At 33.9% G+C, this 60,970-nt stretch overlaps 4 protein-coding genes across 5 annotated transcripts; all 4 read left to right on the top strand.

Annotated features, from left to right (window-relative positions):
- Positions 1–350: 350 nt before the first annotated feature.
- Positions 351–7,625, top strand: LOC115997209 (histone deacetylase 5). Its single transcript, XM_031236719.1, has 14 exons — positions 351–668; positions 1,160–1,361; positions 1,811–1,957; positions 2,082–2,194; positions 2,452–2,663; positions 2,862–2,926; positions 3,128–3,298; positions 3,483–3,569; positions 3,949–4,072; positions 4,151–4,272; positions 4,738–4,928; positions 5,093–5,222; positions 7,063–7,127; positions 7,210–7,625. Exons 1-14 carry the CDS (start codon positions 511–513, stop codon positions 7,373–7,375), a joined length of 1,953 nt encoding a protein of 650 aa, XP_031092579.1. The 5' UTR covers positions 351–510; the 3' UTR covers positions 7,376–7,625.
- A 12,946-nt stretch (positions 7,626–20,571) lies between these two features.
- Positions 20,572–25,404, top strand: LOC115996326 (ATP synthase subunit gamma, mitochondrial). The gene is made up of 9 exons (XM_031235530.1): positions 20,572–20,786; positions 21,519–21,562; positions 21,681–21,833; positions 22,569–22,682; positions 22,769–22,896; positions 24,133–24,255; positions 24,357–24,476; positions 24,568–24,689; positions 24,978–25,404. The coding sequence occupies exons 1-9, from the start codon at positions 20,680–20,682 to the stop codon at positions 25,045–25,047; spliced, it is 981 nt and encodes a 326-aa protein (XP_031091390.1). The 5' UTR covers positions 20,572–20,679; the 3' UTR covers positions 25,048–25,404.
- Positions 25,405–28,875: 3,471 nt separating this feature from the next.
- Positions 28,876–32,359, top strand: LOC115996324 (probable galacturonosyltransferase 3). 2 transcript variants are annotated; one of them, XM_031235528.1, is made up of 9 exons: positions 28,876–29,035; positions 29,396–29,448; positions 29,569–29,629; positions 29,709–29,750; positions 29,823–29,960; positions 30,097–30,234; positions 30,315–30,649; positions 30,731–31,676; positions 32,043–32,359. In XM_031235528.1, exons 1-9 carry the CDS (start codon positions 28,964–28,966, stop codon positions 32,316–32,318), a joined length of 2,061 nt encoding a protein of 686 aa, XP_031091388.1. In that variant the 5' UTR covers positions 28,876–28,963; the 3' UTR covers positions 32,319–32,359. The 2 variants fall into 2 exon arrangements, with proteins under 2 accessions (XP_031091388.1, XP_031091389.1); XM_031235529.1 differs by having other exon boundaries at positions 28,895–29,035; positions 29,849–29,960.
- Positions 32,360–39,317: 6,958 nt separating this feature from the next.
- LOC115997539 lies at positions 39,318–43,716 on the top strand. The gene is made up of 3 exons (XM_031237111.1): positions 39,318–41,203; positions 41,557–41,981; positions 42,831–43,716. The coding sequence occupies exons 1-3, from the start codon at positions 40,426–40,428 to the stop codon at positions 43,464–43,466; spliced, it is 1,839 nt and encodes a 612-aa protein (XP_031092971.1). The 5' UTR covers positions 39,318–40,425; the 3' UTR covers positions 43,467–43,716.
- Positions 43,717–60,970: the final 17,254 nt, after the last annotated feature.

Genomic DNA, 60,970 nt, shown 5'->3' with positions numbered 1-60,970 from the left:
ATTTTGTTTTGTTTTCTTTATTCATCTCTCTCCATTTTCTCTTTCTTAATCACACTTACAATAACTCCTCAATAACCGCAAAATATCCCAACTGATAAGGATGCTCTTAACGATCCAGGTACACCCACATTCGCTCCGGGAGGCACGGGAGCTGGCCCGGGGAAATTGTCTTGAACCTGAATTCTCTCGAAATTTTTCCCCACAAAAAGAACTCACTTGCCACTTGAGCTACTCCATTTAATTAAAATATAAAATATATCATTCTAACCCATAAAATGCATTATCTTACCAGATTCATTATTATAAAACCTCGAGATTCATTATTCTAGCACGTAAACCGACGTCCACACAATAATTTGCGGCATTGTAAAATGATCGGTCTCATACACTGCAGAGTGCAGACCTTTCTCCAGTCCACTACACTTTAAACCTTCGATCCTTTTCAATTCGAACTCAGAATCTCACCGGCAGAGCGCAGTGAAGTGTTGAAAGATCAGGAATCCTGAATCCATGGGCTCCAACACCGATTCCTGTGACCGGCGCGTGGGCCTCATATACGACGACCGAATGTGTAAGCACACAACCCCCGACGACGAGGACCACCCCGAAAAACCGGACCGAATTCGTGTCATTTGGAACCGCCTCCAATCTTCCGGCATCGCTAAGAGGTACTTTATCGTTCCACTTATGCTATCACCTTTCTTCATTTTTCTTTCAAATTTATTTCTTCATTCACTAAAGTCTGTGATGCTATTAAGCTGCTTTTTGTGTTCACGGAACTTTGGCATGCCTACCGAGAAGGAGAGGCTATCAATCTTTAGTTGCATTTGTGTTTGATATTACTGATGATTTCTTCTCCCTTTGTTTCCTTAGTCGTTCCGTGTTTCTTTTTTTTTTTAGCATAATTGTATATCATAGGCGGGAGTTGAAGTTTAATTTCGGAAAAGAAAAGTTTTCCCCCATTATAGGACAAAGTTGCTAACGATTCGTTTACTTTATTGCTTTTATTTTGCCTTTATTGTATCATCTCTAACTTGTATTTGAATATTTTCCCTGGTTTTTCTTTTGGTTGCTAATGCTAAAGCTGAAAATTATAGGCGGGAATGATTTTCAACGTTTTGGTTTGATATTGATCTTTATTTCCTTATTTCATTTCTAGATGTGTAATTTTGGATGCAAAAGAAGCTGAGGATAAACATATAGCTCTTGTTCATACTAAATTTCACATTGACTTGATTAAAAGTATAAGTTCTGCAAAGTTAGATTCACGAAGAAATTCGATTGCTGCTCAGTTTAATTCCATATATTTCAATCAAGGGTCATCAGAGTCCGCTTATCTTGCTGCTGGTTCTGTCATAGAGGTATGAATGCTGGATTTGGTAGTGTGTTTGAATTTCTCAATTGCTTTCTGCCCAAATAGGTGGCAGTGTACAGACACTTATATTTTAGCATTTCCTTAAATGTTACTAACCAACATAATGATTCCTATCTTACTCATAATTTAATGATCTATGAGGAGCTGGTGACTTTCAATTGAATAGGGAGTTGAGACCTTTAAGCAGAAAAATAGAGAACTTGTATCCATTACTTTTGTGTAGTCAATGGCAACATGACTTTGTGAACTGACACTTCCTGTTAGCTTCTTATTTCCTGCATTTTCTTCCAGAATTATCAGTATGATAATTGATTTTTGACTCTTGCAGTCATTTTTACTGCTGATGCTGCTATTATACTTTGTATTGATGTCCCAACCAAGAAAAAAACTGTTAGAATCTCTTAAAAGCCAGCTTGTTGGAATCTCTGAATGCAGGCTGCTGAGAAAGTTGCCAATGGAGAACTTGATTCTGCCTTTGCTATTGTAAGGCCTCCTGGACATCATGCAGAGAAGAATGAACCCATGGGATTTTGCCTGTACAATAATGTTGCTATTGCAACAAGTTACTTATTGAATGAACGAGTGAGAGCAAATTTCATTATACAACTTAAGATCACTGAAACATTTTTCTATCAGATCTTTTTGTTAAAGACACATTTTCATAGTTCTTCATGCATTAACTTCATATTTACTTGTTAAATTGCAGAAAGATTTGGGCATTAACAAAGTTTTAATTGTTGATTGGGATGTTCACCATGGAAATGGTACTCAAAGTACATTTTGGAAGGATCCCCGTGTACTTTTCTTTTCTGTTCATAGGTATTTAATCAAGTTCATTTGTTTTTTTTTTTTACTTATTTTTTATTTTTAATTTTGTTCCAACTACATGTATCATGCAGTTTTCATAGAAATGGATTAGGTTAACAAGATAATAAGTTTGATCAGAATGCACTGGTCCTTGTCTCCTCCTTCAAGTAGGAGTGTAGGACAACTTTTTTCATTTTACCTGGCCTTTACGCTTTAGATACTAAAGGTCAATTTTAGAAAATTTCTCATCCCAATTGTTTGTGTTACAGGTATGAGTCTGGGAGTTTCTATCCAGCTGGTGGTGATGGATCCCATCTGATGACTGGGGAAGGGTTAGGAGCAGGATATAACATAAATGTGCCTTGGGAGAATGGCCGTTGTGGTGATGCAGACTATCTTGCAGTTTGGGACCATATATTAACTCCTGTGGCAAAAAAGTTCTGTCCTGACATGGTTTTCGTCTCTGCAGGATTTGATGCTGGTTAGCATAGAAAGCTGGAATTATTTTGTCCAGTATTTCATATCATATTATTATGTGTTAATTTCGTTATTTATGCTAGCCCCCTCGCTTCGTTCTGTCTAGTTGTCATTCCATTCTTTTTATGTAGCCATGATTTGCTTGCCAATAATTGTATTTTTATAACATTGAGTTATAAACTTGATGCAATGCTACAAACAGCTGTTGGTGATCCTCTCGGTGGATGTCGAGTTAGTCCATATGGGTACTCAGTAATGTTGAGCAAGGTAAGTAGACAAGTCCTTGTAAATATCAATAGGTGAATTCTTTTTTTGATGAATCTTTGTTCCCTTGATTTATCCATTTCTCATTCTAGTTTATTCACTGATGTATGTATGATGTAAACTCTTTATTTTTTCCTGTTGCATAGTTATTCTCTTCTTTCAAGCACCAAAGTAAACTTATTTGCATAACTCGCCCATCTCTAGTTAATGGAGTTTGCTGGAGGGAAGATTGTTTTGGCACTTGAAGGGGGATATAACCTTGACTCTATAGCAAAGTCAGCCCAAGCATGTGTTGAAGTATTGTTGCAACAAAAGCCTATTCCCGGGTCATCGGAGGCTTATCCATTTGAATCCACATGGAAAGTAATTCAAAATGTAAGAAGATTACTTTATTCCTTGGCAAATAGCCCGTGATTTTATATTATTGCATGACTAGCTGTTTTGTTGGTTCTGTACACTATACAGTATAATAGCTACTCTATTGATACTGAGATTGTATATGTAATGCTTAATTCACTGATTTACCTCAATCAATGGTGCATAAACAAAATATCTTCAGGTCCGTGAAGAATTAAGTGCATTTTGGCCGACACTATCGGAGAAGTTAGCTGACAAAGTAACCAGTGAAAGAGCACCTTATGTTCATGTGAGAATTCTGTTTTTTTTTTTTTTTTTACCATGTTGATGGGATTGAAATTTTTTGTTGAAACTAGAAGTTTTACTCCATAGTTACTAGTCAATTAAAAACTGAAAACCATGATAATGTGGAAATTGTGCCTATGAGGATGAATAGGCTCATAGTTATTTGGCTTCTAAAAAAGAAGTTTCATTAATTCTATCAGAATATATTGTCTGTTCAAAACTTCAAATCAATAAAAATGGAATCATACAGAACAGTAAACCTAACTTTATTTCCCTAAAATTGTTGCTTTGTAATTCCTTCTGTTCCTAGTTTCATTCAGCTTTTCACTAGCAAATTACATATATTATTTCAACCATTTGACATTGCAATCCTTTTGCTGCAGATCATTAGCTCAGATTCTGAAGATGAAGATAGCGGTACACATACAGTAGCTGAAGATCTTGATAAGGTCATTGATAATGTGATAGTACCACTTTCGAGCCTGAAAGTTAATGAGGACGCTGCTGGTAAAGAAAGCAAATGCTATCAAATCCCATTACAAAAGATTGCTCATTTGTTTGTCTGACTTTTGTTTTATAATGCAGACCAAGCCATTGCTGTTTCTTCCACTTGGCGATCAGAACTTCAAAAGATAGGGATTTGGTATGCCACTTTTGGATCAAATATGTATTTTCCAAGATTGCGCTGCTATATTGAAGGTGGAAAGGTATATCTTTTTCTTTTTGATGGACATACAAATTATCTGTAGAACATCAGCTCATCCAAAGTTAAGTTAGTAAACCACATTTGTGAAACTTAAGCAGATCTAAGAGTGTTGCAATTATCAGAGTTTACTATTGCTTTTAATTGTCACCTTTTAATGTATAAAGATTAAATGGTCTAATTTAATTGTACAATGACTGAAATGAACATTTTTCAAATGCACAAGGACCAATTGCATTCTTAAACCTCTCATTTCTATTGTTTCTGCAAGTTAAATGTCTATCGTTTTATGAAAGTTAAAGTCCATAAGAGATTATCATAGATGATATTTTAAAGCAATTTTTTGAACTTTCTTAACTCAATATAGATTACTGTAGAGTTTTATTTAATTATTTTTTTAATGTTTTATATGATTATTTTAACATTCTGTATGCATTTGAGCATTCCCTAATTGTAAAATTATGTCCAGGTTGAAGGAATGCAAAACCAATGTGCTGGTGCAATGGACAAAAGCCTGCCAAAGGAGATCATATGGAAGACCATCCCCCATCGGTTGTTTTTTGGTCGTGATCATACGGTTACATGGGGCCATGGGGGTGTTGCTTTTCTTCATCCTGAAAGCACTCAAGACAAAGCTTACACATGCCTCTATAGAATCACGTATGCTATTCAATCTTCTTCTATTTTAATCTGAATGTATTAGTAAGTTAACTGATTAGTTATCTGAAATTATCACACCTCACATGTTAATTTGTGAAAATAAATAGGAAGTATGCCTTAATCATCATTTGAAACTAATTTTTTCCTGTTATTCATTATCACAGGCTTGATCAGTTCAATGATATTTTACTTCAGGAAAATGATCCAAACTATGACATGAGAGCTCCTTTATTTGATTTGATTGCTTTACACTCTATTGAAAACGAAAAAACCATCTCAGTGGAGGCTGTAAAGGTACACATTGTAGTCAAATGCATCATTTTTGTGTTACCACTTTTTCTTTTTCTATTTTTTTTAAATACCAGTTAGTATTCCTTCACTTGTATGTAATGCTAGCTGACTGAATATAAGGTTCAAAATTAGTTTGAAGAATTCATTGCACTTTGATTCCCTTGAAGGTATAAATAGTAACCCTTTCATCTCCCTAAATACAAAAGAATTTACACCTTTAACCGCTCTAATACTAGTATACTACAATAATTGCTGAAAAGACTATTTGCTTTTGAAGTTTCAGATGTAATTATGCTTATCTTTTGAATTATGGACAAATATAAATGTGTATCTTCACTTATAACCTAAGCTTTAATTTTTTATTTTTATTTTTTTTGCGACATTTTTTTTAACACCTAAGCTTTAAGTTGAAGTAGAGCATGGTGGTGTGAGTAAATATAAAATCATAAATGTTTATCCTAACAAGACACTTAATTGTTTTCAAAAAAAAAACAAGACACTTAATTTTTTAGTCTAGGAAAATAATAATTTTTCTTCAAAATTTTACTTTCTCTAAATTAACTGCATTGTGCAAGTAATAACTCAAAAGAATTATAAGAAAAATTTATAAAACACATGAAAACTAATGTATTGTCCCATTTTATGTATCTAGTTCGGTGAACAAGACTTGACTCAAGTTATTTACAAATTTATTTTTCGTAATATTTAATTTAGTATTAATGTTCAAAATTTATATATTTAGAAACTACATGAAAAACACTATTAAACACAACAAGCCAAATTTAAAAATTATAAGAAAATGCTTTTAAAAAAAAAGGAAACAAAAAAGTGATAGTTGGTTTGGCCAATGAACAGTAAACTGGACAGGTTAAATGGGATAGAGGATTAGAAGAAGTATCATTTTTGAAATTACAATTTTAGGTGTTTAGAAATAGAGAAAATATCATTTTTAGTCCCTCAACTATAATACATGTATTAATTTTGGTCCTTGACTATTAAAAATTTCAAATTAGGTCCATGACTATTCAATTTGTATCACTTTTGGTCCTTGACTATTAACATTTTCAAATTAGGTGCATGACTATTCATTTTGTATCACATTTGGTCCTGCCGTTAAATTTTCCGGTCAAATTTCCGGCGAAGTCATCGGGGGTGACCGGCGTTTTCTATTTTATTATTATTATTTTTTATTTTTAAGTTTTTTTTTTATTTAAAAGTTACGGAGTATTAAAATAATTTTTAAAATAAAAATTAAATAAATTAGTCGGTCACCGGTGACTTCGCCGGAAATTTGGCCGGAAAATTTAACGGCATGACTAAATGTGATACAAAATGATAGTCATGCACTTAATTTGAAAATGTTAATAGTCAAGGACCAAATGTGATACAAATTGAATAGTCATGCACCTAATTTGAAATTTTTAATAATCAAGGACCAAAATTGATACATATATTATAGTTGAGGGACTAAAAATGATATTTGCTCTTTAGAAATATGTTTTGCTTTATTTTGAAAAGTTATAATAACCAATTTTTTGGTTGTCAATATGTTTTTTACTTTACAATTGTTTACTTAAAGGCCAATTTTGTTTTATTCCAAGAGTATTGTATTATATTTGGGGATATTATCAATGGATTGTATATGCAGTACTGCCATTGCAATCAGTCTTTCAGAAACTGGCAACAGTATCCTTTCTTTTTCTAATTATGCAATATCGTTTTAGAATTCATATGCTGTTTGCAATATTTTTTTAATAGATCGAGCATTGTATTTGACATAATCGAGATATTTGTTTCAACACTATTCCTCTTATGTCACGGATGCTGCTTATATTTCATGTAGAGAGGCTGGTACCACAATGTTCTTTACCTGGGGAAGGAGGGTGGAATCCCAATCCTAACAATGACGTAAGCATACTTACCTTTTTACATCCATCTCAAACTTAACCCGTCCATTTGGTTCTCTAATCTTCAATTTCTTGTCACGCAGGTGTACCTCGTCAGATGTCGATAGCTTCAAATCAGGTAAGTTTCCGATCCGTGCACCTCCCAAAGCCTATGCTGATGTCCTGATCAAAGGATTGGTGGAAGGGAAGCAGCTCTCAGAAGAGCAGGCCTCAGCGTACATACAGGATGCTTATACCAGACCGTTGTGAATTGAAGTTGGTTGATTTTTTGTAAAGTCGTAGCAATTCTAGTAGTGGCCCTCCCCTGGTGTTAATCAATGAATGTATTGGAACAAATTGTTTTTGTAGACCTAAAGAATTGGGGTTTGTACTCCCTCAGTACTTCTTTCTTCGTCAGAAGATGTGTGTAGCATCATTCTAGTATATGGTATATGTAATGTGCTATTCAGGAACTCTTCTTGACATGGTGTTTTTTGTTAAGTTCTTGACTTTATTTTAATTCATTTCTCTAGTATGCTGTTTATTCTTCCCCAAGGTTTCTTCCCTAAGGTTGAATATCTCTAATCCCATAGGCCTTTTACACTCCAGCCGATAGAGCATATAATCAGGAACTCTTCTTGACATGGTGTTTTTTGTTAAGTTCTTGATTTTTGTTTAATCCATTTCTCCAATATGTTGTTTGTTTCTATTCCCTCACTTTTACTCTATGATGTGGCAAACAAGGATATGATATTTTTATCATGTGGGTCTTAGAGCATCTACATCAATGCATCATAGAGAGTTTTTGGGATAGTGCAAATGCAAAGTGATGATCTTGGACTGGTGTGGTGTTGAGATAATAGACAAAATTTATTCCTGCAACTCCTTGAATCATGTCAATATATATACTAGCAATGACCAAAATTAGCGTTGTTACCTGGCAACGACCATATTTCCGGCCGCTGCCGGGCAACGGCTATTTTTATTTAAAAAAAAATGTTGCCTATAAATATCATGTTGCTACACCCTGCGACAGAGCATATATTCAGGAACCCTTTTTGACATGGTGCTTTTTGTTAAGTTATTGATTTTCTTTTAATTCATTTCTCTCGGATGTTGTTTGTTCTTTTAACGAGGTTTTCTCCTCGCCCTGACCCTAGTCGGCAAAAGACCATAAGGAGGTAAACCAGCCTAGGTTACCCATAACTGACCGGTTCAAACCCAAGGGTTTGAGGATCGAACCTCCAACCTCTCGGCTGTAGGTAGAGCACTCTTACCACCTGGGTTGTCCTTACGGACGCCGGATGTTGTTTATTCTTTCCCAAGGTTGAATATCTCCCATCCCAAAGGATCTCTATATCCTGGCTCAATAAAGTATTTGGGAGGATGTAAATTACGATAACTCAGCGGTTCAGCAGACATGGTTAAATATTGGCACACACAAGAGATTTGCCTACTTTAGATATAATTTGTACATTATTGTAGTCTTGTTTTAATTTTTTTTTAAAAATATTATTTATTGAATCAGTGAGCTAAGTATTATATCAAGATGTGAGACAGAATTCCTTGATTATGAAAGCAAGGTAGACATGCATGATGGCCATTTGTAGGATGGTTGTTATTTGTCCTGCATCATGCCCATTCCTTCTCAAACTTTTTTTGTTTTTTTTTTTTCTTTCTCGTTGTTATTATAAACAATTGAGATAATAATGGTCAAATAAAAATGTAATCCTCAAATTAAAATTTTAAAAATTCCTCTACATGTTAATTTGTGAAATCAAATGGACTTGTGATAAAATTCAAATAAGCATAATTCATTTTTTAGTAATAATACAAATGGAAATATTATTTGCCTTATGACAGTAGGGTTGTTATGTCGTGGACCCAGGTCCACCTTGCAAGGTGGACCTGGATTTACATTCACATGCACTATACTCTACATTCACACTTTGTAAACTCCACATTCACACATTATAGGATTATATGATACTCTACATTCACACTTTGTAAACTCCACATTCACACATTACAGGATTATATGTTTAGTAACTATATTACTACTGTTATGCATTCACACATTCAAAATTCTATATTCATAGGTCATATACTCCATATTCACAACTTGAGAACTCCACATTCACACATTACAGGGCTACAAGTTGCTAGAACTTCTTAACTCTATTACAGATTCACACATGCATAACTCTACATTCACGATTTCTATACTTCATATTCACAATTTGAAACCTCTACATTCACACATTTCTGGGCAATTCTACATTCACACAATCATAAATCTACATTCACGATTTCTATACTATACATTCACACTTTAAAACCTCTACATTCACACATTTTTGGACAACTCTATATTCAGCAATATGTTTACTAATTTAAAAAAAAAAAAGACAAAAACGACGTAATTTTGGACCCAGGTCTACCTTGCAAGGTGGACCTGGGTCCACAGCATAATTTGCCATGACAGTAGGCATGCCAATTCATTTGGTTTCAGGCTAGTTTTATTGGGTTGTTAGGCTTATTGGTTCCGATAAATTTTTTTTTTTCCTTGGTCAGGTTTAAAATTTTAATTTTAGCTTTATAACCCTTAAACTTAAAGTTTTCAAACTTATCAGATGAGCTTGGCTAAAATTTTTGACATTTTCAAATTAATATTTTAAACTTCCAAATGTAATAAACTACTCCCCTATTGCATTTGCACTAATAAATGTAAACTTATACATCATTTAATCAATATAAATCTTCATTTCCAAATTCTAACTAAAAATGATTAAATATATTAATACTATAATATAATAATTATAATTAGTTTTTTGTTTATATTATTTATTTTCATAAAAAATATTTATTTTGTAATAAATTTATAAAAAAAATTGTTTAGAAATTTAATACAAATTACTAGGCTTACATATAATTCTTTTATTATATATTTTGGTCCACATCACTTGTGAAACAAATAATAGCCTTAAGTGGCTCGAGCAAGACTATCTAGGTGAAAGATCAGGTGAGATCTGAGCCATTGATCTAAGCTAGATCAACATGTCAAATCAAGAATTTTTAAAAAAGACGCGTTTTCTACCAATATGCATGCAAATGATCAATTATCTCAAACTAATGCACCTTAAGATATATAAAACTACGCACTTTAAGCTATAAAGCAATGCACATTAAGTTTAAACTGATGCACCATAAACTAGAAAAGTGAAGCACTTTAAGCTTTAAACATACGCACTTTAAGCTATAAAACTACGCACCTTAAGCTATAAAACAACACATCTTAAGTTTTAAACTGATGCAGCTTAAACTAGAAAAGTGACGCATCTTAAGTTTTAAACATACGCACCTTAAGCTATAAAACAACGCACTTTAATCTTAAAACTTAAGCACCTTAACTTTTAAACTGATACACCTTAAACTAGAAAGTGACGCACCTAAAACATTAAGCATACACACCTTAAGTTATAAAACTATGCACCTTAAGTTATAAAACAATGCACCTTAAGTTTTGAACTTATGCAAAATTACCATAATGTCACCACATTTTTTTTAAAGTTTTCTTCAAGCTAGGCTGTTGATTTTGGCTAGATCAGGGGCTAAGATTAAACCCATCTTTTACCTGCAACCTATTACCGCACATGATAACACACACACAACACACACACGCGCACACACACACACACAAATATATATATATATATATATATATATATGACTCCATTCATGTGAGAACGGGTAGCCAGGAGAGAAATACGAATCACTCACAGTTGTCCACATGTCCAAATCTAACGGATTAGAAACATTGATTTATAAAAATGGTGGTATTTTCGCAAATAATTGAACATCGAAGTGCAAGTAAATTGTGTTGAAAGTGCAAGTAACAGTTTCATATAGTGCACATAAGTGCAAGTAAAATGTATTACAAGTGCAAGTAAAATGTACATTGAGGCACTGGACATCAATATTAAGTGCACCTAATGTTATCATTAGTTGCACAAGATGTTATCGTTCAGTGCACTTGTGTGAAAGACTTTATCATTGGGTGCATGAATATTATCAAGGTAAATTACTTGCATTTGTAAATGATTTACTTGCACTTTTTACTTGCAAACTTGCACCAAATTAGTTAAATTTTTCAAAGTCGAACACTTAATTGGGCAAGAAAAATTGTCGAGAACCAAATTGGTAATTTCGCAATAGTCGAGATACCATTTCGGTAATAAACTCAATATAAAATTACTCACAAAATTTTTACAGTTGGTTTTGATCATGCTTCCAATAATATTGCTGCAATCCCTGCTTTTAAGGATTTATGTGTTCCATATTATTTTGGAGGTAAGTTTTTTCATCAAAGATGTATTTGTCATGTTTTAAATTTATGCGTTCAAGCTGGTTTAAGTTTTCTTAGTAGTAGTATTAAACCTATTAGAGATGTTGTTTATTTGTGGAAATATCCTAATGCGCAAAAAAAATTTAGTAGATTTTGTAAAAGAAATAATACGCCTCCAAAAATATTTTCTCGTGATGTACCAACTCGTTGTAATTCTATGTTTACTTTGCTTAGTAGTACTATTATTACAAAAATTTGTTATGTTCCTTTTTTTTTTTTTCAAATAATAGTGATATTCATTTATTTCCACAGCATTGGGGTACATGTACAAAAAATTGTGAATTATTAAAAGAATTTAATGATGCTACTTTGACTTTGCGTATATTATCTAACTACACATTTATTTTTAATTTATGTTTTAAATATTGTTTGTAAGCTCTTTGAGTTTCGTGATGAACCTATATTCAGTGCTGCTATTTTATGCATTAAATCAAAGTTTTTAGAATATTATATACATATTCCTATAATTTATTTAATTGTAATGTGTTTTGATCATCGCTGTAAATTAGTATGTTTAAATGCTTTCTTACAAAATTAATATGAATGTTTAGAATTAGTTGATCCTATAGACCCAGAATATGTCAAAATTAATTGTGTACATAGTGAAATAACAAATTTGTTTCATAGTTTGTGTGAATAATATTTACAAGTTTATGGTCATTCGTTGAATATTAGTATGTCTTCCCAAAGTAGTTCGCAAAGCTCGCAATCATCTCTACGAAGTAGAGGCTTTAACCTGTTAGCTAGAGCGGGTAAAAGTCGTGAAACCAGTGGGACAGGTTCATCATCTTCTCTAGCATTATCCGAGGCAGAAATATATTTAAATACTTATTTTGTATTTTTGGATAATGATAGTGATCTTGATGTTTTGCAGTGGTAGGAAGACCATGAATTTTTTTTCTTATTTTATCTATTATTGTGAAACGAATTTTTGGAACTCCTGCTTCTATTGTAGCAGTAGAACATGAATTTAGTGCATGTGGAAACATGTTGGATGAGACTCATTCAAGAATGACGCTGCAATCAATCGAAATTCAAGTTTACACAATCAATTGGGGATTGGCAAAACTAAGAGCACAAGAAAAAGATAAATCAAGCATCATCAACGATTTCTTTTCCGATGATGCAAGTATGCGACCACTATTGCAAACGAAGGGGAACAAACTGACTCTTAAAAAAAGGTAAGAGAACTACATAGACTTTGATTCTTATTGAAGTTTCAATAAGATACATAGGCAACTTAATCTCGGTAAAATTAAGTGCAAGCCAAAATTATTTTTATCTTTTTTTAGTTTAACATTAAAGTTTAGCAAAAAGCAATTGATGAACATGGGGATGTAATTCCAGTTGTTGTACTTGTATACTTACTACTAAGCCACACAAATACACAATGATGCATGGTTTGATGAACTGAAGTTTTCCATTTACCTCTATTATATTATATCAGCCAAGCTGGAGCCCACCTATGTTAAAACAAGACATTTAAAAAAAAACAAAACAAAACAAAAGAAAAAATAATAATAAATAAAACTCAACTCACAACATTGTTAAAACTAAAAAACAAGACAAAAAAAATAAACAAAACCAAATCATAGTAACATTGCTACAAAACTAAATAAATAACTAAACTCACGATTAGAATGGAACCTTAATATAAGGTTCCGGTTCCGGTTTTGGTTTGGCCATTTGAGGAACCCGAGCTGAAACATTGGTCATGCCTACCCCACGCCCCCCAACCCAATCGCTTGTGCAATAGTCCAGATCAAGCTTCTGTGCACTATCATTTATGCGCATATGTCCACCTCTACCAATTAGTAGTGCTGAAAAACTTATATGATACAATGTCTTAATCACAATTCGAATATATGATTAAAATAAATCATCCAACACGATTAATTTATTAATAAATAATATTTTTTGTTGGCAATTATAACACCAACATTATATTTTAATTAGTGCAAGTTTAAAGAAAAAGCCACACAAATCTACTCATAATCATAACCACACATGCTCCTTTGATTTCTACTTTCATAACATGCAATTGTGACTGTCATGGTCATTTGCCTCTTCACATGTTGCGCATGTCCTTTCACCTCATTTTTTCAAACAGGCAGAAATCTCCCTTTCTCCTTTTAAATGCTTTCCTCAACCATTGGGAAACGCACGATGACTTGATCCACTGTGACACTACTACATAAGTTTTCAATTACTGAATGCTTGCCACGTCGCACACCGGAACTATCAACAACCACATTGCATTAGTAATGATACCCAATCGTTCTCAGTCATCACCAGCGAGGGATACACACTTGTGGAAATCTACCCACACCTTATGTTGTAGGGAGATATTGAGGTTGTCAACACTATTATTCACAAACTCTCCCCCACTTACTGGTTATACCCAGGCAGCGCGCGACCACTGTGCAAGCACATATGTGGCGGGGATCACCTCCATGCAAGCATCCTTAAGACCTTCGAAAGCGTGTCTGCACAATAGCACTACCCTTTCAAACATCTTACAAGTACACTTTATGCCATTTTCTTCACTGTTGTACTCGACCTCGGATTCACTTCCCCCAACATCGTGTATTACATAACATCCAACCATCCCTGATCAATAAACACTCACTAGACGGCAAGAGAAACACACACTTGCAATTTTGGCCTGAATTTCATAGAACACTTGTATTGTATACATTGCAGCATCATGTCACTCTATTGTCAAGGGTGTTATCAACTTCGGCATATGCTTTTCGCATGTCGCATTTAGCTTTGCCTGCTCATGTCGTTGTTCATCGATTGCACCGTCATAATGGCTTAAGAACTCAACCAAGCTAGCGTGAGGACTTGTGCAACTCCAAAAAACACTGTTAATGGCCTCAAATCTAGAAGTGGTACGCAACAAACCACCCATACATATGTCCTAGAAAAACGCATGGATCCACATTGCGCGCAATTAAAACATAAGTTGGAACCACCTGCGCTCGACAAGTCCAAAACATTCCATAACAGCATGCCATCTTAACTCGAACTCATCAGTAGTTATTCGTTCAATGTACGTAGGAATTCATTATCCTTGGCTAGAAGTGGTCCAACTTTCTCCGCAACTTTGGAAATTATATGCTCCATGTAGAATTTGTGGTGTGTATGCTCAAATACTTGTGGCAGAGCTATTATCAAAGCAGGGTCCTAATCCGTAACTGTGCAAATAGACACACGTCCCATTGCACGTTTGAAGTTTCTCAACAACCAAACGTAAGAGGCTACATCTTCGTTGGCAAGCAAATCGACACCAAACATCACACATCTTTTATGGTTGTCAAACCCAGTGAAAAGGACGAAAACGAATTAGTACCTGCAACGATACATTTACTTTGTTAAAAGCATAATCGGGTTAGCATGATATCTTTACCCATGCATAAAACCCCAGATTGTGTAGCACACGGACCGCGATCAATCCATGACGAACTATAGGTCATTAAAAAAACAAAACCATGCACATTGTGTTAACTTTATTGGACTACTACTCACCCGTTTGTGTTTTACGTAGCGTCAAACGACATTACGTCCCCAAAACTAGTGTAACTCTCCCACGGGACACGATCCGTCCAAAATAACATACAAAGTTGCTCTTCTGCATAGTAAAAAAAAAAACTCGCCACATCGTTCCTGCCTTGTGCGGAATTTTTTGATAACCATCTGTGCATCTGCACCATCAATTAATCCCAACAAGTCGCGTTTTAAGTTCTGGAAATCATTACGCGTAGCTCCAATACTTGAGTAGTCACCAACAAACTATCTGTACAGCTTGAACGATTTTGAAGGCCCAATGTTGGCTTTAACACAACCAGCAATAAAGTTTTGGTAGATAACATCCATGTTGGCTTTATCACAACTAGCAATAAAGTTTTGGTGGATAACATCCATGTTTTGGTTCATCCGCATGAATAGCTTCGACACATCGCTGCACAACAGGTGGGTGGGGCGAATCTCCAACAAGTTCTTGAAAAAAAAAACCCGAGCTGGGCAACCAACCCTATTATATGCCTTATGTCGCATGACCCCAGGAGCTTCATCATCCCCTACCCGCCTTTCGACACCCCCCACCACGAACGACTTGTTTAAACCCCTGTCTTGAACGCACCAAATACCTCACAAATGTTTGACCAACTATATCCTTCTTTACTATGTTACGTCGAATATCAAACCCTAGCGTACTTGAAGTAAAACACCTCACCTTGCTCCGTTGTATCAAACTCCTGGCCGATGTATGTTGTTATTGAGTTTTCACAATTTGGTGCCCAATACTTCACTGGTTGGGTGTGGAGTCTACTGTGCATTTCATTGTTAATTATAATGCATGGTCGTTAACTGCAATATTATATGAAACACACCCAATTAACCATAAATGAAAAACTAAGAACACATGTATGGGGCTAGTAGGAATGTGCACAGATCCAGTAAACAAGTTGCACACGAGAACCACCAAAAGAAAAACACTCTAAAATAATATCAATTCAATATAACACAGAGAACCACAAAAGAAAAAACACTCTCTAAAATAGTATCAATGCAATATAGCAGATCACAGTTTTGGCAACATCATTGCCCACACGTTATAAATGCGACCAAAGCAATGTAGTAGATCAAATATCAATACAATTGTGGCAGGGACACCCAATTGCACAGACGCCCAAGTAAGAACCATTGGTTATGTAAGAACATAAGAACTAATCCAAGCCCTTGAAATTAATACAATCAATGGTGTAGATTAATAAAACATTTATAGGAGATTATTAACATAAGTAATTAAAAAGGATACTAGTGTAATTTTGTCCAAGGCACCAATTATATCTAACATTATATTTCGGAGTCATTGTCATTTTTGGTCCTACTGTTATTGGGGCATTGTCAATTTTAGTCTACTTTATTAATTTTTGCCACATTGTAGCCAGTTTTATTTAATCCTTGCCACTTTTAGTCAACCGTTAAAATTCTCATCAAATGGCCGTCTAAAACATGGGTATTTTCGTCTTTTCATGCTGTGGTCATCTCCTGTACTCTTTGTCATGGTTTTCCTTACACATTTGTAGTCGTCCCTTTCTCCTTTCTAATTTACCCTTTGCAATTGTCCAAAATAGGAGACGCCACATAGAAAGATTTAGGTCTCCATTGGATGAAAATGTGTAAGGAAAACCACTGTACTACAAAGGGTAAAGGAGATGACGAAAGCATGAGAAGACGAAAATACCCCTGTTTTGGACGACCATTTGACGAGAATTTTAACAGTGGACTAAAAGTGACAAAGACTAAGTAAGACTGGCTGCAATGTGGCAAAAATTAATGAAGTGGACTAAAATTGGCAATGCCCCAATAACAGTAGGACAAAAAATGGCAATGCAAAATTCCAGGAAAGAAGATCACGAAGGAGACTAGTACGACAGTGATTCTGCGAGTGACACAACTTTTACGAAAAATACCCCCTTTCGGCTGGCGACTGTGAGAAACTTGTGTTCGTGTGCATTCGACGTCAGACAAAAAGCCAAGCAACAATTGAAGTTTGCTGTTGTACGATGGTGGGAGACGGCCAAGAAGTTATTATTCCAATTCATATATGTCTTCGAATATGAGTTTTGAATTCAAATCAATTCCGTACGATGGGTTTAGCATGCGGTTAGTTGAAACACTACTTTTCACACTACTGTGTGTATACGCATGAGGGGTTGCGTATGTTTTTGAGCACCCAATCGGGGGTGCCTTCCTAACTGTCCCAGGCAAATCGTGTGTAATGGCACACACCGCGTTATTGAAATGCATAGAGTGGTGTGGTCTACTTTGTTCGTGTGAATGTGCCCTTCGCACCAACCTAAACTTCAAACACTTGATCACCCAATGTGCACCTACGTTATTACATGTGTGCAACATCCGCCTGGGAAAGCCATGACAGCTTGCACCTTGGTTGAAATGATTGTACCAGGCGGGGCTATGAAAGCAGTGGGTGTGCACGTTGGTTATAAAGTTTGTGCCCCACCGGTTATGTATATGTTGAGCTAATTAGTTCTGGTCCATCCACAGGTGAAGACAGCTCATCGGGAATTCATCCGGGTGTTTGCTAAATATTTCTCCAGGTCCAACGAAGTACAGGACTCCAGGGTGTGATGAGTCCAAAAAAGCCTTACGTGGGTCCACGGTTCAGTAGTTTGTCAAAAATATCCCAACCGTTATAACTTCCGTTATCTTTTCCAACTATTGTTGCCATGTACATGCACCCATCATATATTTTCTTATCTTCATGCTAGACATTATATATTGGAGTACTATATAAGTTATTTCCTAAAATATAAATATCAAATTTATAAAAATGTTTTACATAATAATAATAATAAACATTATTATCATTACACAATAATATAAATATCTAAAATATAAATAAATCTAAGATATTAATATAAAGTACTAATATTGAACAACTATTTTCGTGCATCGCGCATAAAAAAAATACTATACTAATCTATACTATATATAAAAGCAATATCCTCCTCTAAAGTTTTCCCGCCCAAATGTAGGGGTATTTTAGTAATATGATAATTATTATTATTATGATAGAATAATATTAATTATTGATTGTAATTATTATTATTATGATAGAGCTTAGCCAACATAGAGATTCCTTTCATTTGATTATAATTTATTTTTGTTATTCAAAATAGTATCAATTAGCCATGCTCTTCCTTCTAATTTTTGTTTAGCCTTTTCCTAATATAAATTTTAAGTAATCAATTTCAACACTAATACACAAATCTTATAATTTCAAATAAATGTACACTTTTAAATATTAGAATTGTTTATAATTTCATCATCAATTATATATATATATATATATATATATATATATATATATATATATATATATATATATATATAGTGTCATAATTAGGTGTGGCTGTCCCTTAACGTGCGGTCAGTGCAGCCTCACCACTATGTATACAAATATATACCACTCAATGTTATAAAATGCACCGCACAAATATGCATCATTAGGTACGCATCACAAAAAAATACACCACTAGGCATGTAAATATACACCACACAGTGTTAGCAAATGCACCATTAGGGGCAGGAAAATTATGGTGCATTATTTTGGGTGTGTGGTGTGTTTTTTGGTGTCTTTCTGTATTTTCATTGTGGTGTGTTTTCTAACATTGAGTAGTGCATTTTATAACATTGAGTGGTGTGAATCGCACCGATCGCACGGGAAGGCGTGACCACATTTGAACAGATTTTTATATAGTGGTGAGACCGCACTGACCGCACGTTAAGGGGCGGCCTATATATATATAAAGTTTATTCGTGCATCGCACGGGTAATTTTCTATAAGTATATATACCACATATGTATTTTATGTTTTATCAATGATTTTAGGATATTTTTTCCATATAGAAAATATTATAAACCATTATAAATACTATTAAATATTTTACAAAGTCAAATCCTTTATATTGTATTAAACAAATCCGGTATGTTTGCTAATTAATAAGGTAGATAGTGTATATATATAGGGGTGAATAATAAAAATAAGAGTCAAAAAATGGTCCTCACATCGAAAAAGAACTTTTAATCCATAAAATGGTGATATAAGTTAAATAAATCATATTATATAGCAAATATTTTAAAATAAATGCAATTAAATGAGTCATATATTATTGATACTTTTGCATTAATCTTTATAATCAAATAAACATACACTCTCAAATATTATAATTATTTNAATTGTTTATAATTTCATCATCATATATATATATATATATATATATATATATATATATATATATATATATATATATATATATATAGTGTCATAATTAGGTGTGGCTGTCCCTTAACGTGCGGTCAGTGCAGCCTCACCACTATGTATACAAATATATACCACTCAATGTTATAAAATGCACCGCACAAATATGCATCATTAGGTACGCATCACAAAAAAATACACCACTAGGCATGTAAATATACACCACACAGTGTTAGCAAATGCACCATTAGGGGCAGGAAAATTATGGTGCATTATTTTGGGTGTGTGGTGTGTTTTTTGGTGTCTTTCTGTATTTTCATTGTGGTGTGTTTTCTAACATTGAGTAGTGCATTTTATAACATTGAGTGGTGTGAATCGCACCGATCGCACGGGAAGGCGTGACCACATTTGAACAGATTTTTATATAGTGGTGAGACCGCACTGACCGCACGTTAAGGGGCGGCCTATATATATATAAAGTTTATTCGTGCATCGCACGGGTAATTTTCTATAAGTATATATACCACATATGTATTTTATGTTTTATCAATGATTTTAGGATATTTTTTCCATATAGAAAATATTATAAACCATTATAAATACTATTAAATATTTTACAAAGTCAAATCCTTTATATTGTATTAAACAAATCCGGTATGTTTGCTAATTAATAAGGTAGATAGTGTATATATATAGGGGTGAATAATAAAAATAAGAGTCAAAAAATGGTCCTCACATCGAAAAAGAACTTTTAATCCATAAAATGGTGATATAAGTTAAATAAATCATATTATATAGCAAATATTTTAAAATAAATGCAATTAAATGAGTCATATATTATTGATACTTTTGCATTAATCTTTATAATCAAATAAACATACACTCTCAAATATTATAATTATTTATATCTTCACCTTTAATTTGTATGATTTAAATATATAATATAAAAATTAATCCGTGCATTGCACGGGTAGTTTACTAGTTTCATATAATAAAAGAGAATTGTTAAAATTTTTGACGAATGATGAAATGTGAATTAGATATAATAATTGAGAACTAAAAGTAACCGATTTTGCTAAGGACGGTCCAGTGGCATCAAACCCTTCCCTTTATAAGAGTACTAAATTTTTAGATTGAAGTAATTGATGACTAAAGTGGCAAAATAACTATAAGAGTACTAAATTTGCAATTAGTTAATGTAGAAAATTAGAAGTTTTCAAACGATGATATGCGACGTCGTATATATGAAGCGTTGCGCTAGAGGGAATGTATTCTCGCTAAATGCCCAGCAACCACAGCTCCCATCAAGCCGTTAAGAGCAAACCCTAGCGAGTTTCTCACCGATCCGCAAGAAGAAGAAGAAGCGATCAGATCAAGATGGCGATGGCTGCTTTGAGACGCGAGGGGAGGCGTTTGGCCGCCGCTCCGTTCACTTCTCCCACCCCTCTCAATGCGCTCCGCTCCTCTCTTGTCTCTCCTTCCGAGTACGATTTGTCCTACCCTTCATCTATTTTTTTTTATCCTCCTTACAATTTAAATTGGACCATTGGTTAATCTGTTGAGAGCTTTATGTGCTTTGATAGTTTGATCGTCGTTTTAAAGGAGCATGGAAAGTTGGGATCTTGGGCGTTTCTGTTGCCCATTTTTAATGTTTGAGAATCTGAAATTGCAGATAATTCTGATATTGTTTTCTCTGTTGAACACTAATGTACTTGTAAATGTTTTGACATTTTGTACTGATTGGCGCCTGAAAATTTGTACTGGTAATTCCGATGCAATGCTCTTTTATCCCATTTGACCAAGAGTTTTTAAGCTGTAGGCGGATTTTTAATATGCTCAATTGTGTTGTGCTATCCGTAAAACTTGTTGAATATGAATGGTCGGAGTATTTTGTACTTTAGGAAATTTACTAGCGAGACAGTTCTATTGCATGATAATCAAACATTTATTCTGAATTTCTGCATTTTGGATCTCATTATATGTCTACTTGGTCAGATTTTTCCTTAATTGTCTTACTCCTTTTCATTGATATTTTGTATGTGTACCAGACTCCGAGTATTTTCTCTGAGTTATTGCCTTAATTCTGCTCGAATTCCTAGTCAACATATATAGAGGAATATAGATGAATTGGTTTCTATCACAGGTTTATATCTATCATATCTGTTATTTTGTGTATTTTTTCCTTTTTCAATGAAGTTGTCCCCTATATTATGCAGGGAGATAGGCTCATCTGGAGTCCGTTTTATTTCTACTCAAGTTGGTAAGATTGATCTTTAGTTTTCTATTTGTCCATTTTCTAACTCTCTATGCTTGGTCCACCTTCATTCAAGTGCTCTGTTAATGGAAGAAGTGTTTATGTTGGCAATGGATTGGTGCAGTGAGGAATCGGATGAAGAGTGTTAAAAACATTCAAAAAATCACAAAGGCAATGAAGATGGTTGCAGCTTCTAAGCTTCGAGCTATTCAGACTAGAGCTGAAAATTCACGTGGCCTCTGGCAGCCATTCACTGCTCTCCTTGGTGACACTCCAAGTATGTGGATTTAATTTTCAGCATTTGCTTATTCTGTGAATCCACTTTCTGAAGGAGGTGGACTTTGGAAGGGGGCTTTATTTTTGTTTTGAGGTCACTTCTGTATTCTATTCCTATCTGATTCTTTTATAATATGGATCTTAGGCACTATTCAGTATTGGCTTTTCTGGCTCTGGAAATAATTCTCTCTATGTTGTGATTATTAGTAAAAGCTCATGTTTATATCTACCTACAGAAAAGGGGCTCCTGTTTATCTGTACCAACTTAATTCATTATTCCATACACTTTCTTATCATTCATCTTTTCCTTAGAAAGGAACCTTGCAGTAATGCTTAGCTTGTGGGTACTACTTACAGAAATCTAACAAGTCATTTGCTTGTAATTTACTCTTGACATCTTGGGACTGAGACCAAATAATGTATTTGTAATGTTGTGGAAAGGGGTTAATGGTTACTAGTTTAGCTTCAAAGTGGACTAAATGACATCTGTGGAAGCGATTCAACAATGCAACTGCTCTATTTTATTTTTCAAATCTTAATATAATCAAATACTGAAATACATTGACAGACATATTCAATTACTATACAGATTTCAAACATGTTTACATGTTTTTACAATCTTCATGAGATGCCTATTTGTTTAATACTTTATCATCCATGAATTGCCTATTTGTTTAATACTTGATCATCTTCTGGTTGCCTCTGTTGTTGACCTTCTAAATTCTTGTTGCAATAGGTGTTGATGTAAAGAAGAATGTCATCATTACTATTTCTTCAGACAAAGGTCTTTGTGGTGGAATTAATTCTACATCTGTCAAGACAAGCCGGAATATTCACAAGTTGAATTCTGGTAAACTGCACAGTTTCTCTATCATAAGAATGCTAACCCCCAATGGAAATTAAATTAATCAGTATTTATTGTTTGCTTTTTACTAGGTCCTGAGAAGGAAAACAAATATGTAATTCTGGGAGAGAAGGCAAAGGCACAGTTGGTGCGAGATTCAAAGAAAGACATTGAATTGATTATAACTGAGTTGCAGAAGAATCCTCTCAACTATACTCAGGTTATAATTTTATTTGACCCAATAGCCACATATTAAAACTCAAATGAAGAGACCTCGCTACTATCCCCACTTCTTTTTTCTTACATATTGTGACATAATATCTCTCCTTTTAGCAACATTTTATTATTAGTGGTTGTAGTTGGTAAGGGCAGCAAAATGACACCTAATTTTCTTTTAGGGTGTGTTTGGTTTGCACATGGGAATTGTAATCGGAATGTGTATCAAATACTTGGTAATGGTAATGGGTTTTGGTGAAAGTAATTTGCATGTTTGGTAGTAGGGTGGAATGTGAATGACTATTAATAGTTGGGGAAGCGGAGGAGGAAGGGAAATAAAACCCTTATTTTATTAGGGAATGGGTTTTGCAATTAAGGGGTAATCAAAACCCATAGTAGTGTTCTAAAAACCTATCAACCAAACAATAACAATGACTTCGATACCCATTCCTGATAGCTAAACCTGTCAACCAAACACACCCTTAAATGTATTTGTACTATTGCACTTCAGGTCAGTTTTGTTTAAGACTCTTTATTGAACATGGATTGTGTGGAATGGGTTGGCTACATACTGACTATAATTGAGTCAATGGATGGCTAAAACTGCTGTTTAACTTGTACGTAAACAAGAATGAAATACCTCTTTTGTGGCCAGTGAAAATGTAACGGAGCAAGGGCATTATTGCATTATCTTCTGAACATGAACATCAAATCAATTTCTTTTTTTAAATATTCCTTTCTTTATTTTGGTTACCAAAGAGAATACAAATTCTTCTCACTCTAGCCCCCAGGTTCTCCAGCAAAAATATTTTGCATAACAGCAGAACTGCAGAAGCATGTAAAACAACAAACTTGTATTTTAATGTTTAGTAGATTCTGTCTTTATAGGGATTGGTGCTGTTTTGTTAAATTTGATATTTGTTGGTATGAAATAGTTTTTAGGTTTCTAGACTAAAGCCCATTTCCCCTACACAATCTAGAATTTGACTTTTTTCCTTTTCTGTGACCATCACCGTTCCTAACAATAGAAATTGCAAAAGATTTTGTAGAAGACAGGCAAAACTAAATTGACGTCCCAGGGAAAAAAGTCATTGAAAGGTTGATGTGTTCTTTTCAAAATGATACCCTGTAGAAGTTGAAAAGAATCGTTGTGCAGGGAAATACAAGATGCCTTGCCTTGCTAAACAGCTCCTTTTTTTATTTTATTTTCTCACATCCCTTCACATTTCATGCATTGCAGGTCTCAGTGGTTGCTGATGACATCCTTAAAAATGTAGAGTTTGATGCTCTAAGAATTGTTTTCAACAAGTTCCAGTCAGTTGTCTCATTTGTGCCAACCATGTCTACTGTATTATCACCTGAGGTGAATGCATTGAACCTTGTTTCGCTAACCCCCTCCTACCCAAAGTAATCTTGTTAGGAGTTCATATGCTTCTTTGTTAAATGTCCCATTATGTATTGTAGGTTGTGGAGAGAGAATCTGAATCTGGGGGAAAGCTTGGCGATTTGGATTCTTATGAAATTGAAGGTGCTGAGTCAAAGTCAGAAGTCCTTCAGAATCTCACTGAATTCCAATTTTCAAGTGTATGTGCCTTTCCTTCGAACTCTGTCAAGTGTTATTTGAACCTGTGAATGTATATAATCAATGACTTTGGTAGATTTTTATCTTTTCCAGGTATTGTTCAATGCTGTTCTAGAGAATGCTTGCAGTGAGCAAGGGGCAAGGATGTCTGCCATGGACAGCTCCAGCAGGAATGCTGGTGAAATGCTTGATCGCCTTACCCTCACTTACAACAGGTTCTTCTTCTTCTCTTTCTCATGCATTTATAGTCTTGTGATCAAGGAGTTTCCTAGATCCAGGATTGGGACTAGGACGAAAAAACGCAAATGAAAAACCATTAGGCCCTATGCCTTGTGGAGATGCAGTGGGAGATTTTAGTTCTATTTTGATGAGATCGTAATATGAATTTACTAAAGGATGGTTCTTGCTAGAAGACCGATGCAATTGACAATGTCCTTTTTGTTATCATATTATATTATTTGATCCGTAAAAGTGATCAGTGGTTCTCTCTACCTTTTAACCAGAACCCGTCAAGCATCTATCACCACAGAACTGATAGAGATCATATCAGGAGCATCAGCATTGGAGGGCTGATTAAACCGCCCCTACTTCATAATTTCTGATGGTGATGAAATAAAACTCTATGAAGGCTGTTATTGCACTTGCTTCTCCTACAACATACTGAGATTTTTGGTTGGTCGTTAATAATCTCCTGGATAATTTCGGGAGAATTTGGTCCTGGTTGAAAAATATCTTTGTGAAACCCAGTTTACCCTCTCCCGTATTTGCCAGAGTTCTGTAACTCAGTTAAGAATTTTTTTTCTTTTCTTTTTGCCCTAAGATAAATATAATCCACATTTGTGAACTGGCACTGATCTCCTTGCAGTGGGAAAAATTGAATTTATGTTTTCAATTATTTGATTGAGAATGTTATGCTGGTTAGAATTGAAATAGTTTTCAAGTCTCTGCTGGCAAGCCTCATTGTGAACTAGGGATGTCAATGATTCAAGTTACTCGCCCATTAAGCCATTTTCAAACTTGAACTTGAATAGGTATAAAACTACTTGAATCCAAAATAAATTTTCATACTTGTCCTATACATGTTTAACACTACTTGAGAGTATTTGAATCTATTTCAAAATTGTTTAATTTATTAAAAGAATAAATTTAAGGGGAAATCACTAGTTCCCTAATTGTTTCCCAACTATTAATATAGTTCATAGTTTTTAATTTTAATTAATTTGTTTTTTGAAAAACTATTTCAATTAATTTGCTTATCGAATTTTTTAAAATTTTGTCAATTAAAATTTCCTAGGGACCAAATTGACTAAATTTTAAAAATATGGAAATAACTATTTTGGTTCCTAAAAGGGTTTAATTGATGAAATTTTAAATAGTTTGAGGATCAAATTGATTGAAATTAAAAATTAGGGACTACATTAACATTTGGGAAACAATTGAAGGATCAGAATGAATATTAACTCTAAATTTAAATATTTTTTGTCAAATACATAAGAAATTTATAAAAGTATATAATACAACAAATCTAATAATATGTAAATATATATATATATATATATATATATATATATATATATATATATATATTATGCTAAGGATCCCGTTAGAACAGTACCATAGGGAATAAATAAAAAGCAACTCAGTCTTACATTTGTAAAATTCGACGGATCTGATCAATTTTTTTTTTTAAAAGACGCGGTTTCATTTTCGTAATTATCATCAACTCACTATGCAAACTTAAACACTTAAATATGCAATCTTTGACAACTAAATATGCAGACCTGGTAATTTTATAAAATCAACGAGAATGCTAAATTTTAAATCTAAACCGTAAATGCTAGACCTTAAGTAGTAAAAAGTGAGCCAGTAAACCAAATAAAATAAAAAACTCAGTCATAAACTTTAAAATCGAAACCCTAAGTGTAATGCACTTTCGCATTTTTACAAATGCAATCTTTTAATACTAAATATAATGCAATCTTTTAATACTAAATATGCAAAATGTTAATATTAAATGTGTAAAATGTTAATGCTAAATGTGCAAACCTGAAAAAGTATGAGAATTGCATATTTTAGTGTTGAAGTTTGCATGGTAAAGTGTGTGATAATTATGAAAATGTCACCGCATTTTTTTTAATTTGATCTAATCCGTCCGACTTTTCTAGATGTAAAGCTAAGGTTGGTTATTATTTCTCTCTTAATGACTTGTTCTCATGGTCCAATGAGAACAAATCATTAGGAGAGAAATAAGAATTAATCTTAGCTTTACATTTGAAAAAATTGGACGAATCAGATCAAATTAAAAAAAAAACGTGGTGACATTTTCGTAATTATCACCAACTTTACTATGGTGTGTAATATGACACGGGCTTACCTGGTAACACTGCAAACTTCTTGCAAACCTAGCATCTCCTTATGACCTTACAAACTTGATACAATCGACTCTTATACGGGGCTAATAATATCCTTGTAATGTCACCTTTTGGGTTAATGTTTTGGCACCTTGGTGCGTGACACATATCCCCTCATGTATTTCAGTTATAACCCGTTTGACTTTCGATATGGTACAACACCTTAGCAAAGCCCCCTAAAAGATAATTTGTAGAGTTTTTCATTGACCACTCTAATCTATATGGTAGGGCCGTAGACATAACTTTCTTAACTCTAGAGGGGTTAGTGGGCGTAACCCCCTGTGTTTTATATAGTAAGATCTCGTTCAACCATTTGTCTGGAGTGGGTAGTATCTCTAAAACCTCATTATTTTCGATGCTAGGGGTTATGCAGGACAGATACTCCAGATGTTTGTCTAAGTCATGGTTTAAACAAACAAGAGAATACTTTTTATCATTTGACTATATATTCATTTTGTACTCTTTAATCAATCAAACATGTGAATGTAATTTAATGTGATCTAGTAAGTAGTAACCCAATCAAACATTTGAAAATATTCTTCAACACACATAAAAGAATTGAATTATCCGAGGGTGTGTACTGGATAAACCTTACTCTTATGTAATAATTCACAAAACACACATGAGAGGACTCGACCAATTAAGAGAATATATATTTGCAAGAATTGAACTCATGGCTTTTAAGTATGCAAATAATACTCCATCCATTTGTGTTTTTTCTAGCTAACACCAATATGAGGATAACATGCAATTTGAGTTTCCTCATTTCAATATATGGACATGGATCAGTTACAAAAACTAGTAAAGAAAATTTAGTATCTAAAAACCATTGTTAGAATTCTAGACATTTATAATATGCCAATTCCTTGATCAATGTGAATCCTTGCTTGGAGAGAAGAAAGTAGAAAAGACAGAGAACTAAGTAAGAAAAAAGAGTACTCAAAAAAAATTGTAAGAAAAAGGAGTAAGAAGAAAGAGAAGTGAATAAGATTGTTGTTGATATGTAAGTAATTTTTACTAGTGTGTTTTTGAAATAGAAAATACTTTTTTAAAAAGGTAGATAACTGTTACTCCTATTTGTTTTTAAAATAAAAAACATTCTTAATATGTATGTTTTTTTATTTTCATTTTCCAATTTTTTAATTTTGTAAAAAATTAAGAAAATTCTTCAATTAGTAAATGTCCCTTTATCATTTTTCCTTTTAATTTTACACTTGGGTTATTATTGTTTAATAACAATTATTTATGCATGCATTTCAAACTGTTTGCATAATTGTATGAACTTACTATTTGCATAATTGTATGAACTTACTATTTGCATAATTGTATGAACTTTCAAACACAATCTATTTACTCTATTTTGTACTAAAAAAATGTTCACTTTGAATATGTAATGTTTTAAAACATATTTTATATTATTTTTTCAATTAATTTATTATAATATACTTTATCTGTCCTTTTTTATTTATTTATTTTTATACATTAGATTTCTCAGCTTATGCCAAACTAATTCTAAACTCAGTGCTTGTATACTCTGTGCACCAAGAAATTCTAACAAAACTCTCAAGATGACCCTTAAACCATTGAGTTAAACTCCGCGGGATCTATTTCACAGTCATGTTTATTATTTATTAATTAAACTAACTTTATTTTACTTATTTTATATATTATTTTTAAATTTAATTTTTTAATGTTCAGTGTAATTTTTAAATATATAAATTTTATATTAAAATATTAAATTTATTATTTTTAAATAATAAATTAAAAATAATTTCAGTTAAATTTTGTTAACTAAACAAGTAACAGCATACAATGGTGTAAGGGTCATCCGAGAGTCTTATTATAGTTTCAGTTAAATTTTGTTATAATAACTAAACAATTAACAACATACAATTATTTTAGGCTTTCACACACCTAATTTGGATATCATCTTTCGCGCAACGCGCTTATTTATGCTAGTACTAGTACTAGTATATATACTCCGTATTATTTATTGATTTTTGTTACGGTTCTGATCTCCCTGAGATCTAAATCGTTGTTTGGCTCTGTGTATTGTGTGCTCACCGTCAGGATTCAGGATGAGTGCTCCTCGGCTTCTCTTTACAGGATCATGCCCTTCTGCATCTCTGCTCACCATCTTCCTCTTCCTGGTAAACTGTTCTGCCCTGCGTGTTTGCATTATTACTTGATTTCTTTATGCGTTCTGTCCAAAGATTTCGCTCACAGTTGCGCCATTGATTCCAGTTTAAATCTCACTTCCTATTCATTTTCATCTAGCTCTTCTCTTGTTTCCGTTAATTTTTGGAGGCTATTATGTTTATCCTTTACTAATTTCAACTATTTAATCGCAATTACGTAATTTGTTGCAATGTCGGTTTTTCATTTTTCCATTCCTCCTCCTCAATTGGATGTATTTTGGTTATTTATACAGAGTAATACTAATAGTGTATGACGGTATGTTTTGCTTATGTACTAATCAGCTTCATGTTATACTTCACCGGTTGTTGCAGGTTATGGTATACACAGCAGTAGTCAGAGCGGAAATATCATATGGATCAACAGTGTATGGCCAACGAGCTTATATAATTTGGAAAACATTGAGTCTTGTTTGAAATATTTCTGTTCATCAGTTTAATTTTATGAATATTGTAATTTTATTTTATTTTATTCCTCCTATTTTCAGTCGGACAGAGCTCAGAGATCTTTTGCCCCTGTATGATTGTCCAGAATGTTCCAATAGAAAGGTATTTTCACTGTCTGCATGTGAGCATCTCATTGTGCCTGTTCATTCCTCCCATTAAATGTTCGGCAATGACTTGGCAGGAGCAAAGTCATACAGGTTCTGCTGCGCGTCCAAATGAAAAGGTAATAAACTGAGCCTTCATTTTGATAACTTTATGATTATGATTGTGATGATCTTTCTCCCGATTGATGCAGGATATTGACATAATTGTAACATACAGTGATGCTTCAGGTGCTGTTAGAGCCATGAGGGTGAAGTCTGATAACCTTTCAAAGTCATGGGTCTGGAAAAACCCTAGTGATGAGAATGATGATGGGAAAGAGAGTTCAAAGGTGTTTATTTATATAATTATATGCCATGTTGTAACTCTTCTATTTTGTACTTGCTCATTGTACTGGCATCTATATTTTAGTCCTTATCTTAATTTACTGATAGTTACTAAAATTTCTTCTTGAACTGCATAATCAGGAATTGGAGGATCCATTTCAAATGGAGATTAATTCTGAGAATAGTAATCAGCACTCCAAGGAAGATGTAAACCAGTATGTGGATGGTATGCTACATCAGCAAGCATCTATGCTGCATCCAATAAAAATCCAGCGCAAGGTGTGATGTTTAGTTCTGTCTAATTATTTTGTATGCTTCACTCATTTTCCTTACTTAATTACTCTCTTTGTGTACTTAAGATACAAAGGAAGGAAAGAAGGGAACGGCGGACTGCAGAGCTGATTCAGCAGGATAAAGACATTGACAACCAGATGCAAATTGCTGCTATTGAACGAGCTCAGAAGCTTGATACAACTATCAAGGGTAAATTCAATATATGGAGGAAAGAATATGAAAATCCTAATTCTGACTCAACCTTGAAACTTATGCGTGATCAAATCATAATGGCAAGAGCTTATGCAACTATTGCAAAAGCAAAGAATGATAGTACTTTGTATAACTCATTAATGAAACAATCTAGAGAAAGTCAAATAGCAATGGGAGATGCATCTTCTGATGCTGAACTGCAGCCAAGGTTAGCATTTTTAGCTTTAATCTGGTCTTTGAAGATTAGATTTTTGTTTTCCATTCTAATGCCAAGTTATTCTTTATCCAGTGCATTGGAGCGAGCAAAGGAAATGGGCCATATTCTCTCCACTGCAAAGGACCAATTATATGATTGTATCACTCTAGCAAGGAAATTAAGGGCCATGCTTCAATCTAGTGAAAAAGGTTTAAATTTGCTAAGGAAAAAGAGTGCATTCTTGATACAGCTAGCTGCTAAAACAGTCCCCAGGCCCTTGCGTTGCCTTCCTTTACTTCTAACAACAGACTATTATCTACGGGGTTATGATGGCAGGGATTTTCCAAAGAAGGAAAAATTTGAAGATCCATCTCTATACCATTATGCGATCTTTTCTGATAATGTACTTGCTACATCTGTTGTTGTAAATTCAACAGTGCTGCATGCAAAGAACCCCGAAATGCATGTTTTCCATGTAGTAACAGATAAGTTGAACTTTCCAGCTATGAAAATGTGGTTCCTTGCCAATCCTCCTGCAGGTGCAACAATTCAGGTTGAGAATGTAGATGATTTCACATGGCTTAATGCTTCTTACTGCCCTGTTTTGCGTCAGCTTGAATCTGCAAGAATGATAGAGTATTACTTCAAGGCACATCACTCCGCTTCCCTCTCTTCTGGGACTGACAATCTAAAATATAGAAATCCAAAATATTTGTCAATGCTGAACCATCTACGATTTTACCTCCCAGAAGTGTACCCAAAGTTGGATAAGATCTTGTTTCTGGATGATGATATTGTTGTTCAAAAGGATTTGACTCCACTTTGGTCTGTTGATCTAGGAGGTATGGTTAATGGTGCTGTAGAGACCTGCAAGGAGAGCTTCCATAGGTTTGATAAATATCTGAACTTCTCCAACCCAAAGATATCTGAGAATTTTGATCCAAATGCTTGTGGATGGGCTTTTGGCATGAATATGTTTGATTTGAATGAGTGGAGGAGGCGGAACATTACAGGAATATATCATCGTTGGCAAGACATGGTAAGACAACTTTTATAACAAAGATAATGTCTGAAACTAACTTGATTTTATGCTGTGCACACATAAATAAAGATAAATAAGTAAATCAATAGTAGTGGATGAAAAGGCTGTGCTTCCTTAAAAACCCTTTTCCTGCATAAAGATGCCACTTATTTCAGTTTTCATTCCCTTAACAGAAATATTTTTGTAAATTTGCTTTACTGGTTACTTTGTTGTATCTTTGTATTTGTAACTTGTAAGCTGCCAGTGCCCTTTAGATGTTGAACATTTCAAGTACATGTTGAACCTAAAGTAGAGAAAAGTATCCAAAGGTGTAAGACTCAATAGTTCTGTTGTCTATTACTTGATGGAAATTTTGTTTTGCAGAATGAGGACAGAACACTTTGGAAACTTGGCACATTGCCTCCTGGGCTGATCACTTTTTATAATTTGACTCATCCTCTGGAGCGGACATGGCACGTATTGGGTCTTGGTTATGATCCAGCCCTTAACAAAACAGAAATGGAAAATGCAGCCGTTGTCCACTACAATGGAAATTATAAACCATGGTTGGATCTTGCCATCACTAAGTACAGAATTTACTGGTCCAGATATGTAATGTATGATAATCCATATCTTCAATTTTGCAACATCAATGAGTAATACAAATTGTTTTATATTATGAAATTGCTTTATGATGAATCCTTTCTCCTTTCCTGCCTGTCCTCATCTGCATCATTTCTGTTTCAGACAGCTATTTGGCATTCTTTTCAGAATGGTAAATTTTAACTTTGGGTGTTTCATTAAGGGCATCAGGGTTGATAAAGTTATGATGAAATTCCAATATTATTATTAATAAAGGGTGACAAGTGAATAATGTATTACATAAAATATATGAGAACTTGGGCAAGCATTATAAGCTGCAGGAAATTCCAAGTCCTTTAAACATGCATGAGATGATGGTGAAATTGCAACTGAGCAACTTTGAAATATTTGAACTAGCTTATAAGTAATTTTCTCTTAAGATTATTGCTTCATATATAATTTCTGAGTTTTCAGGGTGCGCTATGGATCATTAGTTCTCAACTCAATAAATGTTCAGGATTGACTATAGCATCTGCTGCTGTATAAAATTGTAATATATGCTCTGATCTGGATAGGCAGGGGTCATTTCATTGTGTACAGCACTACAGCCATAGTTAGAAGGGTGGGCATGTTGAATATGATATTTCATTTTGTTTTATGTCTAGAAAATGACACAACACAATGGAGGCCATCCATGATGCATTGCATTCTACAATTAATGGGGCATTGAAAAGGTTGTGTCAACTAAACTCTCTTCACATTTGTTTAGTTTTAATTTTTTAAAAATAATAAGGAAAAGAGAAATGCTTTTTTCTTTTATCTTTACACATTTGTTTAGTTTTAATTTTTTAAAAATAATAAGGAAAAGAGAAATGCTTTTTTCTTTTTATCTTTACTAAAAGGGGGATTGTTCCTTGGTTCCTTTTTCATTTCACATTTTTATTGTCTCAGAATGGACTGTGCTATCCATTTAGCTTTGACTTTCTTTGCAGACTTCTAATTTTGTTGGTTTTACTGAATAAGCTTTTTGTGTGTGTGAATGTTTTTCTCTATTTTTTGCATCACAATTGACAATTGTGGTTTATTGCATGGATGTCTTCATTGCCAACTGGTTGTGTTGACCTTTTTCCTTTGTCTTCGGTTTTTGGTAGTTTTGCATTTGGATATGTTGTGGGTGATTTGTCTTGATTCCTGCCTGGGTGATGCAATTCACTCATGTTCAGTTTGTTTAAATTTTATTGGATACTTTGAAGCTTTCATGTTAACATAAAACTGTGCCATTAATCTTTTATCACTTCTGGCATTACAAATGGAGTCTAGCTCTACACTGTCCGCTCATGTTCTGCACTTGAAAAAAAGTCCTCAGCTTTTTTTTTTTTTCTGGAGTTACAAGAGAAACTTGCAACCACTACCTGAGGGTATGCACTGGGTAAACTATACCTTTGTGACCCTAGTCTGCAAAGAACCACAATGAGGTAAACCAACTTAAATTGTTCATAATTGACCGACTTAAACCAATAAAGTTGATATTTGAACTCGTGATCTTATGGTTACAAGTTTGTATCATTACTCCTTATCCATCTTAGTTGGGTTACTCCTCAAACTATCTTTCATGTTACGAATGCCATGGTTTGCTTTGGGGTAAAGACTAATATCAAGTTTCTATTTCTCTGGTTGTCTACTTGTCTAGAATTTGAATGAAATTGATCATCTAAAATTCTGAATCAACTATTGCCTATTGTTTTTTATTTATTTATTTTTAATAATAATCCTGAAAATAAAAATTTTATTTTCTACCTTTATATTTACAAGAGTTTGAAGAGCGTCGTACAGGCCATGCCAATATTTACCATGTCAGTGTTCCTGCTTCCCAGTGGTACTTGCGATCTTATTGAAAAATCTATGAATCGATTCTGGTGGAGTAAGGGTACAAATGAAAGCAAGGGTATCCATTGGCGGGGTATCCATTGGCTCTCTTGGTCACGTTTGGTAGTCCCGAAGAGTTGTGGCGGGATGGGTTTTAAGCGACTTCGGGAATTCAATATAGCTTTACTTGCGAAACAAGGGTGGCGCTTATTGGTAAATCCCAATACTCTTGTCAGTAGGCTTTTAAAGGCTCGGTATTTTCCCAAGGTGAATTTTCTGGATGCAACTCTTGGAAATAATCCTAGTTACATCTGGCGTAGTATCCTTGCCGGTCAGGATGTTCTCCGCGAAGGTATTGCACGTAGGATCGGTGATGGCAAGGACTCTTCGGTGTGGGGATGCCCTTGGTTAGCTGATAAAGATGATCCATTTATTCGGTCTGCATGCATTGAGCAACTTAGAGAAGCACGTGTCTGTAACCTCATGGATGACGATGGAAAATGGGATATTCACTTGCTTCGTGATATTTTCGACGAATATGACGTGGGAAGAATATTGAAAACACCTATTGCTAATCATTTTCCTGATGCATGGTATTGGAAGGATGATCTAAACGGTCAATATACAGTTAATCTGGGATATAAACGCCAACTTTGTGGAGTGACCCTACAAGAGCCTGGACTGTCTTTTACTAATTGGAAACATTTATGGAAGCTCAAAATCCCTCCTAACATTCGAAATTTCCTATGGAGATGCATCAGAAATATTCTCCCGGTCCGAGAGACTTTGTGTGCACGTGGAGTTGAAGCTGAGGGTGGCTGTTGTCTTTGCAATGTAGCACCAGAGTCTGCTATTCACTTATTTTGTGAATGCACTATGATTTTTCCTCTATGGTTTGGTCTTCATGATTTTCTAGGAGGATCCCTGCTAAATGTGATTGAGAGGTTCATACAAAATGTAGACACATTCAAGGCTGTGGAAATGGCTGCTCGATTGTGGGTTATCTGGTATGCTCGAAATGATATGCTTTGGAATGATAAAGTGTGGAGTTTGGAGGATCTCAGAAGAGATGTTGAAAGTTTTCTCCATGACTGGAAACTTGCTTATTCCCCTTTTGAAAATATGTCTCAGGTTCATTCGGTTGCTTCACCTGCAGTTTGGCATCCACCTCCGGAGGGCTGGGTTAAGTGCAATATAGATGCGTCATTGCGTGAGTCTTCTATGGGTTATGGTGCCGTTCTTCGAAATCATCAAGGACAGTTTGTGGCAGCGCTAAGTGGAAGATTGTTTTGTGATAGAGATCCCTATCTAGCTGAATCCATTGCAGTTAAGGAAGCGTTAATGTGGCTCAAGGATCGTGGTACAGAGAACGTCATTCTGGAAACTGATTGTTTGAATTTCTGTAATAATTTTAATTCTGCTAGACGTGATTTTTCTTATGTTGGCCTCATTATTAAGCAATGTCGTGTCATTGCTAGGGACATTGGCATCACTTCGGTTCGCCATGTCAAGAGATCAGCGAATCAGGTAGCTCATGAATTGGCACGGGCGACCGGTTCTTCTTCTGTTCTCGGGGTTTGGGATTCCACCCCACCTACTTGTATTTTGGTTTTCTTCGATAATTAATCTGAGTTTTTGCTTTGGTTTTCAAAAAAAAAAAGTATTAATTACTACCACCTAAAAAATCATTTCTATTATATGAATATTGGGTGGATGAGTGGTGGTTGTCATTGATATCTTTTTCATGATAAATGTGCATGATTGAGATATAGTTTGGGCATTGTCTTGTGATAGAAAATGTGTGATGTTTTCCACATTATTTTGTGGTATAAAATATGTGAATGTGAAAATTTAAAATGAGATTGTGAGGGTGTTAGTTGGATTAGATTTAAATATTTAATGCTTTTAATTTATTTTATATTGGTGATATATGTGTGTGGTGTTAAAAATATTTGGGACATGCATAATATAAGATTATAGGGAAGAAATTGGGGTCTGTCAATTTTGATTAAAATTGTCCAAATTTTGTGATCAAGTGGGTAAATATTATAAATTCAATATTATTTTGGTAGATTTTTTTTTAAAAGAAGATATAAATCCTTGATACAAGTAGTGTTCTCCTTATGGACCTGATGTGAACCCAAAGGCCAAATAATGTTATACTTGAGCATTCTAATTTTCATTTCTTTCTGACAAGGGAAAGCAATCCTTTTCATTTAATTTTTTTTACTCCTGAAAATGGTATTATTGATAATTCTTGTTTTCACTACAAGAGTTTATTAAACTGTTCTGTTAAATATAACTTTTGTGGCAATTTAAATCATGAATCAGAGTGCACATAACATTATAAACCCTAGATCGAAAAAACGAGGTATAAAATTTATACTTATAAGGTACATAATTTCATAATACAAGATACAAAAAATCACAATACAAGACACATATACATGTTATATATTTGCTTATTTTTTAAATTTGATTTATGTACATAATTTGTGTTCATAGACACAAAATTTCACAACACAAGACACAAAAATTCATAACAGAAGATACACTTACTAATTTGTTTCAGGTACAGAATTCATACTCTTAAGTACATAATTTCGTTACACAAGACACAAAAACTCACAATATAGGACACATACACATGCACTAAAATCCACAGTACACTATGAACGTTCATGGTATAAGGATTGAACTTTTGTTTAGTACTCCATTTTACCCATGGAAATGTGCTTCTTGGGTTATAGGCTGCAAATTATATCATGGACTAGAGTCTATCATGCGCATCGTCAATTGTTATATTGTGGATTACTAGCATAAGATTCTATTTTAGTACATTGAAATGATCATTTTTAGGATGCTGCAGTATTTCCTGAAACAGATCAAGCTAGCTATGGTGTGATTATTTTGGATAATAACGGTGGTTTTGTTGCGGCAAAAAGTGGCCCGATTAGATGCTTGAATGATGCACATTTAACAGAGGCAATTGCAATTAAGGAAGCTTTATCTTGGGCTAAGGAAAAAGGCATTCGTCGGCTGAAGGTTTATTCTGATTGTCAAACGGTGTGCAACTTGTTTAATGGTACTTTGCCGGACTTCTCCTTTGCAGGATGTACTATTAACGAATGTCGAGGACTTAAATGACACTTTGAGTTTGTGTCTATTCAGTTTATCTCTAGATCAGTGAACAAACCCGCTCATGTGTTAGCTAGGACGGCCCGTTCGCAAACTGGTCCTCATTGTTGGATTTCTTCTTTACCATCTTGTATTCAAACTTTGATTTAATGATATTTCAGTTTGATTTTCAAAAAAAAAATGATCATTTTTAAGGTTCATTTTTAGTATAATGAAAGTTCATTTTTAGATAAGTAAAAATGAATCTTCAATACATTAAAAATTGAACTTTAAGTGTACTAAAAATAAATATTTATCAGTGGTGCACCTTGTAACATGACATCATCTAGGTTGCTAACTTATCTTGGATCTAGAATTGATATTTTTTAATATATAAAGACATTAATAAAAATATAAAAAACTAACCATTTTATTTGTGTAAATTTAAAAATACTTTGGACTTCAGTAATTGCATATTTATTTGAAATTGACTTGGTACTTGGTAGTAATTGGCATTTATTATTTAGTAATTTATTAGTGATTTGGTTTATTACGTAGTGTTATATTTTTATTTATAAAATAATTAATATTTTTTTTACATATTAATAGAAAATATTTACAAATATATTCCCTATGTTTTTTTTTAAAAAAATATTTGCTCGTTCCGAGAATTCCCAGTCGCTCGTGTTGCTTCGACGCGACTGGTATAGGAGGCAGGGGCGCCTCTTCGACTAGGACCCCATTAACAGGAGGGTCCTCCGCTTGCCTTTGTCCGCTTTGGGCACAAGATTGATTAAGATGCTCTTGCAAGTCACCATTACAGGATTGAGACAACTGTTCTCGCAGGTCCCTCCCTTGCGAAACGGTTTTGTCCTGCAGTACCATTTGCTTGGGCTTGAGTTTGAGTTCTCCCTTGTCCCTGACCTCGACGACTCCTTGTAGTCACCATTGCTCCGTAACTTCTACTTCCTCAGTCAGCTAGAAACCACATGACCTTTTGTTCGATTCCCACAAACGGCACTAATGTTGGTTTTATCTCCCACGGAATGGTCAAACGGCAGACCAACACCACCGGAAAATCGACTAATACTATAGGAAAAATAGAGTAACCTCTCAACTCTCTTTGGATTGTTAGTTGCCTTTGAGTACAATGAGTTACTTCTAAGTGTGCTCTAGATTCCTTGCCTTCCTCTTGAAACCTAGAACCCCTATTTATACAAGCTATGTGGGATTTCTACCTTAGAAAACTTCTAAACTACTTTGGAACCTTCCGCCGCCAAACTCTTTAGGAAACTCCCATGACCGCCCGTCTTACCCCGTCCTCCTTGCACCGCCTTCCTTACACCGGCCCCTTCAAGGTCGGTTTGGTCCGACTCGTTCTCTTCTTACTTCCCTAGCCCGACCTTTCATCCACAGTAATCAATCGCTTCGATGTTATGTTCAATCACTCTTAGTCTAAGATCTTTAACTGCCCCGTCACCTAAGGAACCACCAAGCATATTCTTTTTCATTATCAAACTCTTCCTTTGATCGTGTTTCTTAGTGCCATTATTCCTTCGCCCGATCCCTCTCTCTCTCAATATCAATCGTCCCGCCTCCTTGTTCCGAGCCCTCTCCTTCTCAACATTGGTCGTCCCTCCATCAAGTATTACATTTTAATATTAATCTGACCCAACCTAATCAGTATCATGAATAAAGATTAGTAAGACGGTCTCGCACAAGTACAACCCATCAAAAACTTGCGTGAAACCGTCAAGATGAGTCATGTCAAGAAGAAAATGTAACACTTATACTGAAAAATATAACACTAATTAAGAATAAAATGTTTGTTATTTATAAGAAAAAAATAATACTAAAAAAAATAATATTTCTACATTTTAATTAAATGTATTATAATATATCTTTTTGCATTAAACTCTCCCTCGCAAGTCGCAACTAACAAAAATATTATTCTTAACTAATATTAGATTTCTTCAATATAAATATTATTCCACACATTTTTATCTTGATTTCGACTCATAAGAGTCATAGAGTCGCTCGAATAATATAATCACTCGTAGTAGAATGGTAGACTAAGCATCTTTGATGACAGACAGACACACCTCATCGGTTTGATAGATTTGTGAAAAGGTCGATGCTTTCAACTTTTGGGGGGAGTCCCAGACCACCTCCTCGCCAACACATCCACCTGCTTCTACACCATCTTGGAATCTTTGGGCCCTATAGTTTGCCCATTCTCCAATCACATGCCATTTTTTTTCTTTACTTTTCTTCCCTCACCTACCTGTGTTTGAAAAAGGTTGAATCTTTTTTACCCTTAAATTGCAATGCCCGCAAATCTTTCTCACTTCTCTCGTGGATTAGCCGTCGTCTTATTCCACTCTCCTTACCATTTAAGCAAGGCTGTTGGTAATGGAGGTAGTTTCAACTGATGGGTCTCGCGGTTTTTACATTTGGCTATGTGATGGGTAATTTCAAGAACCTTATTCTATTTGGTGGCTGTAAGGATTCTATGCTGATCTTTTAAGCCTAGAGAATTTTCTGGGAAATGGGTTTGTACTGTTTATTTGATTAGGATAGCAATTTCTGTCAAATGGGAACTGCCATAACGCCTAAGTAAGGCTATTTTGACTGATTAAACTTGAAGGTTTCGTAGGGTTGACGGGGTCTTTCTGGGTTGGGTTTTATAACAATTGATATTCAATTGTGGAAGCTTGGTGTTATTGATTTAGTTGTTGATTTTGGTTATCTGAATGCACCTTTGAGAAACAGGCCATTGAGATAAGCTACATTGAGCTTTCTTATTCTTGAGATCTGAAAAGAAGGAAATAGTATAGGTCATCCTTTTCAGTTTCCTCTGGCCTTGGCTGTTGCTCATAGATGTGTATTTGTTTGTTTTAGTATTAAAGGAAGATTCAGTGTGGTGTTTAGATGTTGCCATCTTTTTTTGGATGAGTAGGGAAACCCCACAACCCTTTTGGTGTAGGTAAACCCGCCTTGTGACCCTAGTCCGTAATGGACCACAAGGAAGTAAAATAGCTTAGGTTATCCATAGCTGACTGGCTTAAACTAAGGGAGCAAGGATTCAAATTTCTGACCTTGTGGTTACAAGTGTGGATCTCTTGCTATCTTGGCTGGGGTTACCCTCGATATTGCCATCTTTAAAAAGAGGAAAGGGTGTAATTCTGTTTGTAGCGGAAGAATGAATGTTTGGATTGCGGCAGCTGCTGCTGGTGCGGGATATGTTGCTCAGCGTTGGAAGTCACGGAATGTTCTGCAATCACGGGGAAAGGATTGTAGAGGTTGCCCTTCCCGTGGAATGATGTCTAAGAAAATAGTAGATGAAGATGGTTATAGGATAAGGGAACAAGCGGGTGAAGATACTATGGTGGACGAAGATACTATGGTGGACGTGTCATCTATAAGTGGTTTGTCTGGAAATATTGGAATGTTGGATATGTGTGGTAGCTGCAACATACGTTCTACTTTAAATTACACAACTGGGTCCCCGAATGACAAATACCTTCATGTAGACCGGGGAGAAGACCAAGTAGGTGGCGAAATTAATGTGGCTGAAGATGATTTTTCTCTTCAACCTTATATAACAGATGTGCGCTTTTCTTACAGTCTCACAAGAAACAGAAGCAGTCTTAGAAGTAAAGGAACTATTGAGCATCTCATAAAGCCTCTATGTTCTCTCGATAGCCCTTCATCTACACAAATGTTTAGGCCTTTTGTGGTCACAGATGGAAGTCGAATTACTAGCAGAGAAAGCGGTGATTTTTTCAGTACACCAACTGGAGCTGGTTCGAAAGAGCTACAAAAAGATGTCGTTTTGAAAGAGAATGGTGCAGTATTTGGAGTCCCTCGGCTACCCAATATTGAGTCCCCAAGAAAGGCTAATGCTAAGGCTAATAGAGAAAATGGCCATAGTGGAAGTTTCAGCAGAAAAATGGATGTGAAAAATTGTCATTCACAAGGTAGTACTTTTAGTTGATTTGTTTTTATTCTCTACTTGTATTTCAGTTTCATAAAATAAATTTTGTAATCACTGAAATAGTTTTTTACATGTCTGATTGACTGATTCAACCTTGAGATTGTTATAGTCATTCTCGAGAATGTTTCAGTTGCACACCTGAAATTTTAAAACCAATGGGTAGAAGCATCCAAACATGAGAACCAATGATACTTGTGATGTTCGGGATAGCTTTCTAAATGTTCTCAAATGTGTCATAAGACTTTGGTGTTTCATGTTAACTGAAATTGTTGTGCCTCTAATGACTTTGGTGTATCTCACGGCTTACTTTGCTATGTGAATTGCTATGTGAATTAGGATCATCTCATGGAGCATTTCTTGTTTGTCTTGGAATATCTGCGGGCATATTCTCTTCATTCTTGGCGCATAAGAAGGAGGTGGACAAATTGAATGGGCTGCTGAAACAGACGGAGAACTTGGTTCAAGATCTACAAGAGGAACTTGAAATGAGAGATTCATTCACTGTGGAAGAGCTTGCCAACGGGGATTATGAGTCTCAAGATACACATAATAGTTCCTATAACAATGAGTTATTGCATGTATTTTCCCCTCAAAAGAAGTTGAATAACTCATCTAAACATCGTGCTGAAGAATATCACTGTCGGCACTCTGAGGGTGAATCTATTAGTAAAATTGAAGCAGAGCTTGAAGCCGAACTGGAGAGATTAGAATTTAACATCAATTCATTTAAACTGGAGGATGAATATTCCGATGTAGCTGAGGTAAGCACATTTTCTAATTTGTACATGCCCAGTAGCTCTTGAATTCATTTTTTAAATAACCTACAGTTTGCACAGCCTTTAAGAGAATTTTTTATTCTAGTAGAATCCAATTTCAATCTGCTATTCTATTTCAAAGAGTTAGTTCTTACTACAATTTACTATATGGTATAGTTCTTCATCCATAATGTAATGAAGTGTTAGGTGAGACGAACCTTGTTCACCCGTAGTCCTTCAACTCCAAGTTAACCACCCATGGTCTTTCAACTTTCAAACTTTAACTAGCCATGGGCCTTCAACTTTCAAATTTTGACTAGTCGTGGTCCTTCAACTTTCAAATTTTAAGTAGTTGTGGTCCTTTTGAAAGAACGACTTTGCCCTTACTTTTACTTCTGAAAGGACCACGGTTAAGTAAAATTTGAAAGTTGAAGGATCATGGGTGATTAACTTGACAGTTTAGGACTTAAACGTGGCAAAACCACTATACTCGTAGGACCCCAGATGGCATTAACTCTTTAAGAAATGGTTTAGTTCTTCATCCATAATGTGATGAAGTGTTAGGTGAGACGAACCTTGTTCAGCTGTTTAGGAAACTAGGTCTCTGCCACATCTCCTGTGGTAGCGGTCAAACATTCATTTTCCTAAATAGAGTGATAATTAAACTTTACAATTGCAAAAGACCAGTGGTGAAAAAAATTGATCACCTGACACCAAATATGTAACCATAGGGTTAACTTGGTATGCTTCGCTCATTTGATACACATTGCTATATGGTTTGGCACCTGAATAGCTTTTCGTTTCTCATTTCTCTTTTCATAATTTCCGAGTTCTGACAGCTCAAATGCCTTGCAGCTTGACCCAGAGTTCATACCAGATTTAGCAGAGGGAGAATTGCGAGCTGATGTGTTCAATTGGCGAACTGATCAGCAACCTTACGCAGATCAGGATGGAAGCGGCAACTCTACGCCTCATTCGGCTAACTATGCTGTTTCACCGAAAGAACTAAGCTTGCGGTTGCACCAGGTTATCAAATCACAACTAGAAGAACGTGTGAGAGAGCTCGAGATGGCACTCGAACAAAGCCAGAGGAAAGTTCGCTACATGGAAGTGCAGCACAGTTATCATCGGAGAATGTTCTCTAACAGCGAGGCGGAGTCTTCAACCCAAGGCAGCCCAGTCGCTAAAGATAGACCTGTAGTAATCAATATAGCGGGAGAAGCTCTCAATTCATATCACGAGGTTTTTGATGAATTCTCTACGGCGAATGAATCTGAAGACGGTGTGATAGCATTGGGGATTGGGAAGATCAACCATCAAGATAACATGAATCAACATGTGGATTGGATTGAGAGTAGTATGCTTAGTGATGATAATGATGAGATGGATAGAATGCTGATTAAGCGGATTGTGGAGAAAGCCAGGAAAGGCTCTCCAGCAGTTTTGAATGCTCAGAAAGCATTGTTTTCCGGTGGTGAAAATGAGCATTAGTGATGCTTGATAGAGAGAAAGAGGAGACTTTTTGCAGTAGATAATAGATACAGTAAATTTGATTGTTTCCATTCAAAATTCGTCCTGAGTTGGAAAGACCTTTAGATCCACAAGACAACTCATCATCCCAAATCCTCTTCATACTGTCCATATAGAGTGAATATATATAGAGTGAATCTCCCTTTCACAGACTAGAATTTGTGAGACAGGTCAATTAATATGAAAATGTAATATTTATACTGAAAAAAAATGTAATATTAATCAAGAATAAAATGTTTGTTACTCTTAAAGGAGAGTAATACTTTTTGAAGAAAAATGTAATACTTTTAAATCAAAATGTAAAAATATTGCATTTTTATTTAAAAGTATTATATTTTTATTTTGACCCAATCCGTTTTATGGGTTTTTTCACACAAAGTAATAAATAATTTATTCTTGATTATATCATGGAGAATTAGAGATGTACCCTAATTTAGAATGGTAATGTTTATCCAAAACTCATGCTTAGCATTAAATGGAAAACTTATCATTACAACTGTGGTATACTAAAAATGAATATGTATTAAAATAGAATGAAATTGCACAAATGAACCTACACTTTGATTATTAAGGTCCTTAGGATAATAATAGATCTTATTGTAAACAATGGAAGAAGAATATGCCGTATTGCGTTTAAGATGAAAGAATACACTGATACATATACATGGTGATTGGTGAGAGTCTTTAAGATAGAAAGTCTTTAATCCTATCTATGTAATCATGTTGTCCTATCCCTACAATCATGTTAATTATTATGCACAACTTGTTGCATAAATAACTAACTCGACTATCGTTTTAAGGCTTTTGTGAAAAGGTTTCTAGGTTATTCTTCCGCATTCACAAATCTTATAAATATCAATGCTCATTAATTATATTTTCTCATGAACAATAAAGTGGCAATTAACTTCTATATGCTTGATTTGTTCATGGAAGGCAAGATTTGATGCAATTAAAAGTGTGGCTTAATTATTACACCATACTATTGTAGGATTAGGAGTTTCGAAACCTGCTTCATTCAAAAGATGATATATCTACATTAGGAGTGAGTATCAGTTGGTTACAGTCAATAATCCACCGATAACTGATGACTTTTTTAATCCACGTAATCATTTGAAATCGAATATGTCAGTTTTAATCGGTTATTTTGGTAACTTAAAAACTGACACTTTCGACAATTGTTGGTTGTTTCAGAGAAAAGATGCACTTCATTAACTGGTGAACCATTGCTTAAATACATAGATGAAACACTACTTAGCCACTAATCCACTAACTAGCTAATATCAAGCCACTAAGGCACTAACAACTAGTAACTGACAATCAAACATTAAACTCCTAAAGACTTGGTAATGAAAACAAACTAAATATGAGAATAATCTGGGAAAACCTGAAGCTATTGATGTAACATTCACCTCCTTGCATTAGTAGATGCAAATTTCAAGTCTTTCTCTCAAGTCTTCGAATCTGCCCTTTGCAAGAGGCTTTGTAAATATGTATGCCAACTGATCTTTAGTCTTACAATACTTTAGCCAAACTGCACTGCACCACCTTTCTGAACATCTTTGATGAAGAATAACTTGATGCTGAAATGCTTGGTCTTGCCATGAAAAATTGGATTGTTTGAGATAGCTATAGCTGCTAGATTATCAACCATAACTTCGGTACTCGCCTTTTGCTCCAAGTGCAGATGGCTTAGAATTTTTCTTAGCCATAAGGCATGATTGATAGCTACTGTTGCTGATAAAATTTTTTACTTCTTTGAATTCGACGTAAAAATTCTGGATCCAAAGTTGAAATCGAAACTGAAAGTACTTTTCATGTCATCTATGGACCTTGCCCAATCACTGTCAGAATAACCTTGCAATTCAAAGTTTGGTGTCTGACAGAACTTAACACCAAAGCTTAAAGTTCCCTTCACATATCAGAGAACTCTTTTTGCAATCTTGAAATAAGACTCACTAGCACAATTCATAAATCTTGAAAGAACATTTACAACATACATGATATCTGGTCTTGTTGCCGTAAGATACATCAAGCAACCATTCAAGCTTCTATACATGGACTCATTCACCTTAGTTGTTCCATCATCTCTACATAACTTCTCTTTTGGACACATAGGAGTGCTCACACTCTTACAACTATCCATGCTAAATTTCTTTAGAATATTCTTTGCATACTTCTGTTGACAAATGAAGATTTTGTTTCATCTCTGCTTGATATCCATTTCGAGAAAATATGACATTTCTCCAAGATCAGTCATCTCAAAGACTCTCATCATATCTTCTTTGAACTGTTGAATAAGTTCAATGTTGCTGCCAGTCACTAAAAACATCATCCACACATAAAGAAACCACTTGAAAATGATTTCCATCGTCGTTGATATATAATGTGGACTCACTAGGACTTTTAACAAAGCCTAGTTTTAGCAGGTATTCATCAATTCTGCTATACCAGGCTCTGGAGCATGCTTTAAGTCATATAGCACCTTTTTCAACAAATAAACCTTGTCTTCATCCCTTTTGCAGCAAAGCCTTCATTTTGCTCAACATAAATTTCTTTATCCAGAAAGCCATTTGAAAAGGTTGACTTGACATCAAGTTGGTAGATTTTCCATTACTTTTATGCTACAATAGCTAGTAACATTCTGATTGTATCTAGCCTTGCAACTGGAGCAAAAAATATCAAAGTAATCTACTCTAAAAACTTGAGCATACCCTTTAACAACTAACCTTAGCTTGCTTTATATTTCTTGAGTGACTCATCAACATTCTCCTTTTTTCTAAATACCCATTTCACTCCAATCACTTTATGATGTTGAGGTCTTTCAACTAACTCCCAAGTCTGCTTTTTTTCAATCATTGCAAGCTCCTCCTGCATTGCTGCCCTCCAATTGGGATCTTTCTCTACTTCCTGATATCTTGCTGGTTCAAGCACAACAATGTTGCATCTTTGGTAGATATCATCAAGTAATCTATTGCCACGAATAGAAGGATTGTCAATTAACTCGTCGTGATTCCGATCATTGGGCTGCTAAATTATTGCATTGCTCCAACTCCACTTATCATTCTCCATGAAGCTTACATCCCTGCTTATTAGAATTCTTCTTGTGTCAGGTTGAAAAACTCTATAGCATTAGATTTTAAGCTATATCCAACAAATATGCCGGGCTTAGCTCTTTTGTCTAACTTGTCATGCTTAATCTGTGTAACATGAGTAAAACACAATGAACAAAAAACTTTCAAATTCTTTACTTGTGGTTTATAATCGTACCACGTACTCCTCAAAAGGAGTCTTGCGGTCGACTACTTTTGCTGGTAGCCTGTTCAGCAGAAATACAGTAGTATTTGCTGCCTCTGCCCAATATTCTTTCGAGAGATCTTTCTCATGGAGCATTTACCTAGCCATCTCCATTATAGTTATATTCTTTCGCTCACTGACCCCATTTGTTGTGGAGAGTATGGGGCTATAAGTAGATTATCAGTTCCGGCCTCCTCACAGAATTTATCAAATTCACTTGAGTGTACTCCTTGCCATTATTTGACCTCAAAATTTGAATTTTATAGCCACTTTGGTTCTCAATCCAGTTCTTGAATTTGAAGAATATAATACACCTGCAACTTCTGACTTGAACCTAAGAGAATATATCCAACACATCCTTGTGAAATCATTAATGAAAGCAACGTAGTATTTTCTCCCATTGAGTGAAGGCATTCTATAATGTCCAGCAACATATGTATGGATGAGTTGCAGCTTTTCAGTAGCTCTCTAGGCTTTCTTTTTTTTTTTTTTTTTAAAGGAAGTCTAGCTTGTTTTCCAAATTGACAAGCCTGACAACTTGGTAGATCCGACTCAATGTGAGGTAAGCCATGAACCAACTTCCTTTTTTGCATATTCAAAATTGCTGCAAGATGAAAATGACCTAGCCTTTTATGTCAAGTCTGTGTGTTAGTCGTAATAGCTGTATAAGCTACTTGCTCCTCCTCCATCGGATTAGATAAGAAACTTTTGCCTCTTATTTTAATTCTTATGACATCATTGTCATAAGTATCCTTGATTATACCTAGCTTGTTTTCAAAGATGACTTTGAATCCCTTCTCAACTAGCTGCCCAACGCTTAGTAAATTCTGATCAATGTCAGGGACATAATATGTTTTTTGGTGTATTGTGGAATCTTGTGGATTATTTCTTGGAAATAGCTTGTGTTTTGTTGGATTATTGAGCCTATCTTGTAGATCTTTGGATTGTGTTAGCTACTCTTGAACCTTGGTATGATTGGTTATTGTTTTGATGGATTCCATGTGTTATTTGGCTTCTGGAATGTGTAATCTGATCTTAATCTGAGTACTGGAATGACCTATTGTGTTCATTGCATCGTGTCTGATTGAGTTTGAGTGATTTGGGTTTGGAGTTGTTCTTGCGGAGAGGTCCAACGGTATAATGTGTCCCGCTGAACCCTTCCACAAAGAGACAGCGGTGAGTAGTGGCGGAGGAGCGTGTTCCACCGAGGTGTTCCGCCTCCTTCGTGCATATGGTTCTAGCGGTATGGTGTGTTCCGCCTGTATGTTTTCCTTCTTTGTTTCCAGTTCAGGTTATGGTTTAATGTTCTGTTGTTTCACCTTTGATTCCTGGAGTATATTCTGAGTATTTTGTTGAGTATATTACTTTGATTATTGAGTATTGATTCATGGTTGTTGGTCATTTATCTTGGAATATTGATTGAGTATTGTTGGTTTGAGTTTTGGGTTAATTAATGTTTTAAGCATGATGTCCTGTTGTTCATGTTCTGAATCTGAGTACTTCTTGGTATGGGTGTTTCCTTTGGGAATGGACTTGAGTTGTTATGTTGAGGTCTTAAACTCTTGTGAGTGATTCTTTGGGTTTCATGTGTTATGTATACCCTTAGAGAGGAGGTTATTTGAGCTATGACTCTGTATGTGCTTACTATTATGGAAGGATTGTCATTGGGCTTGTATGCCTCTGTGATTGGGCTTATATGCCTCTGTGATTGCGCTCATATGCTTCTGTGATTGGGCTTGCATGCCTCTGTGGTTGGGCTTATATGCCTCTGTGATTGAGCTATCATGCTTTTGTGATTGGGCTTATATGCCTCTGTGGTACGACATTGTGATATGCCATTTATATATGGTTGGGCGATTTGGTTTGGAGCTTATTCTATGTTTCTTGGTTGGGTCACTCTAAGGGAGTGATGTGAGGTGGTTGATTTGTTGGTTACCCTTGTGTTGTTCAGTTGAGCTTGTGCTTTGTTTAAGTGTCTTATTATGGAACTGTGGTATTGTGGATTTATTCCTTGATATTGAATTCGTTGAGGTGTCCTTGGTTTATGATTCATTCAGCTTATTGTTGTTGAGTCCTTTGGTTTTCAAACAAAGGATAGTTTCGTTGGCATATATTATATATTCGTGTGTAAAATCTATTTACAAAGCTATGATATATTATTGTATTTCTCACGAGTGTGAGTAGAGTATTACTTAGCATTTCTTTGCTAATATTTCTAACTGTTTTCCAAGTATGGAGTAGAATCTGCACGAGAGAGCGCTAGCTATAGTTCTATTCCTCCATTATGTTGTGATGGTTAGACATTTGGGCCTGCGTGCCTTAGATATATGATTGTAATAACAGTTAGATTGTGTTGGTTTTGAGGATTTTGAGACTTATGTTGAATTCGCCTTAGCATCTAGGTTATGGTTGAACCTGGATGTGGCGTAGCACCCCCTGTTGGTATAGTTACGCTTCCACATTTATATTATCTAGCGTTGAGATCTGTTAGGTTTGCATTAAGTTTATTACTTATCTCAACCTGAAATTAAGGGTGTTACATTAATCTTAATATTAATGGGTTTACATGTTAAGGACCCAATATGTATTTGGTTTGTATAAATTTTTGTATTTTCACAAGCCTCATTTTTTTTTATTCAAATTTAATTTGTCATTTTACACAAATCTAAAGCATTGTCGGTTGTAACTTGTAAGTTGATATTCTATTATTTTTCTGTCGTTATTTATCTCTGCAATTGTGCACACCGCACACAGGCAACATAGTACACCTATAGGGCTATAAATCTATAATCTTCTAACGAGTAATGTAAATATGTAACGTTTATTTCGATAATGGATTCTGTGAATCTGTGATTTCTGTCATTCTAAAATATATATAATTTTTAAATCATAATTATACATATATAATTACCCTGAGTTATTGAGTGTTGTGTAAAGAATTCTATTAATCCAGATAAAAAGTGAAAGAAGCAAAAAGAACAAAAAACCTGTAGCTATTGAAATTTGTGTTACAACTGAACTTACCGATTAAAATTAAGGTGCTTTTCTTCTTATCTTATACACAACTTTTTAAATTTGTTTTATATAAAGCTTGAAATCTTCAATGTCACAACAAAAATTGCATGGTTTTGCGATTTTGTGCATTGAGAAGGATATGCTAGAGAATGTTAATCTTGATGCAATTTTGGATCATTTTGCATCGAGTAAAGCACGTAGAAATTTTTTGTCATGTTTATTTTTGTATTTTAAAATTTGTTCAAACTTTTCAAATGGTATTTCATGTTATTTGATATTATCATTTTTTAGTATTATTAAATTTTAATTTTAATTTTTCAAATAGTGGCATTTTTTAATTTCGCCCAAGATCTATAAAATATTTGAACCGACCCTATATTTTTGCTTTTCATAAATTTTTGTATTTTCATAAGTCTCATTTCTAATTTGATCAATTTATTCGAATTTAATTTTCTCATTTTACACAAATCAAAAGCATTTGTACAAAAGTCTGTGCAGATTAGGGAGTAGCCACCCAAGACTAGCTGAAAATAACGAGTTAGTGTTTAACCTTAATGTTAACGGGTTGACCTGTTAAAGACCCAATATGTATATGGTTGTTATAAATTTTTGTATTTTCACAAGCCTCATTGCCGGTTGTAACTTGTAAGTTGGTATTCTATTTTTTTTTGAGTCATTTCCATTTTTTTCCCTACTGTTATTGGGGCATTGCCAATATTAGTCCACTTCATTAATTTTTGCCACATTGCGGCCAGTCTTATTTAGTCCTTGCCACTTTTAGTTCACCGTTAAAATTTTTGTCAAATGGCCGTCCAAAACAGGGGTATTTTTGGACTTTTCATGCTTTGGTCATCTCTTTGACCCTTTGCAGTGGTTTTCCTTACAAATTTTCATCTAATGAAGAGGTCCGACGAAAGCCATGTGAGCCACATTACAAAGCCATGGCTTTCCCCGGACCTCTTCATTGGATGAAAATGTGTAAGGAAACTCACTGCAAAGGGTCAAAGAGATGACCAAAGCATGAAAAGATCAAAATACCCCTGTTTTGGACGCTCATTTGATGAAAATTTTAATGATGGACTAAAAGTGGCAAGGACTAAATAAGTCTGGCCGCAATGTGGCAAAAATTAATGAAGTGGACTAAAATTGGCAATGCCTCAATAACAGTAGGACCAAAAATGGAAATGACTCTTTTTTTTTTTTTTTTTTTTTGTCGTACCGTTATTTATCTCAGCAATTCTGCACATTGCACACAGGCAACATAGTGCACCTATAAGCTATAAATCTATAATCCTCTAATGAGTAATGTAAATATGTAATGTTTAAGGTGGTATTCTTCTTCTCTTATACACAGTTTTTTAAATTTGTTTTATATAAAGCTTTAAATATTCAATGTCACAAGAAAAATTGAATGGTTTGGCGATTTTGTGCATTGAGAAGGACATGCTAGAGAATGTTAATCTTGATGCAATTTTGGATTATTTTTTATCGAGAGTAAGCACGTATAAATTTTTTGTCATGATTATTTTTGTATTTAAAATTTTGTTGAAAATTTTCTAATCGTATTTCATGTTATTTGATATTATCATTTTTTAGTATTATTAAATTTTAATTTTAATTTTTCAAATAGGAGCCTTTTTTAATTTCGCCAAGGGTCTATAAAATATTTTAACCGACCCTATATGTGCTTTTCATAAATTTTTGTATATTTATAAGTCACATTTCTAATTTGATTCAATTTATTCAAATTTAATTTTTTTATTTTTCACAAATCAAAAGCATTTGTACAAAAGTCTGTGGGGATTAGGGAGTAGTCACCTCAAGACTGAAAATAACGAGTTAGTGTTTAACCTTAATGTAACGGGTTGACCTTTTAAGAACCCAATATGTATATGATTTTTATAAAATTTTGTATATTCACAAGCCTCATTGTCGGTTGTAACTTCTAAGTTGGTATTCTATTTTTTTTCTGCCGTTATTTATCTCAGCAATTCTGCACATTGCGCACAGGCAACATAGTGCACCTATAAGCTATAAACCTATAATCGTCTAATGAGTAATGTAAATATGTAATGTTTACTTAGATAATGTAATCTGTGAATCTGTGATTTCTGTCATTCTAAAATATATATAATTTTTTAATCATAATTATATATATAATTACCTTGAATTATTGAGTACTGTGTAAACCATTCTAAGCAAATGAACAAAAAACCTGTAACTGTTGAAATTTGTGTTACAACTTAACTTAATGAAAGAAATTAAGGTGCTTTTCTTCTTCTCTTATACATAGCTTTTTAAATTTGTTTTATATAAAGCTTGAAATCTTCAATGTCACAAGAAAATTGCATGGCTTGGCGATTTTGTACATTGAGAAGTATATGCTAGAGAATGTTAATCTTGATGCAATTTTGGATTATTTTGCATTGAGTAAAGCACGTAGAAATTTTTTGTCATGTTTATTTTTGTATTTAAAAATTTGTTTGAAAGTTTTCTAATCGTATTTCATGTTATTTGATATTATCATTTTTTTAGTATTACTAAATTTTAATTTTAAATTTAATTTTTGAAATAGGGGCCCTTTTTAATTTTGCCAAGGGTCTATAAAATATTTGAACCTTCCATATATGTGTACTTTTCATAAATTTTTGTATTTTCATATGTCTCATTTCTAATTTGATTCAATTTATTCAAATTTAATTTTCTCATTTTACACAAATCAAAAGCATTTGTACAAAAGTCTGTAAGGATAATGGAGTAGGTAACCCAAGACTGAAAATAACGAGTTAGTGTTTAATCTTAATGTTAACGGTTGAATTGTTAAGGACCCAATATGTTTATGGTTTTTTTTTTTTAAATTTTGTATTTTCATAAGTCTCATTTTTTATTTTATTCAAATTTAATTTTCTCATTTTACACAAATCCAAAGCATTGTCGGTTGTAACTTGTAATCCTCTAATGGATTTTTTGAATCTATGATTTCTATCATTCAAAAATATATATAATTTTTAAATCTTAATTATATATATAATTACCCTGAATTATTGAGTATTGTGTAAACCATTCTATTAATCTGTATAGAAAGTGAAAGAAGAAAAAGAGAAATGAGTAATGAGTAACTTGTATACCTATAGAGCTATAAAATCTATAATCCTCTAATGAGTAATGTAAATATGTAATGTTTATTTGGATAATGGATTCTGTGGATCGGTGATTTCTATCATTTTAATATATATAATTTTTAAATCGTAATATATATATATATATATATATAATTTATTTATTTTGAAAATGTAATTATATAATTTTTTTAACATTAGGTATTTATAAGTACAGTTGCGCAACACGCTTTATTTAACTAGTTTTATAGTGTAAAAGCTAATGTTGATATGTTATGTTTCATTTTATTTACATTTAATGTTGAGTTTGATTCATAGTTTTCTTAACTATGTCTGTTCTCATCAGTTGATTCATCCATATATACGTTGTTAAAAATATATTTCTTGGAATCTTTAATTTTTAATAACATTTATATTAATAATAAAGTATCTGAATTATAAATAATTTTAAACTGATAATGTTAATTTACCTTAAGCCCGCACCAAGTAATTAAAAAAAAAAAAATCCTAATGAACAAGGATTCACACCACTTATATTCCACTTGTACGTACTCCGATCTATATATATACATATAAGGTTTTACGTAATATCATCTCTCACTTTTGTACTACCTCTCACAACTATATATACTGTACTCCCTAAGCTCCCTATAACCATTAATCGATTATATTGTCGATAGATCAGATCACCGTATAGAATCTTGTGCATATGGAAGAATTGGGTTTGCTCAGCGATCCCAAGATTGCCGCACCGCCCCGCGGAAAACTGAAGATCATTCTCAAGTTGAAAAAAAAGGAAGACGAAGTAGTTCCTGGCCCTGCGGTGGTTCCTCCAACTGCAACGTCAACCTCATCGTCATTAGAGAATTCAATGAAACTGAAGTCGAAGAAGAAGATTGAAGAAATACTAGTTCCTGGCCCTGCGGTGGTTTCATCCTCATCAGAGAATAATTCAATGAAACTGAAGTTGGAAGCCACGAAGAGGAAGTTGGAGCAAAGGTATGGTGAAGAAGCGGAGAAGAAAGCCAAGAAGAAGATACAATGTATTGATGATTTTCCAAATCCCAAGAATCATGCAGGCAAGAGTAGTAAGGAGGTGAAAGCTCTCGCTCTCGACCAGGGTGATGTCCGAGAAAGGGTGCTTGCAAAATTGAAGAAGCTCAAGAAGAAAAATCAAAACCTGACACCAAAGTACACTTTACATTCAAAAAAAACCTACATATGATCGATCCATCTATGTGGCCCAAGAACTACGTGCGGCTTGATCCCAGACAAAATCTATCTGGAGTACGTAGGCAGCCTTCAATTCGCTAGAAGGTTCAGCTGCGATTATGTATAAAACTTTATTGTTTCATCTTCTTCCACTGTAATCTTCTCGTAATACTTAGTGTATGTGCAAGGCCGGTCCTGAGCAAGTGCAGGATGGGCAACCACTCAAGGCCCATGCTTGAAGGTGCCCATATATATATATATATATATATATATATAACCCACATTTCTAATTTCATTCAATTTATTTATTTTTAATTTTATCATTTTACGCAAAGTGAAAGCATTTGTACAAAAGTTATTGGGGATTAGGGAGTAGTAACCCTAAGACTTAAAATACCTAGTTAGTGTTTAACCTTAATTTTAATGGGTTGACCCATTAATTAAGGATCCAATATGTTTATGAATTTTTATAAATTTTGTATTTTCATAAGTCTCACTTTTTATTTTATTCAAATTTAATTTTCTCATTTCACACAAATCCAAAGCATTGTCGATCAGTTGTAACTTGTAAGTTGGTATTTTTTTTTCTTATCTGCCGTTATTTCTCTCTACAATTCTACACACATGCAACATAGTACACCTTTAGAGCAATAAATCTATAATCCTCTAATGAGTAAATAAATATGTAATATTTATTTGGATAATGGATTATGTGAATCTGTGATTTCTGTCCTTCTAAAATATATATAATTTTTAAATAATAATTATATATATAATTACCCTGAATTATTGAGTACGGTGTAAACCATTCTATTAATCCGGATAGAAAGCGAAAGAAGCAAAAGAACAACAAATATGTAGCTGTTGAAATTTGTGTTACAACTAAACTTACCGTAGACAAAAATCAAGGTGCTTTTCTTCCTCTCTTATGCATAACTTTTTAAATTTGTTTTATATAAAGCTTGAAATCTTCAATGTTACAAGAAACATTGCATGATTTGGTGATTTTGTGCATTGAGAAGGATATGCTAGATAATGTTAATTTTGGTGCAATTTTGGATTATTTTGTTTCGAGTAAAGAACGTAGAAATTTTTTGTCATGTTTATTTTTGTATTTCAAAATTTGTTGAAACTTTTCTAATCATATTTCATGTTATTTGATATAATTATTTTTTAATATTACTAAATTTTAATTTTTTCAAATAGGGGCCTTTTTTTTTTTTTTTTTTTTTTAATTTCATCAAAGGTATATAAAATATTTGAACCGGCACTATACGTGCTTTTCATAAATTTTTGTATTTTCATAAGGCTCATTTCTAATTTGATTCAATTCATTCAAATCTAATTTTCTCATTTTACACAAATCAAAAGCATTTGTACGAAAGTCTGTGAGTATGAGGGAGTAGGTCACCAGAAGACTGAAAATAACGAGTTACTGTTTAACCCTAATGTGAACGGGTTGACCTGTTAAGGACCCATGTTTATGATTTTTTTTTATATAAATTTTGTATTTTCATAAGTCTCATTTTTTATTTTATTCAAATTTAATTTTCTCATTTTATACAAATCCAAAGCATTGTCGATTAGTTGTAACTTGTAAGTTGTATTTTTTTTTTCTTCTCTGCCGTTATTTCTCTCTGCAATTCTGCACAGTGCACACATGCAACATAGTACACCTTTAGAGCAATAAATCTATAATCTTCTAATGAGTAAAGTAAATATGTAATTTTTATTTGGATAATGGATTATGTGAATCTGTGATTTCTGTCATTCTAAAATATATATAATTTTTAAATAATAATTATTAAATTCAGAATTTAATTATTAAATTTATGTGAAATTATAGTAATTTTTATTTATTTATTTTGATAATGCAATTATATAATTTTTTTTAACGTTAGGCATTTATCCGTACTGCCTAAGCTCCCTATAAGTATAACCATTAAATGATTATATTGTCGATAGATCAATAGCAGTCATCAGCGCAGCAACGGACGTAGAATCTTCTGCATATTGGGCATGGAAGAATTGGGTTTGCTCAGCGATCCCAAGATTGCCGGACCGCCCTGCCGGAAACTGAAGATCATTCTCAAGTTGAAGGAAAAGGAAGACGAAGTAGTTCCTGGCCCTGCGGTGGTTCCTCCAAGTGCAACGTCAACCTCATCGTTATTAGAGAATTCAATGAAACTGAAGTCGAAGAAGAAGATTGAAGAAATACTAGTTCCTGGCCCTGCGCTCGTTTCATCCTCATCAGAGAATAATTCAATGAAACTGAAGTTGGAAGCCACGAAGAGGAAGTTGGAGCAAAGGTACGGTGAAGAAGCGGAGAGGAAAGCCAAGAAGAAGATACAACGCATTGATGATTTTCCAAATCCCAAGAATCATACCGGCAGGAGTAGTAAGGAGGTGAAAGCTCTCGCTCTCGACCAGGGTGACGTCCGAGAAAGGGTGCTTGCAAAATTGAAGAAGCTCAAGAAGAAAAATCAAAACCTGACACCAAAGTACACTTTACATTCAAAAAAAACCTACATATGATCGATCCATCCATGTGTCCCAAGAACTACGTGCGGCTTGATCCCAGACAAAATCTATCTGGAGTACGTAGGCAGCCTTCAATTCGTTAGAAGGTTCAGCTGCGATTATGTATCAAACTTTATTGTTTCATTTTCTTCCATTGTAATCTTTTCGTAATACTATACTTAGTGTATGTGCAAGGCCGGTTCTGAGCAAGGGCAGGCTGGGCAACCACCCAAGGCCCATGCTTGAAGGTGCCAATATATATATATATATATATATATATATATAACCCTCATCTCTTATTTCATTCAATTTCAATTTTGTCACTTTACACAAAAAAATATATATAGCAAGGAACAATTGAGAGACTACAAATATATTTTTTTGAATTATATATTTGATGGTATAACTTGTTGAATGTTGATTGATTTGGATATCAATATATTACTTAATATATTACACTAATATTTTGTTAGAATAATATAAATTAAATAGAAATAAATTAAGAATTTAATTATTAAATTTATGTGAAATTATAATAATTTTTATTTATTTATTTATTTTGATAATGCAATTATATAATTTTTTTTAACGTTAGGCATTTATACGTACTTCCTAAGCTCCCTATAAGTATAACCATTAAATGAATATATTGTCGATAGATCAGATGACCGTAGCAGTCATCAGCGCAGCAACGGACGTAGAATCTTCTGCATATTGGGCATGGAAGAATTGGGTTTGCTCAGCGATCCCAAGATTGCCGCACCGCCCTACCGGAAACTGAAGATCATTCTCAAGTTGAAGAAAAAGGAAGACGAAGTAGTTCCTGGCCCTGCGGTGGTTCCTCCAACCGCAACGTCAACCTCATCGTCATTAGAGAATTCAATGAAACTGAAGTTGGAATCCACGAAGAGGAAGTTGGAGCAAAGGTATGGTGAAGAAGCGGAGAAGAAAGCCAAGAAGAAGATACAACGCATTGATGATTTTCCAAATCCCAAGAATCATGCAGGCAGGAGTAGTAAAGAGGTGACAGCTCTCGCTCTCGACCAGGGTGACGTCCGAGAAAGGGTGCTTGCAAAATTGAAGAAGCTCAAGAAGAAAAATCAAAACCTGACACCAAAATACATTTTACATTCAAAAAAAACCTACATATGATCCATCCATCTATGTGGCCCAAGAACTACGTGCGGCTTGATCCCAGACAAAATCTATCTGGAGTACGTAGGCAGCCTTCAATTCGCTACAAGGTTCAGCTGCGATTATGTATAAAACTTTATTGTTTCATCTTCATCCACTGTAATCTTTTCGTAATACTTAGTGTATGTGCAAGGCCGGTCTTGAGCAAGTGCAGGCTGGGCAACCACCCAAGACCCATGCTTGAAGGTGCCCATATATATATATATATATAACCCACATTTCTATAACCCCTTTAAATGTAATGTTTATTTGGATAATGGATTATGTGAATCTGTGATTTCTGTAATTCTAAAAAAAATATAATTTTACAGACAAAAAGCCTAAGCTTATATGCTTCGAACCATGACATTTTTGCATGGCTCTGATACCAAATTGAAGCATGTGCTCCATCTCAACTAAAAGTCTAAGCTTATAGTTGGACTGTACATATATATTTATATATTATATGCTTAACAACAAAAATTAAGGTGCTTTTCTTCCTCTCTTATGCATAGCTTTTTAAATTTGTTTTATATAAAGCTTGAAATCTTCAATGTCAGAAGAAACATTGCATGATTTGGCGATTTTGTGCATTGAGAAGGATATGCTAGAGAATGTTAATTTTGGTGCAATTTTAGATTATTTTGCGTCGAGTAAAGCACGTAGAAATTTTTTGTCATGTTTATTTTTGTATATAAAAATTTGTTGAAAATTTTCTAATCATATTTCATGTTATTTCATATTATTATTTTTTAGTATTACCAAATTTTAATTTTAATTTTAATTTTTTCAAATAGGGGACTTTTTTTTAATTTCGTCAAGGGTATATAAAATATTTGAACCGGCACTATATGTGCTTTTCATAAATTTTTTTATTCTAATAAGTCTCATTTCTAATTTGATTCAATTTATTCAAATTTAATTTTTTCATTTTACACAAATCAAAAGCATTTGTACAAAAGTCTGTGAGGATTAGGGTATATGTAGGTCATCCGAAGACTGAAAATAACGAGTTAGTGTTTAACCTTATTGTGAACGGGTTGACCTATTAAGGACCCATGTTTATGGTTTTTTTTTTTATATAAATTTTGTATTTTCATAAGTCTCATTTTTTATTTTATTCAAATTTAATTTTCTCATTTTACACAAATTCAAAGCATTGTCGGTTGTAACTTTTAAGTTGGTACTTATTTTTTTATGTCGTTATTTCTCTTTCCAATTCTGTGCACACAGGCAACATACTACACCTATAGGGTCATAAATCTATAATTCTCTAATAAGTAATGTAAATATGTAATGTTTATTTGGATAATGGATTCTGTGAATCTGTGATTTCTGTCATTCTAAACTATATATAATTTTTAAATCATAATTATATATATAATTACCCTGAATTATTGAGTACTGTGTAAACCATTCTATTAATCCTGATAGAAAATAAAAGAAGCAATAGAACAAAAAACATGTAGCTGTTGAAATTTGTGTTACAAATGAACTTACGGAAAGAAATTAAGGTGCTTTTCTTCTTCTTTTATACACAACTTTTTAAATTTGTTTTATATATATAAAACTTGAAATCTTAATGTCACAATAAAAATTGAATGGTTTGGCAATTTTGTGCATTGAGAAAGATATGCTAGAGAATGTTAATCTTGATGCAATTTTGTATTATTTTGCATCGTGTAAAACACGTACAATTTTTTTGTCATGTTTATTTTTGTATTTAAAATTTTGTTGAAAATTTTCTAATTGTATTTCATGTTATTTGATATTATCAGTTTTTATTATCATTAAATTTTAATTTTAATTTTTCAAATAGGGGTCTTTTTTTTAATTTTGCCTAGGGTCTATAAAATATTTGAAGGGGTTCTATATGTGCTTTTCATAAATTTTTCTATTTTCATAATTCTCATTTCTAATTTCATTCAATTTATTCAAATTAAAATTTTCCATTTTGCACAAATCAAAAGCATTTGTACAAAAGTATGTGGGGATTAGAGAGTAGTGTTTAGCCTTAATGTTAATGGATTTACCTGTTAAGGACCCAATATGTATTTGGTTTTTATAAATTTTTATATTTTCACATGCCTCATCTTTTATTTTATTTTATTCAAATTTAATTTTGTCAGTTTACAGAAATCGATTATAGATACCTTCTTCCGTGTTTGAACTAGATCAGCCAGTATAGGAGAGTACAGCCTTCAGTGATTCATTTTTCAGTATCTACATAGGGAATGCTAGTATTTCAGGGGATTATTAGGAGAGAGTTGTGATTTGGGGAAAAAATTGATGAGTTTAAACTAATGTGTTTTAAAATTGAATGCTGATTTTTTTTTTCTTTAAGTACCTATTCTTAAAGGTTGAAATGGTTCATAATTAATGTTGTCTTTGTGCATTTTTCATGGTGGACCACAGTTCACACAATAACTATTGATGTTTATGTTTTCTAATATTTTTCTTGAGTGTTTTTTATCTAATATTTACTACATGTGAATGCATGTCAGTGAACGCATTAATTTATTTATATATAATAGTAAATGCCTATGAACACTTTTTATAATGAAATTAAGGCTAGTGTTGATATGATAGATTCATCTTTCTACATTTAAAAGTTGAGATTGGTTCATAGTTTAATTTGTTAAGTTTGTTTTCTTTTGATTCAATATATCTGCCTGCTAGTAGTGTTAAAATTATATTCTTGGGATATAGGTTTTAAGTAACATTTATATTAATAAAAGAATTTTAAAGTGATAGTATTAAATTATTCTTAAACACCAACTAATTAAAAGTAAAAAATACTTTATATTATTGAAAAAAGATTCACAACTTATATTTTGTCTTATTTCTCAAGTACTCGTACACTGACCTCTCACCTACATTTATACTCCCTATAACCATTCGAACATTATATTATATTGTTGATCTTTACTCAAGTAATTAAAAATAAAAAAATCCTATTCATTATTGAACAAGAATTCACACTGACTTATACATATAAGGTTTTACGTACTATCATTTTTTATACAAATAAAGTTGTACGTACTATCATTTCTGAAGCTAAAGGAAACACTCGAACTTTGTAGGGAACTTGCAATACTTTTATTCTTGGATTCTTCACTTGATACAACTCTT

This window comes from Ipomoea triloba, chromosome 11 (assembly GCF_003576645.1).
Source record: "Ipomoea triloba cultivar NCNSP0323 chromosome 11, ASM357664v1".
Taxonomy (NCBI): Eukaryota; Viridiplantae; Streptophyta; class Magnoliopsida; order Solanales; family Convolvulaceae; genus Ipomoea; species Ipomoea triloba.
The sequence above is the reverse complement of the archived record's forward strand: the minus strand, read 5'-3'. Positions and strand labels throughout refer to the sequence as shown.

What these genes read in the sequence shown, in the direction of transcription:
- LOC115997209 (XM_031236719.1), top strand. Translation starts at nt 511, where the DNA reads ATGGGCTCCAACACCGATTCCTGTGACCGGCGCGTGGGCCTCATATAC. An exon ending in CTCTGCAGGATTTGATGCTG is followed by an intron (nt 2,664 to 2,861) that starts GTTAGCATAGAA and finishes TGCTACAAACAG; the next exon opens with CTGTTGGTGATCCTCTCGGT. An exon ending in ATCCCAATCCTAACAATGAC is followed by an intron (nt 7,128 to 7,209) that starts GTAAGCATACTT and finishes CTTGTCACGCAG; the next exon opens with GTGTACCTCGTCAGATGTCG.
- LOC115996326 (XM_031235530.1), top strand. Translation starts at nt 20,680, where the DNA reads ATGGCGATGGCTGCTTTGAGACGCGAGGGGAGGCGTTTGGCCGCCGCT. An exon ending in CTGAATTCCAATTTTCAAGT is followed by an intron (nt 24,477 to 24,567) that starts GTATGTGCCTTT and finishes TATCTTTTCCAG; the next exon opens with GTATTGTTCAATGCTGTTCT. An exon ending in CTTACCCTCACTTACAACAG is followed by an intron (nt 24,690 to 24,977) that starts GTTCTTCTTCTT and finishes CCTTTTAACCAG; the next exon opens with AACCCGTCAAGCATCTATCA.
- LOC115996324 (XM_031235528.1), top strand. Translation starts at nt 28,964, where the DNA reads ATGAGTGCTCCTCGGCTTCTCTTTACAGGATCATGCCCTTCTGCATCT. An exon ending in CTGCGCGTCCAAATGAAAAG is followed by an intron (nt 29,751 to 29,822) that starts GTAATAAACTGA and finishes CGATTGATGCAG; the next exon opens with GATATTGACATAATTGTAAC. An exon ending in CAATAAAAATCCAGCGCAAG is followed by an intron (nt 30,235 to 30,314) that starts GTGTGATGTTTA and finishes TGTGTACTTAAG; the next exon opens with ATACAAAGGAAGGAAAGAAG.
- LOC115997539 (XM_031237111.1), top strand. Translation starts at nt 40,426, where the DNA reads ATGAATGTTTGGATTGCGGCAGCTGCTGCTGGTGCGGGATATGTTGCT. An exon ending in GAAAAATTGTCATTCACAAG is followed by an intron (nt 41,204 to 41,556) that starts GTAGTACTTTTA and finishes TATGTGAATTAG; the next exon opens with GATCATCTCATGGAGCATTT. An exon ending in AATATTCCGATGTAGCTGAG is followed by an intron (nt 41,982 to 42,830) that starts GTAAGCACATTT and finishes AATGCCTTGCAG; the next exon opens with CTTGACCCAGAGTTCATACC.